The 70356-nt window shown below is 50.5% G+C and overlaps 1 protein-coding gene across 1 annotated transcript; it reads left to right on the top strand.

Moving 5' to 3' along the window:
• The first annotated feature begins 13233 nt into the window (after positions 1-13233).
• Positions 13234-44227, top strand: LOC147101266 (gasdermin-A3-like). The gene is made up of 10 exons (XM_085966556.1): positions 13234-13447; positions 14682-14874; positions 15543-15697; positions 18692-18700; positions 20951-21046; positions 23702-23734; positions 25383-25525; positions 26801-26999; positions 30300-30373; positions 43482-44227. The coding sequence occupies exons 1-10, from the start codon at positions 13234-13236 to the stop codon at positions 43758-43760; spliced, it is 1395 nt and encodes a 464-aa protein (XP_085822682.1). The 3' UTR covers positions 43761-44227.
• Positions 44228-70356: the final 26129 nt, after the last annotated feature.

The following is a 70356-nucleotide window of genomic DNA, read 5'->3' as shown; positions in this document are numbered from 1 at the left end:
CATTGACTACAGCCAAACCATAAACCGGTACACCCAGCTGGACGCATACCCCCTTCCCCGCATATCTGATATGGTCAATCAGATTGCGCAATACAGGGTATTCTCCACCATTGACCTTAAGTCAGCATACCACCAACTCCCTATCCGCCATGAGGACCGCCAGTACACTGCCTTCGAGGCAAACGGCCACCTCTACCACTTCCTTAGGGTTCCTTTCGGCGTCACCAACGGGGTTTCGGTCTTCCAAAGGGAGATGGACTGGATGGTCGACCAGAACGCGCTGCAGGCCACCTTTCCCTATCTGGATAACGTCACCATCTGCGGCCACGACCAGCAGGACCATGACGTTAATCTAGCGAAATTCCTCCGTACGGCCCAGCGGCTGAATCTAACATACAATAAGGAGAAATGTATGTTTCGCACCAAGCGCCTTGCCATCCTCGGCTGCGTAGTGGAGAACGGAGTCATTGGGCCCGACCCCGACAGAATGCGCCTCCTTATGGAGCTCCCCCTCCCCCACTGCCAAAAAGCACTGAAGAGATGCCTGGGGTTTTTCTCTTACTACGCTCAGTGGGTGCCCAACTATGCAGACAAAGCCAGACCCCTCATCAAGTCCACCTCCTTCCCCCTGACATCAGAGGCGGGTGCAGCCTTCACTCTTATCAAGAGTGATATTGCGAAGGCCACAATGCACGCAGTGGATGAGTCCATCCCTTTCCAAGTGGAGAGCGATGCGTCCGACTTCGCCCTAGCTGCAACCCTTAACCAGGCGGGGAGACCCGTGGCCTTTTTCTCAAGGACCCTCCAGGGCCCCGAGATTCGACACTCCTCTGTCGAAAAGGAGGCCCAGGCTATTGTGGAAGCGGTGCGACACTGGAGGCATTACCTGGCCGGAAAACGATTTACCCTTCTCACTGACCAGCGTTCAGTTGCTTTTATGTTCAATAATAAGCAGAGGGGCAAAATCAAGAACTCTCCACCTACAATTACGATATCTTGTACCGGCCCGGGAAACTCAATGAGCCCCCAGATGCTCTATCACGAGGTACGTGCGCCAACGCGCAAGTTGATAGACTGCGGACCCTCCACAATGACCTCTGCCACCCCGGGGTCACCAGATTCTGCCACTTCATTAAGTCCCGCAACCTGCCCTACTCCGTCGAGGAGGTCAGGACTATGACCAGGAACTGCCAAATCTGTGCCGAATGCAAACCGCATTTTTATAGGCCAGACAGAGCAAGCCTGGTCAAGGCCACTCGCCCCTTCGAGCGCTTGAGCATCGACTTTAAGGGGCCCCTCCCTTCCTCTGACCGCAACGTGTACTTCCTCAACATTGTTGATGCGTACTCCCGTTTCCCGTTCGCCATCCCTTGCCCAGACATGACCAGTACCACGGTCATCAAATGTCTGAATGACCTCTTCGCCTTGTTCGGGTTCCCTAGCTATATACATAGCGACCGGGGCTCATCCTTCATGAGCGACGAACTTCATCAGTACCTGCTCGCGAGAGGTATTGCTACGAGCAGGACCACCAGCTACAACCCCCGGGGGAACGGCCAGGTGGAAAGAAAGAACGCGACGGTTTGGAAGGCCGTCCTCTTAGCCTTAAAATCTAAGGGCCTTCCGACCTCTCGCTGGCAGGAAGCCCTCCCTGCGGCGCTCCACTCCATCCAGTCACTGCTTTGTACTGCCACTAATGCCACCCCTCATGAGCAAATGTTCGTTTTCCCCAGGAAGTCCACATCGGGAACTTCGCTACCGACATGGCTGACTTCTCCTGGGCCCGTCCTACTGCGGAGGCACGTGAGGACCCATAAAATGGACCCCCTGGTCGAGAGGGTGAACCTCCTACATGCCAACCCCCAGTATGCCTACGTGGCATACCCAGACGGGCGGGAGGACACGGTCTCCATACGAGACCTCGCACCCTCGGGCGCCCCTGAACCACCACCGTTATTATCCACCACTTCTCCCAACCCAACCCCTGTAGACGGCATGCCGGAGCCACAGGACCCTTCGTCGACCACTCAGACACCAGATTCGACGTTGGATACTGCAGCACCGCCGCCGCTGCTACGACGATCAGGACGGCATACAAGGCCCCCTGATAGACTTACCTACACGAACTCTTAGTACACTTCACCCCGCCGGACTCAATTTTAAACAAGGGGTGAATGTGGTAAACCACTGTTATTGTTTTCACTGTCGTTCACTACCGTTATCGTTATTGCACATTGTTACCTCCTGCTACTCACTGTGTACCTATGCATGCCTCAGCTGACTCCACCTACATGACCTGGTATAAAGGTGGCTGCCCGGCAACCCACTTCCTTCTTGGAACCGGTCGTCCACGAGAAGCATGCTCTGTTCTTTAGTTAATAAAAACCTTTTCATTACTTTCCTAATTCATCGCCTTTTATGGAGTAATTGATAAGCGTATCAGCCAGTGCTGGGACTAGAGTCCTGGCGAATCATATAACTAGGGCTGTAGAGAGGGCTTTAAACTAATTAGTGGGGGGGAGGTTTCTAGAGAGCAAATAATAGAAATGACAACAGAGAAGGTCATAGACTTAGGTAGCAGTGGGGGAATTAAAAAACAGAATGTGTCAGGAAGGGACAGAAGGTATGGAGTAAAAAGTAAAGTACTAAAAAGGGAAAAAACAGGAACTAAGTATTACAAAACATATTTGAAAGTTCTTTATCTGAATGCACGTAGCATTCGTAACAAAATGAATGAGTTAACGGCACAAATAATGACATATGGGTATGATCTTGTGGCCATTACAGAAACATGGCTGCAGGGTGACCATGACTGGGAATTAAACATACCAGGTTATTTAACAATCAGGAAGGACAGGCAGGAAAGGAGAGGAGGTGGGGTGGCTATGTTAATAAAGGAAGGAATCACTATAATACAGAGAAATGATATTGGGTCAAAGGAGCAGGATAGTGAAACAGTTTGGGTGGAGATAAGGAATAATAAGGGGAAAAAAACACTAGTGGGTGTAGTCTATAGGCCTCCGAACAGTTGCAACTCTGTTGGACGGAGTATTAATCAGGAAATAGTTGAGGCTTGTAATAAGGGAACAGTTATAATTAAGGGGGATTTTAATTATCATATTAACTGGACAAATCAAATTGGGCAGAGCGGCCTTGAGGATGAGTTCATTGAGTGCATTAGGGATGGGTTTCTTGAGCAGTATGTAACTGAACCGACCAGGGGGCAAGCAACCTTAGATTTGGTCCTGTGTAATGAGACAGGATTAATTAAAAATGTCCTAGTAAAGGATCCCCTTGGAATGAGTGACCATAACATGGTTGAGTTCCATATTCAATTAGAAGGTGAGAAGGTTGGATCTCAAACAAGCGTGCTGAGCTTGAATAAAGGAGACTATGAAGGTATGAGAGCGGAATTAATTAGAGTGGACTGGGAAAATATATTAAATGGTAAGACGGTACATGATCAGTGGTGTACATTTAAGGAGTTATTTTACAACTTCCAAAAAAATATATTCCACTGAGGAAAAAAGGGTGTAAAAGAAAAGATAGCCATCCGTGGCTAAGTAAAGTAATTAAGGATAGTATCCGACTAAAAACAAGGGCATATAAGGTAGCCAAATCTAGTGGGAGGATGGAAGATTGGGAAGTCTTTAAAAGACAGCAAAAAATAACTAAAAGATTGATTAAGAAAGGGAAGATAGATTATGAAAGTAAATTAGCAAAAAATATAAAAACAGACAGTAAAAGTTTCTATAGTTATATAAAAAGAAAAAGGGTGGCTAAAGTAAATGTTGGTCCCTTAGAGGATGAGACCGGGAAATTAATGGTGGGAAACATGGAGATGGCAAAAACACTGAACAATTATTTTGTCTCAGTCTTTACAGTAGAGGACACTAAGAATATCCCAACACTGGACAAACAGGGGGCTCTTGGCGGGGAGGAACTAAATACGATTAAAATAATGGGACTCAAGGCGGATAAATCCCCTGGACCTGATGGCTTGCATCCTAGGGTCTTGAGGGAAGTAACGGTAGGGATTGTGGATGCATTGGTAATAATTTTCCAAAACTCACTGGACTCAGCAAAGGTCCCGGCAGATTGGAAAACTGCTAATGTAACACCCTTATTTAAAAAGGGTAGTAGGCAGAAGGCTGGAAACTATAGACCGGTTAGCCTAACATCTGTGGTTGGTAAAATGTTAGAGTCCATTATTAAGGAGACAGTAACGGGACATTTGGATAAACATAATTTAATAGGACAAACCCAGCATGGTTTCATGAAGGGGAAGTCATGTTTGACAAATTTGCTTGAGTTTTTTGAGGAAGTAACAAAAAGGGTGGACGTAGTGTATTTAGACTTCCAAAAGGCATTTGACAAGGTGCCACACAAAAGATTATTGCTCAAGATAAAAAATCACGGGATTGGCGGTAATATTCTGGCGTGGGTGGAGGATTGGCTCTCTAACAGAAAGCAGAGAGTTGGGATAAATGGTTCGTTCTCAGATTGGCAACCAGTAACTAGTGGTGTTCCGCAGGGGTCAGTGCTGGGTCCCCAACTCTTTACAATCTATATTAACGATTTGGAGGAGGGGACCGAGCGTAACATATCAAAGTTTGCAGATGATACAAAGATGGGGCGGAAAGTAGTGAGTGAGGAGGACATAAAAAACCTGCAAAGTGACATAGACAGGCTAAGTAAGTGGGCAGAGATTTGGCAGATGGAATACAATACTGGAAAGTGTGAGGTTGTGCACTTTGGCAGGAAAAATCATAGAGCAAGTTATTATCTTAATGGCAAGAAACTGGAAAGTACTGTAGTACAAAGGGATTTGGGGGTCCTGGTGCACGAAACTCAAAAAGTTAGTATGCAGGTGCAGCAAGTGATTAAGAAGGCCAATGGAATGTTGGCTTTTATTGCTAGGGGGATTGAATATAAAAACAGGGAGGTATTGCTGCAGTTGTACAAAGTATTGGTGAGACCGCACCTGGAATACTGCTTACAGTTTTGGTGTCCATACTTAAGAAAAGACATACTTGCTCTCGAGTCAGTACAAAGAAGGTTCACTCGGTTAATCCCAGGGATGAGGGGGTGGTCATATGAGGAGAGGTTGAGTAGATTGGGACTCTACTCATTGGAGTTCAGAAGAATGAGAGGCGATCTTATTGAAACATATAAGATTGTGAAGGGGCTTGATCGGGTGGATGCGGTGAGGATGTTCCCAATGATGGGTGAAACTAGAACTAGGGGGCATAATCTTAAAATAAGGGGCTGCTCATTCAAAACTGAGATGAGGAGAAACTTCTTCACTCAGAGGGTGGTAGGTTTGTGGAATTTGCTGCCCCAGAAAGCTGTGGAAGCTACATCATTAAATAAATTTAAAACAGAAATAGATAGTTTCCTAGAAGTAAAGGGAATTAAGGGTTACGGGGAGCGGGCAGGAAATTGGACATGAGTCTAGGTTCGGAATGGTCATGGCCCTGTGGGTAGTGGAGTGGGCCCAGGGGCTGTGTAGCCTTGTTCTGCTCCTACTGTGTTCTAATTCTGTGTTAGATTTCAGGAGATGGTTTTATTCCTGTTCCTGGCTGGGGTGGAGATCGCCTTTACAGAAGGTAAGTACTGTAGAAAATATAGGGACAGAGTGATCTCCTGGAAGAATTTCGATCGCCTAGATGGGTCGGAGAGGAATTTCCCAGAGTTTTTTCTCCCAAATTGGCCATTGGGTCTTTATCTGGTTTTTTGCCTCTCCTGGGAGATCACATGGGTTCGGGTGGATGCAGAGTGATAGAAGATTTGAGGTTAAGATCAGATCAGCCATGATCTTATTGAATGGTGGAGCAGGCTCGAGGGGCCGATTGGCCTACTCCTGCTCCTATTTCTTATGTTCTTATGTTCTTATTATGAGGAACATCTTTCCCATGAATGGACCCACATAATCTACATGTAATCTTCTCCATGGTTTATCCGGCCACTCCCAGGGGTGGAGAGGAGCCGCTGCTGGTGCCTTCCTGTGTACTTGACAAGTGCTGCATGTCTTGACTAGATTTTCTATCTCCTCATCTAGCTTTGGCCACCACAAGTAACTCCTTGCCAAGGCTTTCATACGCGAGACCCCAGGATGACACTGATGTAATTGCTCTAGGATAGACTGTCGTACTGGCTGTGGAATAATCACTCATGCTCCCCACAACACGCAACCATCCTGCACACCCAGCTCTGTCTTCCTGACACTGTAAGGTATGAAATCAGTCCCTTCCGGATGCTGTGGCCATCCCCTCACCACATATTCTCGAACTCTAGACAGTACTGGATCTTTACCGGTCCATGTCCTTACTTGTTCAGCGGTCACAAGTGCCATGTCCGTGTCCTCCAACATCAAAACTCTGTCCTCTGGAGCTGCACGGATAGGTGTACCTGGCAGTGGAAGATGGCTCAAGGCATTTGCGTTCCCATGGTACTTGCCCGCCTTGTAAACGATGACATACTCATATGCCCTCAACGTCACTGCCCACCTCTGGATCCGGGGTGACACCATCTGTGGTACTGCTTTCATTTCATAAAACAGAGATAAAAGAGGTTTATGATCGGTGCATATGGTGAATTTCCTGCCATATATGTACTTGTGAAACCTCTGTAACCCAAACATTACTGCTAACCCCTCTTTATCTAACTGGGAATAGTTTTTTTCTGCCGGTGTCAGAGTTCGAGACATAAACCCTATTGGTCTTTCTGTTCCATCTTCCAAGCTGTGTGAAAGAACCACCCCCACCCTGTAAGGTGAAGCATCACAAGAGAGAATGATGTCTTTCTCTGCATTGTAGTGAACCAGCACATCCGAGGACAGCATCAGTTTCTTGGACTGTTCAAATGAAACCCTCTGTTCCTCTTCCCACTGCCACTGTGTCTCCTTGTGCAGAAGTTTGTGAAGAGGTGCTAACACTGTTGCCAAGTTCGGTAAAAATCTGTTATAATCGTTTAGCAGTCCCAGGTAAGCTTTTAACTCAGTCACCTTGGTAGGAGCTGGGGCCTCCTGCAGTGCTTGTACCTTCTCCTTGATTGGATGGAGCTCGGTGGCGTCCACTCTGTGTCCCAGGAACACGGCCTCATTCCCCAGGAAAGTGCACTTACTCCTCTTGAGCCATAACCCAGCCTTATCCAATCTTTGTAGTACCTCTCTCAGAGTGCTCAGATGCTCCTGGTCAGTTCTTCCCAACACCAGAATGTCATCCAGATAGATTGAAACATGTGGGATCCCTTGCAGTACACCCTCGATAGTCCTTTGGAAAATAGCTGGACTAGATGAGACACCAAATGGTAAGCGGTTATAGGTAAACAAACCCTTGTGTGTATTTATGGTTACATACTTCTTGGATTCCTCATCTAGTGTAATCTGCAAGTATGCATGACTCATATCCAGCTTCGTGAATTTCTTCCCTCCAGCCAGGTTCGCAAAGAGATCCTCTGTTTTGGGAATAGGATACTGTTCTAGTTTAGACACCCTATTTACTGTCAATTTATAATCTCCACAGAGTTTTACCGAATTATCCGGTTTTAAAACAGGTACATTCTGAACATTTCATGGGTTCCAATATGTTCTCCCTCAAAAGACGATCAAGCTCAACCTCTACCTTCGGTTTCATGGCCTGGTTGTTTAAAAAACCTTGGCAGTGCCTCCTTGTCTACATAAATCTTAGCTGGGGGGCCATTAAATGTGCCAAGTTCTTCCTTGAACACGTTCTCATGTTCAATCAACACTTCTTGCAAAGACAACTGTTTGCCTCCCTCTATTTGATTTATTGCTCCCCAATCTAATTTAAGTTCTTGTATCCAGCCCCGACCTAACAGGTTTGGTCCGGAACCCGATACTACTACAGGTAGCTGTTCCACAGTGTCCCTGTGTTGCACAATTACAGTAGCTGTACCCAATGTCGCCACTCGTTCACCGGTATATGTTTTAAGCTGCATAGAGCAAGACTTTAACTCTGGAACTTTTGCACGGTTCCACAATTTTGAGTACTCCTCCCTGTTCATTATGGTCACCCTGCATCCTGTATCCACTTCAAAGTTGACCTTAGAGTCATTTACTGTCAGTTGCAAAGTGATAGGATCCACTTTTGGAATGTTCTCTACCATACCATGCATTTTGAACATGTTGTCTTCTTTCTCAGCTTCTCCGCTGAGGTGATGTGCTCCCTGTTCTTTCACTTCTCTTCCTAGGTTTTGCTTTCCTCCCACTTTTGGTTTATATTCCTCCATGGTTGCTTTTGCCCTGCATGCACGTTTTATGTGTCCTTTTTTCCCACACTTGTGGCACTTTTCCTCCAGAAACCTGCATTCCCTCACCAGGTGATCACCATTGCATCTATAACATGCCTTTACATGCTCACGTTGTGGTTTCTGATGCATGTTTAATTTGTGCACAATAACCTGACCTGCAACTTGCTGTGTAGTAGCCCAGTCTGAACCTTGTATTTCGTTTACATCTCGGTTCGCTGTCTCTATGGCTTGAGCAAGTTCCAACGCTTTTTCATACGTAAGCCCAGTCTCGGACAATAATCTCCGCTGCATTCGATCATCCATTAGCCCGCAAACTAGCCTATCTCTCAGCATGTCTTTCAGGTTGTTGCCGTAATTGCAATCGTGTGCCAATTTTCGCAACACCGCTACATAATCCAATACAGTCTCTCCCGGTTTTCTTTTCCGTGAATTAAATTTGAAACGCTGTACAATCTCACTCGGTCTGGGATTGAAATGGTCCTTTGGCAAGGCCACTAAGTTAACAAAGGATCTGTCTCCAGGCTTTGCAGGACTGCATACGTTTCTCATTAAACTATACGTCTGACTTCCCACGGAAGTGAGCAAAATAGCTCTCTTTTTCCCGACATCATCTATATCATTTGCTTCAAAGAAATGCATCAACACCTCGCAGTATTCATCCCAGGTCTGTGTCTGAACATCAAAAGCAGAGACCTTTCCTACCGTTGCAGCCATGATCCGTTATTCAGTGTTCCTTTTCTTTTTTTTTCGTCAAGATGTGATCTGTTTATCCTCGTCGCCAATATGTGATATCCGAGTGGTAAGGTCAGAAACTGAGAGAAGCAAGATATTAGGAACAAAACCCAACTGTTTATTTACACGGTGTAGCAGAGAGACATAGCTCTTACAAGCTGGAAGCCAGGCACATTATTCTTACTGCACGAGCCAAGATGGAGGATCCCTCTGAGTCATACCCATAATGCAATGCTACATTACCGTGTTAACTGGTGTACCAGGACATTGAATACATGACCCATTACCTTAAATACTGGTGAATGTGAACCCTTAATATTTGGCTCCATCTGGTGGATAACTTAAACATTACATCCCAGATTACTATAGCACAAAACCACTACTCCAATAAAACGTACAGAAACCAGTCCAAAAGCAGAATCTAAACTTACGTGAAAGTTGTGTGTGTCCCTTTAAGAAGCATTGGCAGCGGCTCCGTTGTACTGCTGCGCGCACGTTCTTCCGTGTGTGGTTTGGAGAGGGCGTTACTAAGGGCAACGATGTCCAAACTCCCAGATCATGCGTTATTTCAGGCGTTGCATGGCGATTGACATCATGATCTGGATCATTTAAATATGGGAAGCGAGCCCAGGCAACGGCAGCACTGCCGACCTGATCAAAATGGTGGCCACCGCGTTCCACACCGGAAGCGCGGTGGCCGCCATTTTTTCTTCCAAACCAGCCTTAATGGCCGGCGCTAACGGCTCTAATTTCCCAGCTCTAATGTGCAATGAGCTTGCACCGTCTCAAACCCACTTGCTGCTGATTATGAGTCCACAATATAAAACTGTCCATAATTCAGGACTAAATGATCAATCTCACTCAGAGATACCACAAGGATGGCTGGTGGGGCGAATGGTGCTTAGTTTGTGATCAATTTATGGCCTCTAGTTGCCAACACACTGATCAGTGGAAAGAACTTTGGAACTAGCCAATTAAACTGCCGAGGGCTCGCTCTGCACATCCCTGTGCTCTGACAGTGTCACTCACTTCACAAGATAAAAAACTTAGGGGGTAGATTTTAGCTTTGTGCGAGAATGTAGAATGGGTGATCGCGAATCGGCAGTCTGTTTTGCATCTATTCCTATATCAATGGAAATCTCAATATTGTCCCAAAGAAAGTCATGAACTGAGCGATCCCGCATTCCCAGCAGGGAGCCGCACTGGAAGAGCTCCAATTCTCCAACCCACGCTCCCTTTGAACAGGGCTCCCGGCTGGGAATGTGGTATCACTCAATTTACCCTATCACATTCTGTGCTCATGACTGGATGAGGCTGAGCTCTTTAAGGGCTTTCTCTGCTGAAATCCCCTTTGAAGAGTTCAGAAGTTAAAACTCTGGCACTATCACAGGTTTTTCTTGATATGTTGGTCTCCAGGTCAACTAATCTATTCTCAAATAGTGTGATTCACCATCAATATATCCACTTTTAAAAACTCAAACGGTAAAGCTTCTGATTAATACAAAAGCAAAATACTGCAGATGTGGGAAATCTGAAATAAAAACAGAACATGCTGGAAACACTCAGGCAGCATCTGTGGAGAGAGAAACAGAGTTAACGTTTCAGATTGATGACCTTTCATCTGAACTTTGGATTAACTTTAACACCCTTGTGTTGTTTTCTGGCTCTGTCGTTGCCTTTGAATGTCGACGTCGAAGATCAGCCGTGATCTTATTGAATGGCGGAACAGACTCGAGGGGCCGTATGGCCTACTCCTGCTCCTAATTCTTTTGGTGATGTTAGTTACTAGTTCCGTGACCAGTGGAAATACATTTTTTCCATTTAACTTATCAAAGCCCTTGTAATTTTGAATGCCTCTACCACATCTCCTCTTAACCTTCCTTGTTCTAGTGAAAAGGCTGAGTCCCATCTCCAAATAGGACGGTGAGATCACCTGAGCTCAGTGAAGTATATAAACTTCAAAAAAAAGTTGTAAAATGGCACAAAAAAAAGACACATTGGAAAGAAAAAGGAAAGCTAAATAAAAACAGGAGAGAGAGAGAGAGAATGAGGAAGGAGAGAGGAAAGATAAAATAAGAGGATTCTGAGCTAGCACTTGAGCTCATTCAAACCTCTGCTGCCCGTGTCCTATCTCGCACCAACTCCCATTCACTCATCACTCCTGTGCTCACTGACCTACATTGGCTCCTGGTCCAGCAATGCTTCAATTTTAAAATTCTCATCCTTGCTTTCGAATCGCTCCATGACCTCACCCCTCCCTATTTCTGTAATCTTCTCCACACCTACAACCCTCTGTGATCTCTGTCTTCCAATTCTGCCCTCTTGCGCATCCCCTATTTTATGTGAAATTGCAGCTCATCCAAGACTGGATGTTGGACAAACAGTCTGAGAGCACAGAGACAGTGGAGAGAGGTGGTGGAGAGGTAGAGGTGGGTTTCATCAATGTACATGTGGAACCTGACCCCATGTCTGCGGATGATGTCACCAAGGGGCAGCAGGTAGCTGAAGAAGAGGAGGAGGCCATGGATGGATCCTTGGAGGTGAAGATACAGCTGTTGGAAGAGAAGCCATTGCTGGAGATGCTCTATCTACAGTCCCACTGAGCTGGATAACAGAGGAGAGGCATTGGACAAAAACGGTGAGGTCAACAAGGTCAAAGGCCGCAGAAAAGTTGAAAGGGGCTGCACGGGCCATTCAAAATACCCATTCAAAATACCTTGCATGCACAGATTTTACATTGAAAAGCCGGCAAGTTGGCTGCGCAGGATCCCTGGAGTGTGGCGCCGCCAATAGCTTACAGGGAGCACTGGTCCTAAAACGCTTTACAGCCAATGAAGGACTTTTCATGTGTAGTTGCTGTTGTAATTCAGGAAAGGCGGCAGCCAATTATAACACATGTATTAATAATTTCAAACAGGAACTGAAGATGCCTCGAAGACACCACTTCTGCTTTTAACGGAGACAGGACAGGGAGCAGATGACCAGACGTGTGTCAGTCGCTGAGGAGGCTGCGCGTCAACTGGCAGGTCAAGGGAGACGAGAAGGGCTGGATCCATCAGGTAAGTGCCTTTACAGCACAGCTTGTGAGCCAGGAGCAGCAGTGTTTCTTCCAGGCCCAACAAGCAAACCTGTAAACAGTCTCCCCTCCCCACCATCTCCAACCCTGCGATCTGTCCGACCCCCCAACCAATGTCCCCTAAACCTCGCCCCCCCAGCAAACCCCACTCCAAACCTCGCCCAGTCTCTATCGGGCCATAAAGTTGGAAAAATTGTTCCCAATCCTGGTCCCAGCAGCACTGAGCGCTGCCACCAGGAGGAATGTGTTCGCCTGTTTATAAAGCCAGCTGGAGTTTCCTTTGAAATATTATCTCCCTGCTCCAAACAACTTAGAGTTCGCACACAGTAACGCCCCCTCTATCCAGTAGCTGCTACTAATTAAATCACTGGACGGTGATCTGGACAGTCTGAATACTCCCCATTACATTGAGAACACTCCTGCAATTTGAAGCTTTTCCCCCCTCAGCTTTGCCCAATTAATTGTTTAAACTTAGTACTGGAATTGAGATTTCAAAGATGCACAAGTTATGAACTTGCTTGTTGTATTTTTTTTACATTATGAGGGCAAACTGCTAAATCTCTACCGCACATTGTCCAAGGCCAAAATGGTCGGCGAGTGTCCTGGTCTCGGCCTCTCTGGCTGGTAGGAGGTGTGGCGCGGGTGACCTGGGATAACTTTCCCTCTACTTCTCTCTCTATAATAGTGCCATCTTCTTGTATCAAATCAGGAAAAGAAATAGATTGAGCACTTAATGTTAACTGTTATACGAATGTTGAACTGTAGTAATGTGTCTGCATGTGACCCAAACCCAGTCCATAGTCTCAGCTCCAATCATTTTTAAAAATTTGTTTATGGGATGTGGATGTTGTTGGCAAGGTCAGCATTTATTGCCCATCCCTAATTGCAATTGAGAAGGTGGTGGTGAGCCGCCTTCTTGAACCGCTGCAGTCCGTGTGGTGAAGATACTCCCACAGTGCTGTTAGGTAGGGAGTTCCAGGATTTTGACCCAGTGACAATGAAGGATCGGCGATATATTTCCAAGTCAGGATGGTGTGTGGCTTGGAGGAGAACTTGGAGGTGGTGGTGTTCCCATACGCCTGCTGCCCTTGTCCTTCATATTACTAAATAAATTTATATATTATATTTTATGTTTGTAGATTTTTGGAATCATGTTCCGGAAAGCAACCCAGAAAATTGTGAAAGAGATTGACCCTGATGGCAACACACTGGTCCCTGCGTCAAGCCCGTATCATTCAGATTGCTGCAAGCCCCTGTATCTCATCGGGAAAAAGAAGGGACGTTACAATTTCACAAAAGACAAATACTTCCCGACATCCATCACAGTGGCTGATATATTGAAGGATGGCGAAGATTTAGATTTTGGTAATGTTCGCTGTTTATTTAAGTTTCACTGTCTCAGTCTGAGGACTCTAGGTGGCCCCCCAGTGGTGCCGTGTTGTGGTGCACCGGGTCCTGCACCAGGCTCTCTGTCTTTCCCACTCGATTTCACATGAGCCAATGTTGCAGCGTCACTTCTCTGAATTATCACCACAATGGTGTGGAATAGCCCGTCTGCCGAGTCTCTCGACGAGGGAACTGTCGATAATACAGAGCAAATTCTATTGATTTTAATGAGAGAGGAAGAATTTTTTTCTCTTTTTGTGAAAAATTTATATAATTTCGTGGAACCATCAATGTAAATTAATGTGGAGGGTGTGATTCTTCCTTGTGTGGTGTATGTAAATGATGCTAAATCAAGTTAAACTCTCAGTCATTTTCTCTGACCTTTCACTATTATAAAAGCAAAATACTGCAGATGCTGGAAATCAAAAATAAAAAGAGAAAATGCTGGAAGTACTCGGCAGGTCAGGCAGCATCTGTGGGAAATCGGCGCAAGGTCATCGACCTGAATCTCTAACTCTGTTACTCTCTCTCCACAGATGCTGCCTGACCTGCTGAGTACTTCCAGCATTTTCTCTTTTTATTGCTGTATTGTAATATGCCTGGATCTAAACATGAACATGATCTTCTCCATCTCAGCCTCCCTTTCCAGTCCTCATGCCTAAGCATCCAAGACAATGCCAATACTACAAGTATTTTGCCCTTGTTAAGATGGATTTGTTATAAATGTCATTCAGAGTTTCTAATGGCTTACTGAACAAATCGGGAGTAATTTTGACTTTAGACGATACTGTATATCGCACGATATTGGCTCGGCCACCCGTTAAACATCGCTCCCGATTTTTGGTTCTATTGACTTCAGTGGAAACAACAATCAGGTAATGGGTGGGCAAGCTGAGTTTTACACTAGTCTAAAGTAAAAATTACCCCCGTCAAATGTGTTTCCCTCCAATGTTCTCCCTCTATCCCTGCCTACCCTCCTGAAGGTGCTGACCCCGCACTGGGGGACAGTTCCACAGTTGCTGGAGCTCCCCAGTACCTGGCCCAAGTGGTCATCTCCATGTGTGAGTAGACAGTGAGTGTCAGTAGAGAATTGGACCACGGAGGCGTTCCCAGATAAGCCCAATCATGTCATTGCCCCACACCCATATGTGCATAATATCGGGAGAGGGAAGAGAGAAATAATGTTTACGGTGGAATTATTTTATTTTTCTAGGATTGCAAAGCTCAGGTTTTAGCTGCTATTCTAAGAATATTAGCGTCTCAGGCAGTGCAAGTGTCGGTGCAAGTGTCAGTAATATTGGAGCAGGGGTTCACACATCGGGAGGTTCGTCAACTACCATATCTGCTGTGCACATGATAAAACGAACAATCTCTGTACAGAAGCTGCTTGAGGTTGCCAAAACCAGGTATTTATATCTCAACTCGAAGTAAGGTAACTGGCGTATGCAGAAGAGTATTTTGCACTGTGACATGGAGTTAGCCAGTGTGCTGTAGCTCGATGCTCTGCGGGGTATCAGAGAGGGATATCTAATGGCAGCTCCAATCACTCAGATAATGGATTATGTATCAAATTTATCATCCATCTACAAGATTGTCACCCATTATCATAACCAACAGTTGTCATCATGAAATTATAGGCTCTGTAAGCATACTTGGCTTTATACAAGCAGTCGTCACTTACTGATGTGCTTTTGACTTTGTAAACTGTATTTCTGTTATGTTGAGCATTATTGTGTGAGAATCCCATCCTAAAGTGACTTCTTTGTTGAATTAGGTCAAAGTTGCCATTTCTTTTCTGAATGTCTATATGAGCTAATGTACTCAATATTGTTGTGACTATTCCATGTATGTGCACATTTTCTACTAAATAACTGTATTTACACTAGGTTTAAAATACAGGAACACACAAAGAATGATACCATTAACATCACTGAAATGATTCACAGGAACATGATGGGTGATCTACATGAACAGTTGTCTAAGATAAAATGGCCGCTCACCATCATCTCCTCCTTAGTCAATCAGTCCTTCACAAAACTGATCAGTCCTAATTGTTTTCTTTTTATCTTTTCAGGAAGATAGACAGAGGACACAGCTTTGTGAAACAACTCCGTAATGATATTGTTTATATCATATCAGAGGTGGTAGAGACAAATCAACCATATTCTCTAAAAAATACTTACAATGCAGATTCAAGAATAAAAGCAATATTCAAATTAATAAAGGGGAGTATAACTGTATCCTATCACTGAGCTATAATCAATATGTTTGCAATATTAATTCATGTATCGATGGCTTACAGTTGCATTTTTTGAATTCATTATCCTTAAACATTGAGATGAAGTGAGAAAGTTGCCTGCTAGCATCCAGGCAAACAAATGGATCTTAGTAATGGGGAAATTCTCAGTGGGTATTACTGTTCAAGAGAGACATCAAGACACATTTTATAGACTATTAAAAAAGATTTTAAAAGCGAAAAAATATCAGAAGGTCACTGTTTCACTGCTGGTCGAGCCGACATTTTCAGAAGTAATGAAAGGTACTGAGATGAACAGTTTAAAGAACAGGAAAAGGCCGGGCAGTAGGGATGAGAGGCTACAAATGAACAGAACCTTAAAACCACCAATGCAGCGGGATTGATTGGTCTCACTTGACATGAATTGCAGAAACTGTGAGCATCTGTGGAAATCCAGGCTAGAGACAACTTGGGTTATAAATCATAAAGACTAATCATCAGGCTGTAATTGGAGTTAGCTGGGCAAAGGCTGAAGGGTTTCCATTAACTTGTTCATTTCTGACCATCTGTAATTGGGGTTTTCTGGGCAATAGCTTAAAGATGTTGTTCATTTACAATCTATTACACCTTTAACTATTTTAGCAACTCTCCTATTTTCTGTTATTTTACAGTTCACCTCAGTGATTATTATTAATTGTAAAGAGCTGTGCAACACTGAGGCCGCGATTTTCCGAGTGGAGGCGGGTTGGAGGCGGCTTTGATGTTCGGCGGGTTCCGGTCACACTGCCGGTTTCAGCCGCCCTGAAATTACGATTTTTGCTTAAGTGGTCTGATTAAACCCGTCGTGCACGCTACCCGGCCCAATCAGTGGGTTCGGGTCTGCTGCTCGCCTCTGCTGACGTCTTTCAGCCAGTTGCATTTAAGGGGCCGATGCAGCCTTGTTTTTAATCAATTCTATTCTGCTGCTTCTCGGTGTGGCACATCTGAAAATGATTGCTTCCAGACCAAAGGCATCTCCCAGGTTTAATGATGACTCCCTCCACGCTCTTGTCGGGGGAGTGAGAGGGCACCAAGAGGTTCTGTTCCCCTCAAATGGATGGAGGAAGCCTTCTCAGTAAACCAAAGCAGCCTGGCTGCAAATTACTGAAGTGAGCGCCAGGTCTTTGTGTGCACGCACCTGGGTTCAGTGCAGGAAAAGGTTCAATGACCTGCTACACACAGCAAAAGTGAGTATAACATCACACTTATCTGCTCCCCATCTCCTCTCATCACCAGCACTCTGCATTGTCAACCTACTCCTGCACATCCCACTTTACCCTTACATCCCTTGCACCCTTAACCATCCCTCTCTATGTACAGACTCGCTCCACCATTTTACTATGCACCCCTCACACTCGCTATTACTGTTATGCAATGACAACAACTAACAACGCACAGGGAGGGAGGGCCCTTGGTATTGGCACCTCCCTCCATCTTTGTCTCCCTCTAAGCATCTATGCTATGGATTCGCTACACTCACTCCAACATTCTCACTCAAACTCCACTAGTGTCCTTCATTGCAGGAAAAGAGAGCCCACAATAAGAGGGAGGGGGGCAGGACAGGAGGAGGGCCACCTTCCATTGCTCACTTGACCACCGCTGAGGAGGTTGCTCTCGACACCGTTGGAGGTGCTGAGGATCTGGAAGTGGGGGATGGTCAGACGGGTGCAGTAGAGCAAGCTGGTGACAGAATAGATTTGCAGCCCTCTCATTTAGATTGCATGAGTGACTGATATGGCATCTGATGTTCATACAGATTGCATTCTGATCATCTGCACAATTCAATGTGCCTGCTACATTAATATCACATGTCTAACTCATGCCTTTACTTCCCCCCCCCCCCCCCCCACAGGACCATCGAGAGCCCCCCTCCCCACTGTCCAGGAGGAAGAGCCAGAAGACTCCTCAGAGGAAGCTGCAGCCTCTGAGGGAGCAGCGTCAGCAGAACTCAGCGCACCCAGCACCAGCGCAGAGACGCACACCTCGGTGGGTCATTCACGAGATAGAGTAGTGTGGTCACCTGGTGTATCACAGCTCAAAAGTGAGCATCAGCAGATGGTGGAAACAGGGACGGCAGTGGAGAGTCCTTGTCGCAGGGTGCTCCTAGCTCTGCTCTGCATGTGGACCCTGTGCCTCTGGGGCCATCCAGAAAGAGAGCAGTGCTGGAACTTCAGCAACAAGTAAAGGAGTCTCTGACAGGGTTTGCATCCATGGTAACTGCGAGTGTGCAGAGAATGGAGGAGTCCATCTCTAACATAAGCAATGCCATAGTGGAGGCAATGGTGCATGAACATGCCACCGTGGAGAGGGTGGCAACCTCCTTGGAGGACATAAGTCACCAGACTCAACAAAGCATAGTGACTCTTCTAAATAGATGGTCTGTTATGGAGGATAGATGGGCAGCTATTGAGGAGAGACACCAGAGGTACACGGACGTCCTGGTTATGAGGACTGTCAGTACTGAGATGGGTCGTCATGGTCCCACTGATGTGCAGCAAGGTGCTCTCCTGCCACTTGCTAGCAGTGAAGTGCGGGCGACCCATGAGAGGGATGTTGGTGGTCGACAACAAGGAAGTGTGGGCTCCTCTCCAAGCGCTCACACTTCCATGCCACTGCGGAGCCTTGGGTCAGAGCCCCAGATTCCTCACCCAACTGAGATGGCCGTCTCAGCCCCTGCACAGCCACAGGCGGAGCAGTCTGTTGCCGAGCCCTCCCAGGCTCCCAAACCCAGAGGACGCCCGCCAAAGGTGTCAAAGCAGGAGTAGCATGAAAGTGAGCAAGGTGCCTCCACATCTGCTGAAGCCACAGGGGAAGCACTACGTAGAAGCACGCGTAAGAGAAAATTAACACAAATACACAATGGTAGTCATTTGGGTGTTTTGATGTAATACAAGATTATGATCGTCATTTCAATTGTAATAAAGAAATGCGATGGGAAACATTCAAAGAGTTGGCCTATGTGTGCCCAGAAATGGAAGTGTCACAGTGAGGTGTCAGGGCACCTTTCATCTGTAATGATAGTGGTGAGAGTGATAGGAACCCACAGTTTATTGTACAGATGGTGTATGGTGTGTTAAGAAGGTGGCAGCCACATGTAAGTTTATGAAGCAAACACGCAAATCTGGCATGGATTAGTGCATCCCTTGCATCATGGCCAGCAATGTGCTCGCGTGCTGGTGGAACTGGCACATCTGCCTCTGCAAGGTCTTCCTCCTCCTTCTCCTCTGAGGAGGCTTTGCACTGAGCCACTTGTTTCTCAGGCAACGGTAAGCCATGCTGCTGTGTGATGTTGTGTAGTGCACAGAAGACCATGATGATTCTGGAGACCCTGGCTGGTGAGTACTGTAGGGCTCCACCTAATCTGTCGAGGCATCTGAATCACATTTTGAGCAAACCGATCATTTGCTCTATGATGCTTCTGATGGAAATGTGGCTCACATTGTACCGCTCCTCAGCTTCGTTTGACGGCCTCCTCAACAGCGTCATTAGCTACATCTTCAGGGGATAGCCCTTGTCTCCAAGTAGCCATCCGGAAAGTTGGGTTGGCGGATTGAAGAGCTGAGGCACAGTAGGCTGCTGCAGGATGAATGAGTCATGGTAACTGCCAGGGAACATGGCGCAAACATGCACAATGTTCTTCCTGTTGTGACACATCAGCTGGACGTTAAGGGAGTGGAAGCCCTTGCGATTCACATTGTTGTGATGGGGTGCCCTAATGGCCACATGTGTGCAGTCTACGATGCCCTGCACCCTTGGCACACACGGCTACACTTGCTTTAGCCGTGGAGAAGTGGATGTAATTGTACGCCTTTCCAAAGAGGGCATCGGTAACCTGCGTGATGCAAGTGTGTGTGGAGGACTGGGAGATGCCGCTGCTGTCTGCTGATGATCCCTGGAAGGATCCTGAAGCAAAAAAATTGAGTGCGGTGGTGACTTTGACAGCCACTGGTAAGGAGTGTCCACCTGCTTCTCTGGGCTCCAGGTGTTGGTGCAACATTGCGCAGATGTCAGCAACTACCTCTCGCGAAAGTCTCAGCCTCCTTTGGCACTGCTGCTCAGTCATGTTGAGGAAGCTCATCCTCTGCCTGTAAACCCTGTGTTGGGGGGGTAAACCCTGTGTTGGGGGGTATCTCCTGCGGCGAGGTGCAGCCCTGCGCTGGTGCCCTCTGCCCTGTGCAGCATCGGGTGGGTGAGGAGAAGGTTGGCGTTCCTGCTGCTGCTGTTGTGTCTGGTTCTGCTGCTGCCGCGGTTGCTCTTCCTCCGATTTCTGAGGACCAGGATGAGAGGATATAAATGGTTCCCATTCTGCTGGAATATATCTCGGTTGTGGAATAGATGTTAGAAGCACTCGGGCAATGTGGGGAGAGGGTTTTCCAAGGATGTCAGTGAATATGGATCTCCGCTTAACCACTTATAAGCTCAATAGACCTGCAAAACGTGTTCCAACGCCTCAAAAAATAAAGTTCTGTCATCTGAAAGTCGGCCATGTTACAGGTCCGCTTTTATGCCGCAGGAGCAGCTGTCAAGAATTCCCGTAGTTGCTGAACCCGCCACAATCAGCTGGCGTGTTTGGCGCACGGTGTGGAACACGCTGAAAATGTCCTAAAATGGGAAGAGCCTGGTAAAATCGGATTATGTAGGCAGTTAACAAGCTGTCAACTGCCTTAAGTGCCTCTCCCGCTGCTTGGTGGCGGGTCTGCTCGGGACTCCCACACCCGACACTTGGTAAAGTTGTGTGGAGGCAGGTTGACGGCGGGTTCAGAACCCGCCGTCAATCAAAACAAATTTAACCTCTGACCCACCTCCAAACCTGCCCTCTGAGCGCCGGCAAAATCGCGGCTCGAGATTTCCATTTTCTGCGACCTTTTCCACTTTTTTTATTCTGCTGTGTAATCTGTAACTGGCTGCTATATAGCCTGTTTGTGTTTATTGAGCGATGATGCAGGTTATGGTGTAGCATTGTATTCCACCCTGCAGCTATAGTTCCCTTTGTGTTTAAATACAGGCTACTCAATGGTTAGTTACAGCAATCCCAGCTTCTCCAGTCTCTCCGCATAACTGAAGTCCCTCAGCCCTGGTTATATTCTAGTAAATCTCCTCTACACCCTCTCCAAGAGTATGGACTTTCCTGAGAATTCAGTTTTGAAGGATTAACTTTCAATATTAATTATTATAGTTTTCTTTGTTGCGTTAGGCTGAAGGAAGACTCTCTCTAAATGTGGAGGAGGAATTCTCCTTTCCTGCTGGGACTACTATTGCATACAAGGTCTTAGAACTCAAGATAACTAAAGATGACACCCTTGGTATGTAAATGGAGAAAAGCAAAACTAATAAGTGACAGAAGACTTTCCTAATATCAAATTGCCTGACAAATTGTGAATTAATAATTCTTCAGCCTTTTGTCCTATCTTCACATTCAAGCTTGTAGAAATAAGCCAACCTTGGGATTATGCAGAGGTATTGGAATACAAACACATAGGCCGGAATTTTGCCGGCACTCAAGGTGGGGATTTGGAGGCAGGACCGCTGGCAAAATCGCAAAGATTGACCGGGCAGGAAACCTGCTGTCAACCCGCCTCCAATCAATCTTTCCAAGTGTTGGGTCCCCGATTTGCACATGGATCCGACACCTAGCGGCGGGAAGAGGATTATAGCCACTTAACTGCTGGTTAACAGCCAGTTAACTGGCTCTTTTCAATTTTGACACTTCTACTTCGGGATTCCCGACGTCCAGACACCACGCCAGGTAAGTGTGGCGTGCTGTGGGTCTACTGTAATTTTCTAGACGCGGGAACTAGATGGAACATCTCCAAGTTTGCAGACGACACAAAGTTGGGTGGGCATGTGTGCTGTGAGGAGGATGCCGAGAAACTCCAGTATGATTTGGACAGGTTGGGTGATTGGGCAAATGCATAGCAGATGCAGTATAATGTGGATAAATGCAAGGTTATCCACTTTAGTGGCAAAAACAGGAAGGCAGTTTATTATCTTAATGGCAATAGATTGGGAGAAGGGGAAGTGCAACGAGACCTGGGTGTTCTTGTGCACCAGTTGCTGAAGGTAAGCACGCAGGTGCAGCAGGCCGTTAAGAAGGCAAATGGTATGTTGGCCTTCGTAGCGAGAGGGTTCGAGTACAGGAACAAAGATGTCTTGCTGCAGTTGTACAGGGCCTTGGTGAGACCACACCGTGAGTATTGTGTGCAGTTTTAGTCACCTTATCTGAGGAAGGATGTTCTTGCCATGGGGGGAGTGCAGCAAAGATTCAGCAGACTGGTACCTGGGATGGCAGGAATGACGTATGAGGAGCGAATGGGTCGATTGGGCTTATACTCGCTGGAGTTTAGAAGAATGAGAGGGGATCTCATTGAAACTTATAAAATTCCAACAGGACTAGACAGACTAGATGCAGGAAGGATGTTCCCAATGGCGGGGGAGTCCAGAACCAGGGGTCACAGTCTAAGGATAAGGGGTAAGCCATTTAGGACAGAGATGAGGAGGAATTTCTTCACCCAGAGAGTGGTGAACCTGTGGAATTCTCTACCACAGAAGGCAGTAGAGGCCAATTCATTAAATATATTCAAGAAGGAGTTCGGTATATTTCTTAAGGTTAAAGGGATCAAGGGATATGGGGAGAAGGCAGGGACAGGGTACTGAGTTTGGATGATCAGCCATGATCGCATTGAATGGCGAAGCAGGCTCGAGGGGCCGAATGGCCTACTCCTGCTCCTATCTTCTATGTTTCTGCATTGATGACAGCTGCAGAAGTGATGTGAAGGATCCAATGGTGCACTGGTGAGTTTGAGGTAAGAAAATGTTGGGAAATTCATTTTTAATGCATTTAGACTTTTCTGTAGGTAACAAGTTTTGAATTTTATGTCTAGTCCCACCTCATTGGGAGAACGTCTCTCACCAGTGACGGATTGCTTCTGTAACCTCACCTGCAGCTGCCATCTGTTCTAGTTAAGGAGGGAGTCACTGGAGAGCCTGGGTACAAGGGCTCAGCTTTGTACAGTGATTGTCGGTGTTTGCAGCATCTCAATGCTGTCAAACACGGAGAAATCAGCTGTAAAAAAAAATTGGGTGGTCCCTTTAAGAAAACTGGCAGATGACGTGTCATCAAATGACATCATCTGACACTGGCTTCCTCTTAATTAGCCGGCAAGCCCGCAGGGCAGGCTTAACAAGGCCAGTTGACGCAAAATCACGTCTGGGCCGGATGCAGTTGGGGGTGGGACTGGAAACCGGAAACCAGCTGATCGGTTCCCAAGCCGCATCGATGGAGAAAATCGCGGCCATAAAGTGCTTGTCTGCAGAAAATTATTCCTTCCTCCCCAAAGCCTCTCTACCACCTAAAGGGCGCAAGGTATGGGTGAGATGGAATACTCTCCATATGCAGCTCCAACACTACTCCAGAAGCTTGATGCTATACAGGACAAAGCAGTCCATTTGACCGGCAGCCCATCCATCACCTTAAACATCCACTCCCTCCACCATTGGCACACCACGGCTTGGACATATATTGGCTGTTCTTTCATTGTCACCAGTTCAAAACACTGGAACTCCTTTCCTAAAAGCATTGTGGGAAAAATTTCACCACTTGGACTGCACTGGTTCAAGAAGAAGGCCAACCACCACCTTCTCAAGGGCAACTTGGGATGGGCAATAAACTCGCACATCCCAAGAATTTTCAAGATTGTTAAGTGTTCACACACCAATATCTCTGTAATTCAAGGAAATTGTCTTAGATTTTCCTTCCTGGCTATCTAGTGTAGTGTGGCAAGGCAAGGTGGAGAACTAAAGGGAGAAAATAAATGACATGAATAGTGGGTAAAACAAGGAAAGGGTAGTTGATGCTGTGCCTGTTGTGCTCTGTCAATCCTACTATTGATGACCAGTTGCCCACATAAAAGTTTTTGTCATAAAATCTGAAAGTTCTCTTTTTTTTTCTGTTTCTTCAGATTATGCACCAACATATTGTGCTCTATTTATATGTAAGTTTGATTTATGTTTCTTAATGCACCAGTTTTCTGTTATTCTGAACATGCCTGAAAAGATTTACAAGAATGGTTCCAGGGATAAGGGACTTCAGAAGCTGGGGTTGCTCTCCTTGGAGCAGAGAAGATTGAGAGGAGATTTGATAGAGGTGCTCAAAATCATGAGGGGTCCAGATAGAGAAAAACTGTTTCCATTGGCGGAAGGGTCAAGAACCAGAGGACACAGATTTAAGGTGATTGGCAGAAGAGCCAAAGGCGACATGAGGTTTTAAAAAAAAAAATGTTTATGCAGCGAGTGGTTAGGATCTGGAATGCACTGCCTGAAAGGGTGGTGGAGGCAGATTCAATTGTGGCTTTCAAAATGGAATTGGATAGTACCTGAAGGAAAAATAATTGCAAGGCTACGGCGAAAGGGCAGGGAAGTGGGACTAGCTGAAGTGCTCTTGCAGAGCGCTGGCACGGGCTCGACGGGCTGAATGGCCTCCTTCTGTGCTAGAATCATAAAATGGTTACATGTCAATATTCCAAACGCTCCTATTATCATGACCCCAAGGAAGGGTTCGGAGTAGAGCATTAAAACGTAGTGGTCGGTGAAGGTAATGTAGCATTTACTAATTATTTCTTTAACTTGCAGCACAGGGAGAATCCAGCTCCACTTTTTTACATTTTTCTAAATTATCAATATTAACCCAAATTATTAGCAATATTATATAATTTGGTCCATAATATAACTTTAACATGAATAATAATCTGTATAATATAATAAAATGTTACGTCCAGTGCACATTTGGGTAGAATTTCCACTGTCGTTTATACTGTTTCTCCAGGATTTATGTCGATCTTCCGTCAAAGTTGCGATGGGAGATTGCGAGAACCCCCATGGAAATTCTTGTTTGTCCCTCACACTTCAAGAGTCGCACTTCCAAACAATTCTCAGAATGCCGCTCTGAGAGCTCGGTGATCCCATGGGATGTGCGTCCTAGTAGTGTGATTAATCATATGCGCACCCACCCCTATTAAGCTGCATATGACCCCATTCCCATGATGTGGAATGACATCCTTTTACTTATTTTTACTTTTTTATCCGCACCTTTGTTTTGGCCCTTCCCCCCCCCCCCCCCCCCTTTTTCTCTCTCCCACATGGCAGCTATCTCCCATTCTGCCAGCGCATTTCACACCTAATCTAGAGCAGTCTTTTGTCTCCACTAGTCCTATCACCATCTTGTCTCATTTTGAATGCCTCTTAATGTCTCTTCACTTCTCTTTTGTTCTCTCCCAGCCCGGCCTTTTAATCTGTTTCATTTCCTGTGCCTTTCTAGTCTTGACAAAGGGTTTTGGCCCAAAACGTTGACTCTATTTTTCTCTCCACGGATGTTGCCTGGCCTGCTGAGTTTTTCCAGCATTTTCTGTTGTTATAATGTAATCCGAGCCTGCTAAGATGGGCGGGTGGAAGACCTGCCCTCTTGCATTTCAATTGGTGGAGCGGGGCGAGGCTCATTACACCTATTCTTTGCTCTTTTAATCGGGTTATTTGTTTTCAAAAACCTCAGTCCATTATTTCTAATACCATTTGTGCCTAATGTCACATTTTGGCCTTTAAATGGAGTTTGTTTCTTTAAATCTCAGTAATTCTTTTCCTTATTAGCATCGTCGTCTGGCCTGACAGCTCAGATTGCTATTTCACTCGCTGAGCTGACTGAACTGCCTGAAGACATAAGCCTGGTGTTCCTCAAAGCTACCCTTGAGATTCTTGTCAGCAGCGATGATCTTCCAGTACTTGAGAGAATGGTTTGTACCTTAATTTACCAATTATAAAATTAAAGATAAAGCTGGCCAACCATTTTTTGTGGCTAGATAGAAGAAAAAGCATGTTGTCTGATGATTATTAAGAGCATAAGAATTAGCAGCAGGAGTAGGCCATACAGCCCCTCAAGCCTGCCCCGTCATTCAATAAGATCATGGCTGATCTTTGATCTCAACTCTACTTTCCTGCCCTATCTCCATATCCCTTGATTCACTTCAGTACATCAGTGTTTTATTTATTCATTCATATCTTAAATCAATGATAATCATAACTTCATTTGTCACAGTCCCCTCCATGCTAAGAGTGACAAATTGGCCAGTTCTAAGGGTATGAGTTGCCAGTGGGCATCGGGTCAAGTTGGGATTGCCAATTGGGAATTGGATTGGACTGGTGGTGGGAGTTTGGTCTGGTTGGATTTTCATGAAATTTTCATTAAGCCTTTTTGACAAAGCTCTTTGCAGTAATGTGCCAATTGAAGTGTTTGAGAAATGTAAAAGCAGGATTATTACAAGCAGATTCTGAGTAGTAGGGAGGGATATGGTCACCTAGTGGTTATGGTATTGGACTGGCCACCCAACAGTTATGAGTTCATGATCCCACCACTGAAGCCGTGAAATTGAATTAAATAACTTTGGTGATTCATGGGGCTACGACAGCTCTGGATTGTTGTAAAAACTCAACTCGTTCACTAATGTCTTTCAGGGAAATTGCTGTTTGTGATTTTAGCAGGCAAATGCTATTACACATTTATGACAATAGCGGACAGGGAATCTTTCACATTCAGCACTCTGTGCCAGCGTTGAGTGACCGCAGGGGCACTGCAGTGTAAGTTAGATATGTAATAGAGTAATTCGTCCTCTCCTCTGTCCCCACTGTTTTGCTTTAGCTCCAATTTCAGAAGAATGCTTCTATTGCCCCAATGTGGTTTTATTTTTCATCTACCACACCTGATGTTCTAGAGGCTCTGAGTGAGATTAATGCCAAAGTATGAGTAGTTTTGTGCTGTGGGTTTTGTGTGTTACCACCTTCACCTTCAAACCAATTTCACACAAACACCTTAACATTAGTAGAGAGAGGAGAATTACTCACCGGGGGCAGCAGCAGTGGGGCTAAAGCACATCATTGAGAATGTTAGATACCAGCATTGACCATCTGAATTTGGAAAGTGTTCTATTCCCCAACACAATGTCCTTGTCCCGATGTACACAAAAGTTCATCTATTTTTTAACTGTTTCCCCCGTCTCCCCACGTGTTCTCAGCTTGACCAGGTGTGCGAAGGTCTCCAACCCAACCTCCAAGTACTGGATCTGATGGAAGACGAGAACAGATTGTGTGTGGAGAAGGTGCTGGATCTGTTGGGAATTCAGAAGGCTGATCCGCCGGGACAGCCCCTCACCTTGACTCCCCATCAGAATGGGATCATAAAGGCTGTAAACGTTCTCATCGAGTCACTCAGTGGTATGATATAAAGTGTATTTCAGTAACACTAACAGTATGAATTAAGGAATTGTGGCGGTCCTACGGGTTGTCCTTTACATTGTGATATATACATAATTCCCTTTAACTTAACTAACTTATGTATGTATAACTTACCTAACTGTATGTATTTAATTTACTTATTTGTATAACTTACCAGTTAGGGCTGTTGCCTCTTTAACTTACCTGTTGGGCCGTTGCCCCTTTAAGAGGCGACCTAACGCGCTGACGTCACGTATTACGTGACGCATGCGCACTGGCCGCCGGTCCAATTCGGGCTTCCAAGACGGCCGCCGGCATAGTCTGGCCTACTGTGACTTCGGCCGCATCAGCCAGCAGGCGGGAGCGAAGTGATTCTCCGCTCCCGCGGCAAGTACTGGCACAGCCCGGCCTAGTAACCTTGGCCTTAAAGGCCAGCTTCTGTACTGGGGAGATTTAATGACAAATGGCACAGGTCACGTGACCGCCTAATCGCACGCAAACGTGCTGATGTCATGACGTGGTCACGTGACGCCCAAAGCGCGGGTATATAAAGCGGAGCGTGAATAGGCTCCTGACACGCTCCCCACGGGGCTCATCATCGCTCCCCACGGGACCGGGAACTCAGTCCTGGTGGAGTCCCCGCTGGGACAAGACCTACAACATGGTGCTCCTGCAAGCAGCCACCTTCTTTGCTATCTTACCTGGCGTAAGATCTACAACATGGTGCTTCTGCAGTCAGCCATCTTACCTGCTACCTTACCTGCTGTAATTATCCTGTTCTGGTAAATAAACCTCTTTATTTATAGTTCGTCGACGTTTCACTCTTTCATTTAGTGGCGATTTACACTAATCGCTACAGAATCACCCTTTCCCTTCAGCTGCCTAGGCCCTAAGCTCTGGAATTCCTTCCCTAAACCTCGCCACCTCTCTCCTTTTTAAGGCGTTCCTTAAAACCTACCACTTTGATCAAGCTTTTGGTCACCTGCCCTAATATCTCCTTATGTGGCTCGATGTCAAATTCTGTTTGGTAACGCTCCTGTGAAGTGCTTTGGGAAGTTGTTTAATATATTAAAGGCGCTATATAAATGCACATTGTTGTTACTGCTGAGTAACTGACAGTAACATCATCAGCGTGTTGCTGGTGTATACTGTGATCTGTATTATAACCCAATATATTTCTGGTTGTCGAGCCTGTCAGTGTGGGTGAAGAATATTTAAATACAGACTCCTAATAATGTTCCTTGCTGAAGACTCAGAGGGCGATGCTTCGAATCCCAACCTCAGCAATTGACCATGTTAGGAAGTCAGGTGCAGCAGGGACACAAAGGGCAGACTGGGGAATGGGAGGCTTGAACATGGGAGAGTCCATTTCCATTGAAGAACACATTGTTACTGACCCAACTGTTTCAGTTGTCTTATGGTTGCTGTGGCTCTGCCTTAAAATGTCATTTGCCCAAATGATAGGTGTGATCAGAACATTGTTATAGAGTTGAATACTTGTGGACTCTCGTTGTGCATTTACACTGCAAGTTTAGCTTTAGTGTGAAGGGATTTCCACTTTGCATTGACACTATTTGCAGTGCAGTGAAGTTGAATGAGACTCGCTCGACGAGGATGTGTAACACTGATCAGATTCATGGAGCGTAATCCAGGGCGGTGTCAAATCTGGCTCACAATTGTGTTCAGAGGGTTCGTTGGACCTTCAATCTATCTGACCCTATTTTAAACATCTAGAGAGCAGTAATTCACCCCCCCCCCCCCCTCCCTAAACATTTAAATTCTTAACTATTGAGAGAGAGCTGCACACGTGTACATCCAGACCTCTGCAAAGTTCTGGCTAGATCAGGACAATTAGGGTGCCAACCAATGGTTCTGGCTAGCTACAACATGAACTGCAGCTAACAGTATCAGACTCGTCTTTAGACATACATAGACCGTAATTTTCCTGTTGCTGAGCTTGTTGGCTTGGGGGCAAGTCAGCAGTAACAATCCCGGAAATAGCGAGCGGTTCGGGAACCTGCCGTCATCCTGCGGCCTCACACATTTAACTCGGGTGGCTTTGAAGGCGCGACACGCACTTGATCGGCAGAGGAAGGCGACCTCATTGAAATCATTAAATGCTTGTTGAGAGAAGAGGGTTTTTAAGGCCAGCTTTTGACGTTTATTGCAGGAGCAGGAGATTCACAGAGCTCAGGTACCTCGCCTGTGAAGGGGAGGCGGATGCTCAGTGGTCACTGGCGAGTTCATTCATTGAGATCTGGGAAATAAATACTGCGACATTACACCTCATTGCTTGCCTCATGGAAAGGCTCTTGCTCTCTCCATTTTGTCCACAGATTTGGGTGTCAGCAGTTTGCAGGTCATTTCTGAAACCTTGGAAGCCACTCTCACCACATTGCTACTCACTATCACAACATTGAGGACTTGGCCCTCTGATCTGCACTTTACCTGCCGTCTACTACATCAGCATGGGTGTGGCTTATACTGTCTCTCCTTGGTCCTCCGATGAGCCCCACCACCAGCCACACCAGCAGCTGCAGCAAACAACATCTGCCTTCTCCTCAACGACCTGATGCTCCACAGGGGAGAGGGGGGCAGCACAGGGCTGGAGCGCGCTAGAGCAATTCCCCATACACAGGGTATTCAGGCAGAGGATGAGCTTCCTGAACATAACTGAGCAGCATTGCTTCAGGAGGCTCAGGCTATCGCGCCAGATCATCGCAGACATTTGTAGTTTGCTGGAACAAGACCTGCTGCCCAGATGTCCTGGTGGACACTCCTTACCAGTGGCTGTCAAAGTCACCACCGCCCTCAACTTCTTCACCTCCGGCTCCTTCCACTGATCTGCAGCAGACATTTGCAGGATCTCCCAGTCGGCCGCCCACAGATGCATCACCCAGGTGACTGGTGACATGTTTCACAAGACAGCCAATTATATCATCTTTGCCACTGATGAATCCAGTGTTACTGAGCGAGCGTTCGGCTTTGCAGTTTTGGCTGACTTCCCACAGGTGCAGGGCATCATGGACTGCACACATCTGGCCATGAAGGCACCCCATCATCACTCAGGAGAGTTTGTGAACCACAAGGGCTTCCACTCCCTCAATGTGCAGCTCGTCTGCAACCATAAAAAGATCATGCATGTGTGTCAAATTTTGTTTGATAATGCTCCTGTGAAGCGTCTTGTGGTGTTTTACTATGGTATAGGTACTATAAAGTTATTGCTGTTGTGCGGACATCCTAGTGCACCTCAACAGAGCCTCCACCCCAGGATGGTGAATTATTCTGATTCCTTTTCAGAACTGAATCCGGACACTTTAATCCTGTTGGCTGCCAGTGTTGAGATGAAGATTGTATCCACACAGCTAAAGCTGGTAAGAAACAGACATTGTTAATAATTTGGGTGAGGGCAGAGAGACACGTATTAACTTGATTTTTGGACGACGACCAGGGTCTGAAACACATCAGGGATCCAGAAGGCACAGGTCCTTGACTGGAGTTAATTATAATGTCAAGAATGTTTAAAATACATGAGGTAGAAATTACTGTCACTAATGCTGTGGTACAAATGTTTAAAGTGCTCGTAACAAATTCTTCTGTCTGATATTTTAACAGATTTATTAACCCAGAATTTGATGAGTGGGCTAAGCGTTCATATGATATCATTGGCATGTGATTTCTACCGTTACATTCTTTTGCCAATTATCTGCAATTATTCGATGCATAAAAGTCAAAGTGAAGGGATAATTACTAGTCCTAGCCCTTTTCGGGCTACCCCAGATCAGGTGTATTCCCCAGATGTTCATCTTCAACTAAAGTTAGAGATAGCTGAATTCTATAAGACGCTTAATTGGGTCTAAAGGTCCAGGCTATCGCTCTCAAGGAAAGGAACGACAGGCAGCACGGTGGCATAGTGGTTAGCACTGTTGCCTCACAGCGCCAGGGACCCGGGTTCGAATCCGGCCTCGGGCGACTGTCTGTGTGGAGTTTGCACATTCTCCCTGTGTCTGCGTGGGTTTCCTCCGGGTGCTCCGGTTTCCTCCCACAGTCCAAAGATGTGCGGGTTAGGTTGATTGGCTATGATAAATTGACCCTTAGTGTTGGGGGGGATTAAATATGTGGGGTTACGGGGATAGGGTGGGATATGTGTTGGTGCAGGCTCGATGGGCCGAAATGGCCTCTATCTGCACTGTGGGGTTTCTGTGATTTCTGTGATTCTGTGAAGATGTTGCTGCCTTCCAGATAGCACTTTTTAACTAGACTGTAACCTTCTGGATATTATGAGGGTCCGGAAAACCCCACCAGAATTCTGCAACTCCTCACAGAAGAGTGTACAGAAATTGAGTTCACGAGTTTGATACAGAAATACTATGAGACAATTCTAAAAATATATAGGTTTATTTAAGAGCCGACATACAGTTAACAGCTGGTGAGTCAATCGCGACTTTAACAGTTCAAAATACAAATAGCTTACATTTCTTATTCTCAGAGATCCTTATTCTCAAATCTTAACTTCGTACATTTTTACATTTCTTATTTCTAATCCAGAATATCCACCAAAATCAGATAAGAGTACCTCTTGATCCCCGAGACTCAGAGTTAAAAACTTATAGAGCCTGCCTCTGAAGTTGAGAATCACTTGCCCCTTCCAGCGACTTCTGACTTTCTATTTGAAAGCTCTATTTTTATACTTTTTTTAGTGGTTTATTCTTTGAAGTTTTGTGCTGATGTAAGCTAATTATCTCTGGCCATCTTCTGTTGAATTCTTTCTAATCTTACTGTCAATTCAGCTGTTAACTTTCAGAATCTTGTCTGCTGTGTAGGTGTTTCAAAAACTTATCATAAAAAATGGTTATTACAGATTTATCTCTTTGCCATTCTTATGAAGGACTTCAATTCAATTCTTAATATTGGCTTAACTGGTTATAATCAGACATTGTGTCTCCTAACTTTCATTTTCAATACAAAAACCATGTGATTGCTTGGTGTCATCTATTGAAGTCATATTTTCAAAGTCTTCTGTAGGTACTTTTTACAATATGTAAATCAAAAACATTTCAACTAGGGTGTTTGTTGCATTTTTTTAGCCACTTCAATTGATTGTGTATATATAATCATGTTTCCTGTTTTCATTTGATGTTACCTTTATCAAAGGCACATGGTTTTTTAATGTTCTGTGATTCTGTTCGAAGTGTTAGTTTTTAACACTTGGGCGTTGCTATTGTGTTGGTTCCAAACTGCAGACTCCTTGGGAGCAAGCCGTTGCTTCTTCAATAGGGCCTTTGTCTCAGTATTAACAATCAATTCCCATTTCAAAAGCTTGTGTGGTGTTTACAACTTTTGTGTTAATACTTCATCTTATCTCAGAAGCCTGTATTGACAGCTTGTGTCATTGAGGCTTTTTAGATTTTTAAACTCAGTATGTCATGTTTTAATAAAGTCAGAATTCTGTTCATAGGATTGTGTATTTTTCTGAAATATGGCTTTTCCTTTACACCCCCTTCTTGACCAAAAAATGAGCTGGAACATCTAGACAGAATTTGGTCAATATTCCTCATGAGGTTACAATAGCATATTAATTTCATGAGATGCACAATCATGTGCTACATGAAAATTCCTTTGAAGTCATCCTAGGACAATGTTTTGCCTTATTTTAAAGTCAGAATTCTGTTCATAGGATGGTGTATTTTTCTGAAATAATGGCTTTTCCTTTATAAAAGGGATTCACTTGATGGCCGTTATGGACACTGTGCAAACCCGTCTGAGTCTGGGACCATTATTCTGTCCAGATTGTGTGCTCCCAGGGACTTGATTGACCTTTTTTTTGTATATTCTTAATTCAAGCCCAAGTGAGTACAGGGATAGAACAGATGAATGCGTGGCAGGAGGGAGGGCTTTAGATTCCTGAGGCATTGGCACCATTTCTGCGTAAGGTGGGACCTGTACAAGCCCGACGGGTTACACTTCAACAGAGCTGGGACCAATATTCTCGGGAGGTTTGTTAGTTTAAATCCTCCCCAACAGCACTAACTTGGCAGTGGGGTGGGCACCAGCATATAGGAGTGAAAAGAGGAATAAGGTGCATAAAAGAGTGAATGTGTTGGATAGTACTAGAGAAGATTGTACTAGAGGCGGTTGTAATAACATATTAGATAGGAGCAAATTCAAAAATGGGTTTAGAATGCATGTATGTAAATGCACAGAGTTTGTGAATAAGGTTGGTGAGCTACAAACACAGTTAGCCATGTGGCAATAGAATGTTGTGGCAATAATGGAAACATGGCTTAAAAACAGTGAGGACTGGGCACTTAATATTCAAGGGTACAAGGTGTTCAGAAAAGATAGGGAAGGAAAAAAGCGAGGTGGGGTGGCAGTGCTGATTAAGGAAGACATTGTAGTGTTGGAAAGGGAGGATGTTCTTGAGGGTACAAGGACAGAATCCATTTTGTTAGCGTTGAGTAGCAAAAAGGGTATGATCACGCTATTGGGGGTATTCGATAGGCCTCCAAATAGTGAGAGGAAGGCAGAGGAGAAAATCTGCAGGGAAATCCGAGATATGTAAGAGCTATAGAGTGGTGATATTGGGGGACATTCATTACCCAAATATTGATTGGGATAATGCGGGATAATGCTAGGGTAAAGGGAAAGGAGGGGGAGGATTTTCTGAAATGTATTCAGGAGAATTTCCTTGACCAGTATGTTCTTAGCCCAACTAGGAAGGAGGCATTGCTGGATCTGGTGCTGGGGAATGAGGTGGGCCAGGTCGACCAAGTGTCTGTGGGAGAACACTTGGGTACGAGGAATCATCGTATCATAAGATTTAGATTAGCAATGGAGAGGAGCAAGGAACAATCTAGAGTGGAACTTCTAAACTGGAATAGGGCTAACTTCAATAGGATGCGAAAAGATCTAGCCAGAATAAAATGGAACCAAAGACTGACAGGAAAAACTAACGGAACAATGGGTGATCTTTAAGGAGGAGATGTTCCAGGTACAGGCTAGGTACATTCCAACAAGAGGGAAGGGCAAGGGAACCAAAGCAAGGGCTCCTTGGATGACGAGGGAGGTGGAGAAGATGATGAAACAAAAAAAGAGGGTGTATGATGAATGTCAGGTGAATACTTCAAGGGAGAACCAGACCAAATACAATAAGTTGAGAGGGGAAGTGAAGATGAAAGTAAGATTGGCAAAGAGAGAATATGAGAGTAGAATGGCGGTTAACATAAAAGGAACCCAAAACTCTCCTACCGGCATGTAAGCGGGTAGTAAGAGGCAGGGTGGGGCCTATTAGAGACAAAGAAGATGATATATGCTTAGATGCTGGGCAAGGCTAGAATACTCAATGAGTACTTTGTATCGGTGTTTACTAAGGAGGTGAATGCTGACAAAATATCGGTAGAAGTGGAAAAGGTAGCGGCAACGGAAGGGGTGAAGATTGATGGACAGGATGGACTAGAAAGGCTGGGTATGCTTAGAGTGGACAAGTCGCCTGGTCCAAATGGCTTGCATTCCAGGTTGCTAAGGGAATTGGGGGAGGAGATAGCGGAAGGGCTTGTCATAATTTTCCAATCTTCCCTAGATGCAGGGGAGGTGCCTGAGGATTGGAAAGTGGCAAATGTGCCACCATTGTTCAAAGGGTGCAAGGACAATCCTAGTAACTACAGGCTGGTCAAGTTAACATCAGTGGTGGGTAAAGTTTTAGAAACAATAATCAAGGAAAAAATTAACATGCATTTGGAGAGGATTAAGCTAATTAAGGAGAGCCATCACAGGTTTGTAAAAGGAAGATTGTGTTTGACTAATCTAATTGAATTTTTTGATGAAATAACAGAGGATTGATGAAGGGAATGCAATGGATGTTGCCTACATGGATTTTTGGAAGGTGTTTGACAAAGTACCACATAGAAGGCTGGTTGACAAAATTGAGGCTCATGGAATAGGTGGGTCAGTGGCAGCTTGGATAAGGAATTGGCTTAAGGACAGAAAACAGCAAGTTGTGGTAAATGGCTGTTTTTCAGACTGGAGGATGGTAGACAGTGGTGTTCCCCAAGGGTCAGTGCTGGGGCCACTGCTTTTTTTGATATATATAAATGACCTGGATATTGGAATACAGAGTAGAATTTCTAAATTTGCCGATGACACCAACCTTAGGGGTGTGGCAAACGATGATGATATCAATCGACTGCAACAGGACATAGAAAGGTTAGCAGAATGGGCAGACAAGTGGCAGATGGAATTTAATAGAGAAGTGTGAGATGATGCACTTTGGTAGAAGGAACAGGGAGAGGCAATATACACTTAATGGCACAGTTTTAAAGAGTGTGCAGGGACAGTGGGACCTGGGAGTTAATGTGCATAGGTCCCTGAAGGTGGCAGGACATATTGAGAGAGTGGTTAGCAAAGCATATGGGATCTTGGGCTTCATAAATAGAGGTATTGAGTACAAAAGTAGAGAAGTTATGCTGAACCTTTAAGGTGCTGGTTAGGCCACAACTGGAGTATTGCGTCCAGTTCTGGTCACCACACTTTAGGAAGGGTGTGAAGGCCCTTGAGAGGGTGCAGAGGAGATTTACCAGAATGGTTCTGGGGATGGGGGATCTTAGCTACAAGGACAGGTTGGAGAAGCTGGATTTGTTTTCATTAGTGCAAAGGAGGTTGAGGGGTGGTTTGATAGAGGTGTACAAGATTGAGAGGATTGGATAGGCTAGACGGGGAATGGCTGTTCCCACTAGTTGATGGTACAAGGACTAGGGGACACAGATTGAAGGTTTTGGGCAAGAGATACAGGGGAGACGTGAGGAAAAACTTTTACGCAGCGAGTGGTGATGATCTGGAATTCGCTGCTGACAGAAGTGGTGGAAGCGGAGACACTTAATGTCTTCAAGGGGAGACTGGATAGGCGCTTGAGGGAAATAAACTTGCAGGGCTACGGGGATAGAGTGGGGGAATGGGACTGACTGGATTGCTCTACAGAGAACCGGCACGGGCTCGATGGGCCGAATGTCCTCCTTCTGTGCCATTCTGACTCTATGGGGTAAAAATTCAGTATCGCCCTGTTTGGGGCGCCATTATCGGCTGTGTACAATGTTTAGCGCCATGTGCTAATTATCTCCTCCAACTGCAAACTTGGCTTTCATCGCCCGTGGAGTTGATTGGAGCGCTAAATCAGGCGCTACACACCTGTCTTAAGGCGCAAAGGCCGAGGAGCGAGGCGCTAACTCAGCGCGGGCACAGCACAGGTGATGTCAATTAGTGATTGAACACAGACACACTGGTGCCGGACAGTTCTTAAAGGGGAGGGTCGATCTTGCTCTCCAGCCACACCCTGCTCATTGGAGCCTTGAATCCCGGCCTGGAGAGACCTGTGCCTAAATCTTGCAGCCAAGGACTATGGAGAAGGTGAGAGAACGAGCACAGCGCTCCAGCGAGCGGGCCTTGGAGGCTCTGTTTGGCGCGGTGGAGCACAGAAGATCAATACTGTACCCAGAGTGGCAGGAAGCCTTTGCCGCGCGAGTACAGAAGAGCATGGAGGGAGGTGGCACAGAGCATCTCCTCCAGGAGCATGGTGCCCAGGACCCACATACAATGTGGAAAAAAGTTCAACGACCTCACTCGGTCGTCAGGGTGAGTGGCTTTTTTTCAGTATCTCTCCATCCCTCCATCTCAACCTCGCTCTATGGCCAGAGTGTCTTAAAACCCCAATACCCAACACTCATCCAACACCTATGGCTCTCTCCTGAAACACACACGCACATTCCACACTTTGCATACAGTAAGGGTTATTCACCTATGGAAGGCACATCAGGCAAGACCATGGCTGTATATTTACTCAGACGCCGTCCTTTTTCTTGCAGGCCAAGCTATCTCATAATAGGAGACCGCAGCAATGGACGGGTGGAGGGCGGCCTCGGCTGCAACCCCTCAGCGATCTTGAGGCGTGCGTCCACAGGATTGTGGTAAGGCGGGTGATCGGTCCTGTCGCCCCTGGAGAGGCCGACCCTGTTCTGGACAGCAATGGTAAGGTCATCACCTTTTTGTCCTCTCTCCTTCCACTTGTCCCTCACAACACCAGCCTTTGACACTTTCAATCCAACTTACTAAATCGCTGCACTCATTCCTCCCTTACTGCCACCCTGTCCTCATGCTAAAGCCACTCTTGTACCTCCCTGCTTTCAGATGGTGATTCACCAGGTGAGGAGACGGGCCCTCAAGCTGCCAGTGGGAGTGAAGCTGCAGGCAAGGAGGAAGATGAAGTCGGAGCATCAGCGCCACCCTCTCCCGAGGAAGCCCATGCCCACACTGGGAACATGCCTTCCCTGGCCGGGGGGGGGGGGGTCGGGTCTGATGAGGGTGAAGCTCCAGGACCCAGCGGGCTGCAGCAACACGATGGGGGTAGGGAAGCTCGGGGGCCTTCTCCGTAGAGGGAGAGTATGCCAGCGAGACCTGCTGCACTGGACGCAGAGGAGGAGTGGCTCATCGCTGAAATGAACACCCAGGCGGTGGACATGCACACTGAGCTCATGGGTGCAGTGGGAAGGGTGCCTGAGTGCATTGAATCACTGGCAAGGAGTGTGGAGCACTTCGCTGTAGCACAGACGGATGCCACGCTAATGCTGCAATTCAGTCACTGGCTGCCATGACCCCATCTCAGACTGCTCTCATGCAGACTCAGATTGAGGCCACGCGAGCACTGACTGCTGCCATCCTCGCTAGTTCGGACACGTTGCCCTGCGGCTCTCATCCCGCTGTTGCAGGCCAGCAATCTGTGCTCCAGCAGATTGCTCTGGATGCTGAAGTGCTGCCCCGTGGGAGTGCCAGTGTGTCGGTCGAGCAGGGAGTTGCTGTCCTCTTTCAAGATGACAGCATTCCTGCTGCCACCACTGTCACTTCTCCATTGCACTTGCCACTGCCTGTAGGACAGACTGCTGCCGCCCATGCAGAGTTGGTGCAGTCTGCAGCCGGGCCCTCCAGGCCCAGAGCAGGTCGAGGCCATCCTTCAAGGGCATCTGCAGTCTCAGGTTCTGACAATCAGCAGCCTTCCACCAGCCTTGCTGCAGCCACTGGGGTCCCATTATGGAAGAGCAGTAGGGTGGGAAGGGGGGAATGCGCAAGGGAAGGAGATCACCCTCGAAGGGCAAAAAGTGGGAGGTGTGACAAAATGTTGATCAATTTTTTTTATTAAAGGCTGAGGTTTGTGGTCAAACTTTTTTTTATTTAGTGTTTTGGGCATTATTTCCAAGTTTTGAGAACCAGTTATGTTAATGACTTTTTTTGTGTTTCTTTCTATTAGTTTGTCATGGGGAAATGACACTGAGTTTGTAAAATAAATAAGTTTTTGTATTCAAAATGTACATGTTTGGTCTTTGGAATCATTGCTGCATTGGCCGGCTTAGGGGTTGCGGTTTGGTTTCATTCGTGTTGTTCTCAATGGCAGAAGCCATTTCCTCAGCAGGGGCCCAGAAGCGGCTTGCTATCAGCCGTTGACAGACGGCCCTTCCAGTTTCTACATTGTGGGCCTCCCTCCCGCCTTGGTGCTGCTGATGATCCTCCTCCTCCTCCTCCTCTTCCTCCTCCTCTGGTGGTGCTCCAAGGCCTGGTGGCATTGGCTGTGTCCTGAGGATTGCCAGGTTATGCAGTGTGCAGCACACAACTAATGAAGAGGGAGGCTCGCTCAGGCGAGTACTGCAGGGCTCCTCCTGAGTGGTCCAGACAGCGGAACCATTGCTTGAGCATGCCAATTGTGTGCTCAACAATGTTCCTGGTAGCGAGATGGCTCTCGTACCGCAGCTCAGCAGGGGTGTTGCGGGTATGGAGTGGTGTCATCAGCCAGGTACACATTGGATATCCCTTGTCTCCGAGAAGCCAACCACTTGGGTGATGCAGTGCCTGGAAAAGTTCTGCCACAGTAGTCTGGTGCAGGATGAATGCATCGTGGCTGCTGCCAGGATAGCGGGCATTGACCGAGTATCAGCTGTCTGTGGTCACAGACCAACTAGACGTTTAAGGAGTGGAACCCCTTTCAGTTGCGTAAATCCTCTGCATTCTCATGCGGTGCACACAAAGCCACATGCGTGCAGTCAATGGTGCCCTGCACCATGGGTAAGCCTGCTATCCTCGCAAAGCCCAATGCGCGTTCATGCTGTTTGGCCTGGGTCATGGGGAAAGAGATGTACTGTCGTCTCCCTTTTATAGAGGGCATTTGTGACCTGATGGATGTAGCAATGGACCGCGAACTGGGAGATATTGGTGATGTCCCCAGTAGCTGCTTGAAAGGAGCCGGTGGCATAAAAGTTCAGAGCCACTGTGATCTTCACTGCCACTGACAGAGACATCCTGGTCCTCAGTAGAGGCTGCAGATCTGGCTGCAGCAGGTGGCAGAGCTCAGTGATCACCTCCTTGCTGAAGCGCAGCCTTCGCAAACACTGCTCCTCGGACATATTAATGTAGGAGAATTGTTGGTGAAATACCCTGGGAGGGTAAGGTCTCCTGTACAGAGGCCTGTTGGCCCTCCTCCATCTGGCTATGATTGCCACTCTCTCTCTGCGTCTCCCGATTCTGCTGGCGCAGGATGGCGCCCCCAATCAGTGCAGCCCCCATAGTCTCTTGGCAATCAAAGTAATGAAGGTCAAAAACCAAAGTACCTGCAAAGTGATGCTCAGTAGCCAAAACTACTTCACACAGCGTTGACTCTATGCAGAAGTCTCTCTCTCTCTCTCTCTCTCTCTCTCTCAACGATTGGTGCAAAAATGTCTACCACAGAAAAAGCCAGGAAGAGGCCGCCTTTAAATAGCGCCCTCCCAGCCCCACAGCGACTGGGAAGTGTTCCAGTCTACCTGTTGTTGCTTGCGGCAAGGAGGGGGGCGCCACTCAGTATCCGTTCTGGGGTGCCACAAGGGCGTTGCACACTCGAATGACGTCAAAATCTGTGTGCGCAGGAGATCGGGGCGGTATTGTTTAGCGCTGCTGCAAAATATCTGGTCAATTTTGCGAGAGGTGCAGATATCGCCGCGCCCGGGTGCTAGTTGCTTTGTGCCCCATTAGCGCCCTCTTAAGGCGCTAACGGGCGGTGCAAACCAACTGAATTTTCCCCCTATGATTCTATGATTTCTAGACTATGACAATGGATTATAAAAGAGAACAAATATCAATCTTTCTATGGAGATTCTGAACTGAAGTTAATTAAAATATGCACACATTCTCTCTGTGTATCTGTTGTATTCACTACATAAACTGATTCACTACAGAAACTGATTCATTTCACTGCAGACATCAGAAACCAAATGGCACACTTTCCCAAATTCTTGTTTTAGGGACACTGTCTAATGTCTCCAATTTTTCAACATTATTGTGATCATTGCACCTCTGAAATGTGCTCGTTCTATATAAGTTCTAAACACACTACCTGACAAGCACCTTCCTCCCTGTTTTCCAACTGTGATTTGAAACCAAGATTCATCTCCTGCTCTCTCTCTTTCTTTCTATCCCAGGATCTCAAAACTGTTGCCCTCTTTAACTCGCTAAGGCTTTCTTCTTCAATCTCCACGGGTTTTTGAAACTCAAGCTTGATATCATCAACTACTTCTTGATTAATCTTGTCTTTTCTCCAACATATCATAACCTGGTGATGTCTGTCTTTGCACAAGGGTTTCATCAGGATCACAACATTTGTACAATTGCTGAATTGGAATCGGGATTATGTTCGGTACTTCATTAAAATGATGGCCCAGAATTTGCGATATCTGTGGCGAAAGCTGTAACTGTCTCGATGTTAATTTGGTTGTAGCACTGTCAAAACGGAATCCCTAGTGTAGAGCAGCAGTGATGTCATCAAGCTGTCTAAGCAGCCAATCACATTGAATAATTCTCACAAAGAGCAAACCAAAAAATAAAAAGCACTGATTATTAATTCACTTTTTTTTAAAATTTTACAGTGAAATAAAAATTGGGACATACACATGGGGTTAGGATAGAAGCTGAAATATCATAAAACTTTAAAAAACCCATTTTTTACTATTTTAAAATTCTTGTAATTTTCTATCCTAATGGAGAAGTTTGACATTCCACAAATATAAAATTTGTTTCTCCGGGCCAGACGCTCTTCAGTAGTCAAAACTCCATTAAAACCCCACTTACACCTAATCCAACAAGGCATAACTTTTTATGGGGCGTTTAACAGCGATATTACTGAGGAAAAGTTTAAGTTTCCATCAGTTCAACTCTCTTCACTGATTGCCGGCTATAGGGAAGTCCACAGCACAGCCCGTGTCGGAGCAGGGAATGACTGACCGCAACTTCAGGATATCCGCGTTTAGCTGCGCATGCGCTAAATCCTGAAGTTGCGGTCAGTTTCAGACGGGTAATGACAGTGAATGTTGACGGTTCGCCATCATTACCACCGCAAAATCCGGGCCGATGTAAATGACGTTAGCTGTGCAGTGGCATTGTGAATTCCCGTACCAACCTATGGATTGACAGGATTTGGTTTCATGCCTGTAATTCCCTGTAGGGAGGAAAAATTCAGTTGGTTAGCGCCTCCCATTAGAGCCTATGGGGGGCAGAGCGGGGCGCTAGGAACTTGGCACCCGAGTGCGGCGATTTTAGCACCGCTTGCGAAATTGACCAGTCGTTTTTTGGCAGCACTAAACACTACCGTCATGATCTCCTGCGCCCACACATCGTGACGTCAGTCAAGCGTGCAATGTCCCGGTAGCGCACCGGACTGGATATTGAGTTGTGCCCCCTAGCACCTGCCGCTAGGAACGACAGATAGGGGGAAATGTTTTCAAGTGGGGAAGGGGCTGGGGAACGCTATTGGAAGGCGGGCGCTTCCTGCCTTTTCTGTCCAAAAGTTTTGGTTTTAACGCTGTCCTAAGGAGTTTTGGCCCTCAGCACCACTTTTGAGGTTCCTAAGCTCTGAGCTCTTTCCCTGAGCCTATCCATTAGTGCTTCCAACACAATTGCTTTTGAGGTCTCTCCAGGCCGAGATTCAAGGCTGCAATGAGCAGGGAGTGGCTGGCCAGCAAGATGGCCCCTCCCCTTTAAGAACTGCATGGTGCCAGTCTGTCTGGCTTCCATGGTAACTGACATCGCCTGAGCTTTGGTAGCGCTCTGAGGTAGCGCCTCGCTCCCTGACGTTAGTGCCTTAAGAGAGGTGTGTAGCGCCTGATTTAGCGCTCAAATCATCTCCAGGGGCGGTAGAGGCAAATTTTGCAGTCGGAGGCGATAAGTAGCGCCGGTCGCTAAACTTTGCGCCCAGTCGATATTAGCGCCCCAAAATGGGCGATACCCAATTTTTCCCCCTATGAGTCTGTCAGGCAAATGTAGTGGAAGCTTGGCACATCCCAGAAGAGAGGCTGCAAAAAATTACAGACCGGGCCACCCAGTTCCTTCTGACACACTGACCAGTATTACAGAGTGACATTGGGAGATTTTAATCTTGTGGAAAAACCCATGGAAAATTACACACCGCAGTAATAAAACGTCAGTTTCAGTCAGTGCTTCACTCAGTTCAGAAAGCGAAGAGACTGCTGAGCTATTCATGTTGTGTTGCCAAATTATTCTCCATCCTTTGTGGAACCATAGCACTCAAGAGTGAATGTAGGATCCCTACGAAGGCTGCAGTCATTCCTATGTGTGCAAAAAGTGAGATCTAAAATTCAGAATTGCTGTCGGTGTGCCCAGGCTAGAGAGTGAAAATGAATCACAGTTCCTGCTCCTGATTGCTATCCATCACCCTCTGCTAGAAGGTATGTGCGTGTGTAGATGTTTGGTAAGGACAGGTTGAGTGATGCCTTCCACAGTTAAGTAGCTAGCCTACGTGAAGAATGGCACTTGAGTGAAATACTGGAAAGCTGTTGGCACCTGTGGAATTGTCCCCCCAGCAATAGTCAGCACCTGAAGGAGAGGAGTAAATTCAAAGGGAAAAACATTTAGAATGAAAGTTGTGACTGCTACCTGTTACTTGTCTTTAATTAAATTCCTTTTCTCACTTGATAGTATGTATACAAGCGCGCCATAGAATCCAGGGTAAAATAAGTAAGAAGGTTTAATAATTCCTCAGAATTTTCTCTGGACTATCCCTTTGAGCTGGACAAGGGTTGGCATCCTTCCCGAGCCTGGGACAGAAACACAGTGGAAGAGCTCGGTACCAGATGAACTTCTGACTGATTTCTTAATTGGGGATATGTGCCAAGACCAAAAGGGAATCTAATCCTTGCCCAGCTTAATGATGAGGGCTGCTTCCGTCAATCTTAAATACAAGGAAAACATCCTTCCTGGGGCACACCAGAATGTAGATTGAAATTATTTCCCCCTTTTTAACTTAGATCTGCTATTTACACTGTAGAGTCGATCTGATCAGTATAAAATACTGGCCTCTGTGAATATTTCTTTCATGGAACTGTTCCAAGGTGAAAATGTTTTACTTTACCCCACAGAGACAAAATTCCCTCTGAAATATTTTTATTCTAATTGGTTTTCCAGGTGGAAAGGATTGAGGAAAGAATTTTCCCATCATATGAATTCAGAGCGGACCAACCTGGAGATGAGCAGGAAACTGAGGAGGTGCAGGAAACTGAAGAGACCCTGGTCCTTCAGCTCACAGATGGGGAGTTTGAAATAACGAAGCAGATGTTTGAAGAATTTGGATTTCACCTACAGAGAGAAAACACTTCAAACTCTAGCAATGATGATAATGGAAAGAAAGATATATTGTTGCATGTCTTTGCTGCTCTGTATGTTCTCAGTGCTTTAAGTAACTGAGCAAAAGTGAAATGATACACACCAGTCATACATGGCCCTTGAAGATGCAACCCTTCCCTTTCCAATCATCTCTTTGCTGACTAGAGGCTGCATCCTGTTCCTATCAGTCTACTGGAGATGTTGTCCTCGCTGTGACATTGATGGCAACATCCTCACCTGGTCTCTGGCTACTTGAGGTACCATCTTTGGATGCAGAGGGCATCTTTTTTGTTATGTGTTTGCTTATAACATTATAGAACTGTAAAGTGCGTATTTTGGTTAGCTCTGTGCTACTGTATGCTGGGTCGTGTCACTGTATTCTGTTGTATTGTCACTTTGCTTTAATAAAGTCCTTTTCTCTCACAATACAATAGCGAGAGAAAGAAAAGCAAAAACTTGCATTTATATAGCACCTTTCACCACCTCGGGACGTCCCAAAGCACTTTACAACTATACAGCCAATGAAATAATTTTGAAGTTGAAGGGATAATTACTAGTCCTAGCCCCTTTAGGGCTACCCCGGATCAGGCGTATTCCTCAGGCGTTCACTTTCAACTAAAGTTTGAGGTAGCCAAATCCTAAAGGTGCTAATTGGGTCTAAAGATCTGGTCTATCTCTCCCTAAAGGAAAGGAACAACCTGAAAATGTTACCGTCCTCCTGATAGCACTTTTAATAAGTTTAGCTAGACTGTAACATTCCGAATATTATGAGGGTCCGGAAAACTCCCCCAGAATTCTGCAACTCCTCACCAAAGAGTGTACAGAGATTGAGTTCGCGAGTTTGATACAGTAGTCTTATGTGAGACAATTCTAAAAATACACATTTATTAAAAAACCGACATGTAATTTACAGTTGGTGAGTCAATCGCAACATTAACAGTTCCAAAAAGAAAAAGCTTACAATCTTATTATCAGAGAACCTTACTCTCAAATCTTAACTTCGCTACAATTTTACAGTTCTTAAAGTTCTATTCAGGATATCCACCAAAATCAAATACCTTTGATCCCCGAGGTACAGAGAGTTGGAGACTTACAGAGCCACCTCTGAAGCCGAGAATCGCTTTGCCCGATTACAGCGAGTCTGTTATCCCTTTTGAGAGTTCAATATTTATACCCTTTTCCAGTGGTATTTCCTTTAAGGTTTTCTGCTGATGTAAGCTAATCATCTCTAGTCATTTTTCTGCTGACCCCTGCAATTCTTACAGTCACGTCAGCTGATAGCATTACAGAATCATGTCTCCTCTCTAGGTGTTCTAAGTTTACCATAAAAAAGTGTGATGGCAGGTGTGTTTTTTACTTGATGTCATTTTTACGAAGGCAGATGCTTCTTACTTTTATGTGCTTCTTTATGAAGTGTAAATTAGAACACCTTATCCAGGGTGAACCATAGTTTCATTCCGAAAGGTTCAGCCTGCCGGAGCCTTTAACCTTCTGTTTCAATAAGGTTATTGATTCAGTGTCAACAACTATCTTATCTCAATAGCCAGAATGCTTTCACAGCTTTTTCATAGTTAGGTTTCTAGGATTTCAAACCCAGTTTGTCATGTTTTAACAAGGCCAGAATTCTTTCAAAAGATAGTGGCCTAGAAATTCAGTTGTTAGCGCCAGCCGCTAGCGCCTTAGGAGGAGGAGAAGTGGGGCTCTAAGCGGCTAGCGCCCGGGCACGATCTGCGCCTCTCGCGAACTTCACTCAAGATTTAGCGGCGGCGCTAAACCGCAGCGCCCGCTCAGCTGCGCGCGCAGATCCTGACGTCATTTCATGGTGCAACGCCCTTGGTGCGCCCCGAACCGGAACTTCAGTGGCGCCTCCCTTCTGTGCGCCTGGCGCCCCCAGATGCCGTGAGAGAGTGCCAGTCATGGCCAGACGGAGAAGGGCCAACAGGCGTCGGCACAGGAGGCCTTACCCACCCAGGGTATACCGCCAGCAGTTCTCATATCTGAACATGTCTGAGGAGCAGTGTGTTTGGAGGCTGCGATTCAGAAGGGAGGTGGTCACTGAGATCTGCCACCTGCTTCGCAGAGATCTGCAGCCACAGCTGAGGAGCAGGACGTCTCTGTCGGTGGCAGTGAAGGTGACGGTGGCTCTCAATTTCTATGCCACTGGCTCCTTCCAATCCACTACTGGGGACATTGCCAACATCTCCCAGTTCGCGGTACATTGCTGCATCCGCCAGGTGACCAATGCCCTTTTCAGAAGGAGACGTCAGTACATCTCCTTCCCCATGACCCTGGACAAGCAGCAAGAGCGTGCAATGGGATTTGGAGGAATAGCGGGCTTCCCCATGGTCCAACATGCCATTGACTGCACGCATGTGGCTTTGCGGGCACCTCTACAGAATGCCGAGGTTTACCGCAACCGGAAGGGCTACCATTCGCTCAAAGTCCAGTTGGTATGTGACCACAGGCAGCTCATACTAGCTGTCAATGCCCGCTTTCCAGGCAGCAGCGACGATGCCTTCATCCTGTGCCAAACTTCTGTGGCAGACATTTTCGAAGCCCAGGCTCACCCACTATCCTTTGTGCACCTGGCTGATGACCCCGCTCCGTGCACCCGGCACCCCTGCTGAAGAGCGATACAATGACAGCCATCAAGCTACCAGGAACATCATTGAGCACACAATCGGCGTGCTCAAGCAATGGTTCTGCTGTTTGGACCGTTCTAGAGGAGCCCTACAGTACTCACCTAAGCGAATCTCCCATTTCGTTGTCGTGTGCTGCATGCTGCACAACCTGGCTATCCTGAGGACTCAGCCACTGCCAGCAGACATTGGAGGACCACCAGAGGAGGAGGAGGAGGAGGAGGAGCACCAAGACGGGAGGGAGGCACAAAGTGCAAGGGCCGTCCGTCGGCGGCTTATTGCAACTCGGTTCTAGGCCCCCTCTCAGGGAATGGCTTGTGCCAATGAAAGAACCTGAATGGAGCCGCTCCACAAGCCCTCAGCCGGTCAAGGCAACAAATAGTTCAAAGTGCAAACATGGACAATGTGATTAAAGAACATTTTTTACTGTGCAAACTCTGTGCCCTTCCTGCATGACAAACTAATTCAGATAAACCCCCCAAAAAACAGTCAGAGACATAACTGGCTCTCACAACCTTCAGAAAATGAAAAAAAGTTAAACAAAAATGACCATGATCCTCGGCCTTCATATAAAAAACAAACACAACAGTCTCGGCCTTCATATATAAAAAAACCATTCTTGGCCTTCATATATAAACACAACATTTGGCCACACCTTCTACTTTTTCCCCTGTGAGGGTGATCCGCCTCGCTTCCGCGAATGGCCCCTTCCCGCCCTGCAGCTCCTCCTCAATGGGACCCCAGTGGCTGCAGCAAGGCTGGGGGAAGGCTGCTGAGGGTCAGATGGTGAGACGGCAGATGCCCTTGGGGGACGGCCTGGACCAGCTCTGGGCCTGGAGGGCCCGGCTGCTGACTGCTCCAACTCTGCTTGGGCGGCTGCAGTCTGTCCTACGGGTGGTGGCAGCTGCAGTGGAGGAGTGACAGTGTTGGCTGCAGGAATGCTGCCAACCTGACAGAGCACAGGCACTCCCTGGTTGGCTGATACACTGGCACTCGCACGGGCCAGCACTGCAGCATGCGCAGCAATCTGCTGAAGCACAGACTGCTGGGCTGCTGCGGCGCGGAGAGGGCCCCGGCGATGCCTGGCCGATCCAGCGAGGGTGGCAGCAGTTAGTGCCCGTGTGGCCCTGATCTGTGTCTGCATCAGACCAGCCAGTGAATGCACGGCATGACTGAGCAATTGGCTGGAAGCCGCCTGTGCTGCCGCGAAGTCCTGCAGACTCCTTGCCTGTGCTGCACTGAATTCTTGCAGACTCCTGGCCTGTGCTGCCCCGAATTCCTGAGCACTCCTTGCCAGTGACTATATGGAGTCAGGCATCCTTGCCACTGCAGCCATGAGCTTAGTGTGCCTGCGCTCAGCCTGGGTGCCCATTTCACCAAGGAGCCGCACCTCCTCTGCGCTCACCGTAGCAGGACTGGAGGCCGCACTCACCCTCCGGGGAGAAGGCCGCCGAGCTTCCCCACCCCTCCCGCGTTGCTGCAGCCCGCTGGGCCCTGGAGCTTCACTCTCCTCAGACCCTTCCCCCCTGCTCCCCTCCAGGGAAGACGTGTCCCCATCATGGCCATGGGCTGCCTCGGCTGAGGGTGGCACTGATGGGCCGGCTTCCTCTTCCTCCTCCTCGAATTCAGAATCACTGACAGTGGCAGCTTGAGGGCCCGCCTCCTCACCTGGCGAATCAGCATCTGAAAGCAGGGAGGCACAAGAGTTGCTTTAGAGTGAGGACAGGGCAGCAGCGAGGGAGGCATGAGTGCTACTATGCACTGCATTGGTTTGATAGCGGCAAAGGATGCTGGTGTGAGGCACAAGTGCAAAGAGAGAGGTCAAAAAGGTGATGACCTTATCATTGCTGTCCAGAACAGGGTCGGCATCTCCACTAGCGACGGGGCCAATCAGCCGGCCTGCCATAATGCGCTTCACACGCTGCTCCAGGTCGCTGAGCCCTTTGAGGTCAGGACGGCCTCCCCCGGTCCGTCGCTGCTGCCTGCGATTGTGGGCCAGCTTGCCCTGCAAGAGAAAGGACAGCCTCTAAGTACAGTGTCAAGCCCTCATCTTGCCTGCACTGCCTCCCATGGTGGAATAGCCCTGACAGTGTGTAAAGTGCTGAATGTGCAAGTGGTTTTCATGAGAGTCCCATAGCTCTCGGATGAGGGCTGGGCATTGGGGCCTTCAGGTTCCTTTGGCCAGAAACTGAGGTGCACATGCAGGGATGAACAGGATAGTGGAAAGGGTACTCACCCTGACAACCCGAGTGAGGCCATTGAACTTTTTCCTGCATTGAAGTGGAGTCCTGGCAACCATGCTGTTGGTGGTCACGCTGTTTGCCACCTCCCTCCAGGCTTTTCGGTATTCGCTGGGAAGCGGCCTCCTCCCACTGTCAGGGAAGAGGACAGGTCGCCTGCGCTCTACTGCGCCAACCAGTAGCCTCAGGGCACCCTCGTTGAAGTGCTCCGCTCGCTCCCTAGCCTTCTGCATGGTCCTGGGCGTAGAAATGATGATCCAGCAATGGTCAGGCCTTGCTTCAGGGCTGCAGTCTGCAGGGCGTACCAGCCAAACAAATCGACCCTTCCCCTTTAAGAGCTGACCGGCGCCAGCGTGTCTGCCTTCAATCAGCAACTCGCCGCACCTGCGCTGCGCCCGCCCTCAGTGTTAGCGCCTCGGCACGCCGGCTTAGCATCTTATGATAGTCGTGCATTGCCTGCTTTAGCGCAGCAGCAACCTCTTGGGGCGATGCAACTGAATATCGGCGAAGGTGGCGCTAAGTTGCGCCGGGCGCTAAATTTAGCGAACGCCCGGCTGTAGCACCCCAAACGTGGCTATACTGAATTTCTAGGCCAGTGTATTTTTCTGAATAGGTTATATGGCTTATTCCTTCACAAAGTGTGGTCACTGTTGTAATGGAATAAACGCGAATTACAGTATGCAGATGATGCTTGCGTCTGCGCACACTTGGAGGTCGAACTCCAAACCATCGTGATATACCCATCAATTCGTCCAATGAAAAGCGACGAGTTAAGTCAGTAACTATAGGTTTTTATTGGCTAAATAACAGAGCCCACCCTCGTGGGTGATCGGATCCAACAAGGAGGAATACCAGCCAGTCGACCACCTTTATACCTGGGCAAGTAGGTGGAGCCATGGGCGGAGTCAGCAGTGGTCAGCCCAGGTATAACAGCGTGACAAGAGGCGACCTCGTGTAGTGATACAACAGTGTAAACAGTGATAACCATAGTGTAACGATAGTGAACGATAAAAGTGGTTTACCACATTCACCCCTTGTTTAGATTTGAGTCCGGCGGGGTGAAGTGTACTACCAGTTCGGGTATGTCAGTCTGTCCGGAGGCCTCGTAAGCCTTTCCGATCGTCGCAGCAGCGGCGGCGGTGATGCAGTATCCGATGTTAATGCTGGTGTCTGCGTGGTCGGCGAAGGCTCGTGGGGTTCCGGCATGCCGTCTACCTGGGCTGGATTTGGGGGGGTGGTGGGGGGTAACGGTGGTGTCTCAGGGGTGCCCGAGGGTGCAAGGTCTCGTAAGGAGACTGTGTCCTCCCGCCCGTCTGGGTATGCCACATAGGCGTACTGGGGGTTGGCGTGCAGGAGTTCCACCCTCTCGACCAGGGGGTCCGTTTTATGGGCCCTCGCGTGCTTTCGCAGCAAGACGGGCCCCGGAGAGGTCAGCCAAGTTGGTAGCGTGGTTCCCGTAGTCGACTTCCTGGGGAAAACAAACATTCGTTCATGGGGGGTGGCGTTAATGGCAGTGCAAAGCAGTGACCGGATGGAATGCAGCGCTGCCGGGAGGACTTCCTGCCAGCGAGAGGTTGGGAGGCCCTTGGACTTTAAGGCTAAGAGAACGGCCTTCCAGACAGTCGCGTTCTCTCTTTCCACCTGGCCGTTCCCTCGGGGGTTGTAGCTGGTGGTCCTGCTTGCAGCAATACCTCTCGCTAGTAGGAACTGGCGAAGTTCCTCGCTCATGAAGGAGGAGCCCCGGTCGCTATGTATATAGTTCGGGAACCCGAACACGGTGAAGAGGTCGTTCAGGCATTTGATGACCGTGGTACTGGTCATGTCTGGGCAGGGGAAGGCAAAGGGGAAACGGGAGTACTCGTCAATGATGTTGAGGAAGTACACATTACGGTCAGAGGACGGGAGGGGCCCCTTAAAATCGATGCTCAAGCGCTCGAAGGGGCGGGTGGCCTTGATCAGGCTTGCTCTGTCCGGCCTAAAGAAATGCGGTTTGCATTCGGCACAGGTTTGGCAGTTCCTGGTCATGGTCCTGACCTCCTCGATGGAGTGGGGCAGGTTGCGGGCCTTAATGAAGTGGTAAAGTCTGGTGACTCCGGGGTGGCAGAGGTCGTTGTGGAGGGTCTGCAGTCTATCAATTTGCGCGTTGGCGCATGTACTTCGTGATAGAGCATCTGGGGGTTCGTTCAGTTTACCAGGCCGGTACAAGATCTCATAATCATAGGTGGAGAGCTCGATTCTCCACCTCAAGATCTTGTCATTCTTGATTTTGCCCCTCAGCTTGTTATTAAACATGAAAGCGACCGAACGCTGGTCGGTGAGGAGGGTAAATCGTTTGCCTGCCAGGTAATGCCTCCAGCGTCGTACAGCCTCCACGATCGCCTGGGCCTCCTTCTCGACCGAGGAGTGTCGGATCTCAGGGCCCTGGAGGGTCCTTGAGAAGAAGGCCACCGGTCTCCCCTCCTGGTTAAGGGTTGCGGCTAGGGCGAAGTCGGATGCATCGCTCTCCACTTGGAAAGGGATAGACTCATCCACCGCGTGCATTGTGGCCTTAGCAATGTCTCCCTTAATGAGGGAGAAGGCTGCGCACGCTTCTGCCGTCAGGGGGAAGGAGGTGGACTTCATGAGGGGTCTGGCTTTGTCCGCATAATTTGGCACCCATTGGGCATAGGAGGCGAAGAGCCCCAGGGTCCTCTTCAGCGCCTTTGGACAGTGGGGGAGGGGAAGCTCCATGAGGGGGCGCATTCTTTCGGGGTCGGGGCCGATGACTCCGTTCTCTACTACGCAGCCGAGGATGGCAAGGCGCGAGGTGTTAAACACACACTTCTCCTTATTGTAGGTGGGGTTCAGCCGTTGGGCCGTACGGAGGAATCTCTCCAGATTAACATCATGGTCCTGCCGGTCGCGGCCGCAGATGGTGACGTTATCTAGATAGGGGAATGTGGCTTGCAGCCCGTTCTGGTCAACCATCCGGTCCATCTCCCTTTGGAAGACCGAAACACCGTTGGTGACGCCGAAGGGAACCCTAAGGAAGTGGTAGAGGCGGCCATTCGCCTCGAAGGCGGTATACTGGCGGTCCTCAGGGCGGATAGGGAGTTGGTGGTAGGCCGACTTAAGGTCGATGGTAGAGAATACTCGGTACTGTGCAATCTGATTGACCATATCAGATATGCGGGGAAGTGGGTATGCATCCAGCTGGGTGTACCGGTTTATGGTTTGGCTGTAGTCGATGACTAGGCGGTTTTTATCGCCGGTCTTAACGACTACGACCTGGGCACGCCAGGGGCTGTTGCTCCTCTCGATGATGCCCTCTTTCAGGAGACGCTGCACCTCAGAGCTAATAAAAGCTCTGTCCCCGGCGCTGTACCGCCTGCTCTTGGTAGCGACGGGTTTACAGTCGCGGGTGAGGTTGGCGAACAGGGAGGGGGGCGGAACCCTGAGGGTGGATAGGCCGCAGGTGGTACGCGGTGGGCGGTTTAAAGGCTGTTGGTTGTCGACTGTGAGTGGGGGGAGGGGTCCACCGTATGCCAAAGTGACACTTTGAAGGTGGGATTGGAAATCCAGCCCTAGTAGGATGGCAGCGCAGAGTTGGGGCAGGACGAGAATTTTAAAATTTTTATACTCCGTGCCCCTAACCGACAGGGTCACAACACAGTATCCGCTGATGTCTGTTGAATGGGACCTCGACGCCATCGAGATCCGGTTGCGCGTTGGCTGGACAGTGAGGGAGTAGTGGCTCACCGTGTCTGGATGGATGAAACTCTCCGTGCTTCCGCTGTCGAACAGGCAGGTCGTGGCGTGGCCGTTTACTTTGATGTCCATCATGGACTTGGACAGGTGATGCGGGCGAGCTTGGTCCAGTGTGACGGAGGCTAGTGTATGGCTGAGCGAGCTGCTGTAGTCTGCGGGTGAGGCTGTGGTCGGGTCTGGAGACAAGGTGGCGGTCGAGTGTGGTGAACAAAATGGCGGTGCCCACGATGTTGCATAAAATGGCGGAGAAGATGGCCGCCCCCACAACTCACATGAGGCACTGCCGGTGTCGGTGGCCTTGATCAAAGATGGCCGCCCCCACGACTCACACGAGGGGATACTGGCATCTGTGGCCTTGATGAAAGATGGCCGCCCCCACAACTCGCATGAGGCACTGCTGGCGTCTGTGGCTTTCCCCCTGCAGGCCTTCGCGAAGTGGCCTTTCTTGTGGCAGTCGGAGCAGGTCGCGTTTCTTGCAGGGCAGCGCGCCCTCGGGTGTTTCGCTTGGCCACAGAAAAAGCAGCCGGCGGCCCGATCACGGGGCTCCGATGTCGCAGCCGGTACCGGGGGTGGCGGTCCCGATCGGGTCCGGGACGCCGACGCTGAGGTAGGTCCCAGAGGCGGCGGTGCGAGGGGTATTGCGGTCGGGGTCGGGCCCGAGTCCCAGGGTCGCGCAGCACAGTACCTGGAATACGCCTCGAGGTCCCGATGGGCCACTTCCAGAGAGCGAGCGAGGGCTGCAGCTGTGTTCAGGTCGAGGTCCTTTGATTCGAGCAGTCTTTGCCGTGAGTAGTCGGACCGAAGGCCTTTCACGAAGGCATCGCGGATATTCTCTTCAGTATTTTCTGCAGCCGTTACAGCTTTAAAGTCACAGTCCCTGCCGAGTGTTTGTAGCGCCCGTAAAAATTCATCTACAGACTCTCCTGGCTGTTGCGGGCGGGATCTTAGGAGATGTCTGGCATACATAGAATTTACCGGGCTCCGGTACTGCTCTTTCAGCAGGTTGAGGGTGGCCTCGTATGCAGTAAGGTCCTGGATGAGTGCAAATACTTTAGGGCTCACTTGGGCGGTCAGAACTCTTAGTTTGGATCTCTGAGGCACGCCGGATTCTCCCAGGTAGGATTCGAAACAGCTCAGCCAGTGTTTGAAGTCGAGGGCTGAGTTTGCTGCCTGTGGGTTTAGATCCAGGTACGGCGGTCGGAGGGCTCGCAGCCAGGCCGGCTGCTGTGGCTGTTGTAGCTGGGCGTCTGACTGGTCATTTGGCTGCTCCGTTAAAGACATTTCAAAATTTAGCCAATAAAATTGATATACCTATCAATTCATCCAATGAAAAGCGACGAGTTAAGTCAGTAACTATAGGTTTTTATTGGCTAAATAACAGAGCCCACCCTCGTGGGTGATCGGATCCAACAAGGAGGAATACCAGCCAGTCGACCACCTTTATACCTGGGCAAGTAGGTGGAGCCATGGGCGGAGTCAGCAGTGGTCAGCCCAGGTATAACAGCGTGACAAGAGGCGACCTCGTGTAGTGATACAACAGTGTAAACAGTGATAACCATAGTGTAACGATATAACAGTGATAACCAAAGTGTAACGATAGTGAACGATAAAAGTGGTTTACCACACATCGTTAGCACCTTCACCGAAGGATACGAGAGCATGGGCCTTACACTAAACATCCGTAAGACAAAGGTCCTCTACCAACCTGCCCCCGCCACACAGTACTGCCCCCCGATTATCAAAATCCACGACAAGGCCTTGGACAACGTGGACCACTTTCCATACCTCGGGAGCCTACTGGCAACAAGGGCAGACGTCGATGACGAAGTCCAACACCGCCTTCTGTGTGCCAGTGCAGCCTTCGGTCACCTGAGGAAGAGAGTGTTTGAAGACCAAGACCTCAAACCCGGCACCAAGCTCATGGTCTACAGAGCAGTAGTAATACTCGCCCTCCTGTATGCCTCAGAGACATGGACCATGTACAGCAGGCACCTCAAAGCACTGGAGAGGTACCACCAATGCTGCCTCCGCAAGATCCTGTAAATCCATTGGCAGGATAGGTGCACCAATATCAGTGTTCTTGCTCAGGCCAACATCCCCAGCATCGAAGCTTTGACTACGCTCGATCAGCTCCGATGGACGGGTCACATCGTCCGCATGTCCGATACGAGACTCCCAAAACAAGCGCTCTACTTGGGGCTCCGACACGGCAAGAGAGCCCCAGGTGGGCAGAGGAAACGCTTCAAGGGCACCCTCAAAGCCTCCTTGAAAAAGTGCAACATTCCCACCGACACCTGGGAATCCCTGGCCCAAGACCGCACAAAGTGAAGGAGAAGCATCCGGGAAGGCGCCGAATACCTCGAGTCTCTTTGTCAGGAGCAAGCAGAAGGCAAGCGCAAACAACGGAAGGAGCACACGTCAACCCAAGCACCCCACCCACCCGCCCCTTCAACCACCGTCTGCCCCACCTGTGACAGAGACTGTAGGTCCCGCATTGGACTCATCAGTCACCTGAGAAATCATTTTTAATGTGGAAGCAAGTCATCCTTGGTTCCGAGGGACTGCCTAAGAACAAGAGAAGAAATGCGACAGCTAATTTGTACACAGCAAGCTCCCACAAACAGCAATGTGATAATGACCAGATTATCTGTTTTTTAGTGATGTTGGTTGAGGGATAAATATTGGCCAGAACACCGGTATTTGCCTTATCGTTTCATCAGAGGAAGCACACAACAACAACAACTTGCATTTATATAGCACCTTTAACATTGTAAAATGTCCCAGTGTGAGGGTGCCGGTCAGTTCCTTCAGTAACCTCTAGATGGCACCTTCACTTGTTGGTTTCCCTTTGTTAATTGTTTCTAGTCTCTTCTCTTTTGGTAAGAACAAATAAATTAAACAAATAAACTGTAAATAAACCTCAAAAAATCTTTAAATAAACCTTATCAAATCAAATTAAAATTTGGTTGTCCAATCCAATTATGCACTTCAGTTCCCGCGGCGCCCACCAGTCACGGAAGTGCTCGAGCGTGCCGGCGGACACCGCGTGCTCCATCTCCAGGGCCACCCGGGCGCGAACATTGCCGCGGAAGAGAGGGAGGCAATCTGGCTGGATGACCCCCTCGACCGCCCGCTGCCTGGACCAATTGATGGCTTTTTTTGCCAGGCCCAGGAGCAGACCTACGAGGAGGTCCTCCAACCTGCCCGCTCCCCTCCGCACTGGATGACCGTAGATCAAGAGCATGGGACTGAAGTGCAACCAAAAATCGAGGAGCAGCCCCTTCAAATAATGGAAGGGGGGCTGCAACCTCTCACATTCCACATATACGTGAAAAACGGACTCCTCCAGACCGCAGAACAAACAGGCGGTCTGGGAGTCCGTGAACCTACTTAAAAATATATTGCACGGGACTGCCCTGTGCAACACCCTCCAGGCCAAGTCCCCAATAGAACAAGGGAGGACTCCCGCATAGAGAGCCCTCCATTGGGGACCTCCGCCTCCGCCGGAAGGCAAGACGGCACGCCACGGCGTGTCCGGACGGCAGGCGAAGATGACAAAGTGGAAAGTGTGCAGGAGCAGCCCGTACAGGAAACCCCTCCGTGCGGAATGAAAAGGCATGGAGGGTATCTCCTCGAGACGGCTCAAGTTGTGAGGCGCCGGTTCCCGAGGGGGGGTTCGGGGCTGGGCGCCGATAAGGAATTCCGTCCAAATGGGGGAAAGCTCGGACGGGATCGCCCCACGCGCTTGAGCCGCCTCGATGCACCTAGTGGCGCCGGGGCGCAGTTTCGCTTTTACCGACTCGATGGCATTGACCGCGAGCCGGACGTTGGCCCAAGACATGCGCCACGCCAACTCCTCCGGCGCAATCCAGCCTGCACCTCCGCCATCGAGCAGGTCCCCGACTCTGGTCACCTTGCCAGGCACAGCCCTGCGTTCCGCCAGCCACCCGAACCCGCGGACGTGGCGGTGCGGATTCCTGAACAGCGGCTCCCGAAGGACAGCCGCCATTCCTGACGGGGGAGAGCTCCGCCTGGAAGCGACGTAGTTCCAAACCCATAGCAGTTCCTGGTAGAAGACAGGCAGCTCCCGCAGGCTGGCACGCGTGCCGCCCACCTTCACAAACAGGAGCTGCATGTCGTAATTGAGGCCGTGCAGCTGGCGGAAAAAATACGTCGCCAGCGCACACCATCTCGGAGGATTCTCGACGTACAGGTATCTCTGCAGCGTCTGAAGACGGAAAGTCGCAGCCTGGGTGCGAAGGCACACCAGCGCCTGACCGCCCTCCCTAAGTGGGAGACTCAGAACCGCGGCAGAGACCCAGTGCATCCTTTTGTCCCAGAAGAAGTCGACGAACTTCTTCTGTATCTTGGCGACAAACGCAGGGGGAGGGATCAGAGTGACCAACCGGTACCACAACATGGCGGCCACCAGTTGGTTTATGACCAACGCTCGACCCCTGTAGGACAACGCTCGGAGAAGTCCTGTCCAGCGCCCTAAGCGAGCGGTGACTTTGGCCTCCAACTCATGCCAGTTCGCCGGCCAGGCGTCCTCGGCAGGGCTGAGGTAGACTCCCAAGTAGAGGAGGTGCGTGGTGCTCCAGGCGAAAGGCCTGAACTCCTCCGGCAGGGAGTCCACCCGCCACTGACCCACCAGGAGTCCGGAACATTTCTCCCAGTTGATCTTGGCGGAGGATGTGTCCGAGTAAATCTGCTGGCATTCCCGCATCCTCCGCAAGTCAGCGGGATCCGTGACCGTGAGGAGCACGTCATCGGCAAAAACCGAGAGGACAACCTCCACGCCCGGCCCTTGCAGAGCCAGTCCCGTCAACCTCTTCCGCAAGAGGCGCAGGAAAGGCTCTACGCAAATGGCGTATAACTGACCGGACATGGGGCATCCCTGACGCACCCCCCTCCCGAAGCGAAGGGGCGCCGTCAAGGACCCGTTAACTTTAATCAGACACTCTGCGGCAGCGTACAGAAGTCAGATCCGGGCGACAAAATGCGTCCCGAACCCGAATGCGCGCAGAGTCCCGAAAAGATACTCGTGATCCACCCTGTCGAACGCCTTCTCCTGATCCAGGGAAAGGAAGGCGACCGACAGACCAGCCCTCTGGGAATGGTGGACCAGGTCCCGGACCAGATGGATGTTATCGTGGATAGTCCGGCCCGGGACCGTGTAGGACTGGTCGGGGTGGATCATGTGGGCCAGCACGGCGCCAAGGCGAGCAGACATGGCCCTGGCAAAAATTTTATAGTCCGTGCTGAGGAGGGAGACCGGGCGCCAGTTCTTAAGGAGACGGAGATCGCCCTTCTTAGGCAGCAGGACAATAACCGCCCTGCGCCAAGAGAGGGGCATCTCCCCGGTCGCCAAGCTTTCCCCCAGGACCCGCGCGTAGTCGCCCCCCAAGACGTCCCAGAACGCCCTGTGGAACTCCACGGTCAGCCCGTCCAGCCCCGGGGACTTTCCCCTGGAGAGCTGGCGGAGGGCGCCGGTCAGCTCCTCCAGACTTAGAGGAGCATCCAATTTTTCGGCGCCCTCCAGGCCGACCCTCGGCAGGTCCTCCCACAAAACTCTGCGCGCATCCTCGCTGGACGGATCCGGAGAGAACAGAGCCCCGTAATAGGCGCAGGTCTCCGCGCTGATTCCCTCCGGATCCGAGACCGGAGATCCGTCGTCGGCCAGCAGCCCCAAGAGCTGCTTACGGACCCCCCGTCTTTATTCCAGCGAGTAGAAGAAGGGGGAGCCGCGGTCCAGGTCCCGCAGGAACTGGATCCGCGACCTCACGTACGCGCCTCGGGACCCGACGAGCTGCAGGTCCTTCAGCGCGCCCTTCTTCTCTTCGTACACCTTCCGCAGGGCCGGGTCCTCGACGACTCGACCGAGACGGGACTCCAGGTCGAGCACCTCCTTCTCCAACCGCCCGACCCGGGCCTCCCGCCTCTTGGTCGACCCCTTCGCACACTCCTGACAGAAGAGACGGACGTGAGCCTTGCCCACGTCCCACCATAGCCTCAAGGAGGGGATGCCCCCCTGCTTCCTTCTCCAGTCAGCCCAGAACCGACTAAATGAATCCCGGTACCATGCGACCTCCAGCAGCAGGTTGTTAAAATGCCAGTACGCGGACCATGCCCGCGCGCGCAGCGGAACGAGCGCCGCCCACACCAGGTGGTGGTCCATGCATGGCACCGGCCGCATGGAAGCTGCCGGAACGCAGGAGACGTACGCCCGGGAAATGTAGAGGCGGTTGATTCTGGACCCTCCTCCTCCAGACCTCACGCAAGTGAAGGCGCTGGAGTCGGGATGGAGATTTCGCCAGACGTCCACCAAGTCGAAGGACCCGACCAGGTCCCTCAACTTCTCCATCGCCGCCAAGTGTCGCGGGGGACCGTTACGGTCCCTCGCCTCGAGGGTGCAGTTAAAATCCCCCCCGAGGATGACGCACTCGCCCGCGTCGATGGAGCCCAGAAGAGCGGACACTTCCTCAAAGAAGCGCACTTGCTGCGCACCGCCCTGAGGGGCGTACACGTTCACTAGATGGAGCGGCACGCCCCCCAGGCGAACAGTGACCTGGAGCAAATGGCCCGGCACGTGCTCCTTGACCCCCATGATCTCCGGCTGAAAATGCGGGGCCAGCAGGATAGCCACCCCGCTGGAAATGCTGGAGAGGTGACTCATGCTGACCCCTCCTTGCCACTCCAGGAGCCACGTGGCCTCGTCTCCCGGAACGGTGTGGGTTTCTTGCAGGAAGCACACCGCATACTTCCCGTCCCGAAGGACCGAAAGGTTATTAAATCTGAGGCAAGCCTCCCTGCTGCCATTGATGTTGAGGCTGGCTATGGTTATCTTCATCTCAGAAGCATAGTGCAACCTCTACCTACAACTAACGGGGGGAGGGAGCGCAGCCGCTAGTCGACCGCCACTCCCTCAGCAGCCCAGTGAGGAACGACCTGAGCTGACGCAGCTCGAGCGGGCTCACGTCCGTGTCCGCGCCCACGGCCTTGACGGCGGCGCGGACCGACCCGATGAGCAGCGCCAGCTCCGACCACCTGGCGAGGGCCAGCTGGGTCTTGCTCTGACGACCGTGGCGCATGGCCACAAAATCCCGGAGTTCCCCGACGGGAATGAGGGGAGACCCGGCGAGGGGCACGAGGTCATCCATCGCCTCGTTGGCGATGGAATCCAACTCGTCCTCTGCCCCCATCACTGAGTCCGCGTCCTCCTCCGGGGAGTCGTCACCAGCGGCCGACCCCTCCGTCGCGCAGTGCGCAGCGAACGGCTCGGCCGCAACAGCTGGCCCCGCCTCCGCCCGGATCCCACCCCCAGGATCAGTGGCAGAGGAATCCTCCCTGGGCTCCTCTGGGGGCGCCGGGCCAGAAGATGGCGGCGGTTTGGAGCCCCCCTCCGCCTCAGACGCCGGAACGACCGGAGGAATCGGAGAAAATACAAAACCGAACTCCTCCAAGTCATCCGGCGCCGGAGACACAGTCAGAGGGCCTTCCTCTTCTGCGCCCCCGGCCTCCGACCCAGCAGATGGGGTGACCTTGGCTAAAACCTCGACCAGGTCGAGCAGCCCCTGGGAAATGTCCGGGTCGCTTTGGGCGAGCTCACTTTCATCGAACTCGCCCGACCCAGACCCCAGGCCGCCCGACCCGTCGAGGGGTAATGGCACCGAAAGATAATCTACTTCTGCCACGGTGTTCCGCGACCCCCCCCCACGGGCAGGGTCTCGTCCCCATCCCCGGGAGGCACGTGCTGGAGAGACACATCTGCCTCAGCCTCCCGAGTGACAGGCGACCCCTGCCGAATGCCAGAGATGGTGACAGCGGCGGGGGCGGGGGGGGCGCAGTACCCGCAGCAGACAACGACTCCCCCTGTTCGGAGGGACCTTCCTCCTCCCGGTCCTCCTCCTCTTCCAGGGGGTTGCGCCTTCTTTTTAGCGCGGAGGGAGCGAGGGAGACCTCCATGCCTGCAGGGGCCTCCTCCTCTGCTCCCTCCGACGGGGCAGGTTCGTCGGGTCCCTCGGGCCCGAGCCCGGCCGCAGGTAATAACGTTTCCGCCACGGCGGCGGCGGCCACAGGCTCGGGCACGAGGCCCCTCCCACCCCCGTCTGCCCCGACCAACTCCGTGATGAGCGCGGGTGTCAGGGGCTCTAGGTTCAAGGGCTCGCCCTCCGCGGGGGGACCCACCCTGAGATGTTTGGATTTGCACCGCGACTTCTTTCCGCCTGGACGGACTCCCTCCCCCCCGCCGGAGGCCCCGGTGGCATCAGCCTCCGACGACGACCGCGCATCAGTGGTACCCGACGCGCGGACAGATCCGGGGGGGGGCGACGGCGGTGCCAGCCTCGGCCGCACCAGATGATCTGGCGGCCTTGGAGGCGGGGCAGTTCTTTCGGATGTGCCCCACCTCCTTACAGGCGTGGCACCGCACACCGTCCGACGTCCAGAAGGCGGTCCCCTCATGAAGGATGACAAAAGCCCTGTCGGTGCCCTCCTCCCGCGCCAGCTGAATGTAGACCTGGCGCCGGAAGGAGAAGACGTGTCGAAGGCTGGCTTCCCGGCAGCCGAGCGGGATAGGCGCATTCACTGACCTCACCTCCCCAAGTTGGCGCAGGTGGGGGAGGAGGAGCTCACCAGAAATGTAGGGCGGGATGTTGGAGATAACGATCCTCCGCGCGGTGGCCTCAAGAGGATCCACCGGCACGAAGGTCCCGCCCACGGTGAGCCCCTTGGCGATGGCCAGGGACACTGCCCGCTCCGACCCCAGGAAGAACACAGCCTTCCCGTACATTTTTCAGGCGGCGAGGATGGGTGAAAGGCCGACAACCCCAGCCATGGCCTTTACACACGCCTCAATTGTCATGTTGGGGTGGGTGTAGCTCTTCACCCCAAGCTTTTTGGTAATGAGTTTAAAAGGTGACGGGGCAGCAGAAGAAGCGGGAGCGGCTGCCACTCTCGTGTAAGTCCTGGCTGACCCCGCCACCGGCGAAGATGTAGTCGCCATTTTGGGGTGGTTCTTTCTTTTTAAAAGAAAAAGCTACACTCACCCCAAGTCACAGGCCTGAAGGTGTTAAAAAAGGCCTCTGGAAAATTAAAGTCTTCCCTTGAGCAGAGGGAGCTGTTAAACTAGAGGCCCGCCTCTCCCCTTGCTGATTGGAATTGGGAGAGGGGCCTTCTCCCCTCTGCTCAAGTGGGAATTAGTAAGAAGTCTTGAAAAAGAGGTGCCTCCTGAGAGACAGAGAGAGAGACAAAGAGAGGGAGAGGGGGGGGTGGCGGGAAGGAGGGAGGCCGCAAAGGCAGGGGCGCCACTCAGGATGGTAGGTGGGTGGGCGTCGGCAGGGGGTGCACTCCCCGATGGAAAAATAAATAAAGTCTCTGCGGGTGGTCTTCAGGCAGGGGGAGAAGATGTCTTCGCCTGGGAAAGCTGGAGAAAAGCCCAGGCTCAGCCCCACACCAGGTCTTCGCGATATACCGAAAAGGCTTCACCTGGGCAGCTCCAGCTAACCCAGGCCAGGCAATGGAAGGGGCTTTTAACACCCCTTGGTCTTCCGGCCCGGTCTTCTTTCCTCCCCCTACCCACAATACAAAGTCTTTGGGGAATGCACCGAATGACATCCCCCTGCAGAAGTTCAATAGAAAAGAAGTTGTTCCTACCCTCCTTCCAAGTAGTGGGTGTTGAATGCCGCTCCTCTCCCCTCTCTCCCTCTCCTGGAATGGAAGCCAATCTGGGGAGGCAGTGATGGAAAAGCCTCTCCTGTTGTAGATGCTGGCCTCCTTTTCCCCTCTCCTCTTCTCTCTCCAGGCACCTCGGTAGATGATGTTGCTGCCGGTTGATGGTAGTGGTGGCCTGGGGTCTCTCCTTCCCCTCCACTCCCTGGTCAAGGCGACCACCACTTTCCACTCTGCTGCTGCAGCACGACCAGCTCCACAGAGAGCAAGGTCTGTAATGAGTGTGAGGTTGCCGGTCAGTTCCTTCAGTAACCTCTAGATGGCACCTTCACTTGTTGGTTTCCCTTTGTTAATTGTTTCTAGTCTCTTCTCTTTTTTTTTGGTAGGACCAAATAAATTAAACAAATAAACTGTAAATAAACATAAAAAAAAAAAAATCTTTAAATAAACATTATCAAATCAAATTAACATTTGGTTGTCCAATCCAATTATGCACTCCAGTCCCCGCGGCGCCCACCGGTCACGGAAGTGCTCGAGCGCGCCGGCGGATACCGCGTGCTCCATCTCCTGGGCCACCCGGGCGCGAACATGGCCGCGGAAGAGAGGGAGGCAATCTGGCTGGACGACCCCCTCGACCGCCCGCCGCCTGGACCAATTGATGGCTTTTTTTGCCAGGCCCAGGAGCAGACCCACGAGGAGGTCCTCCAACCTGCCCGCTCCCCGCCGCACCGGGTGACCGTAGATCAAGAGCGTGGGACTGAAGTGCAACCAAAAATCGAGGAGCAGCCCCTTCAAATAATGGAAGAGGGGCTGCAGCCTCTCACATTCCACATATACGTGAAAGACGGACTCCTCCAGACCGCAGAACAAACAGGCGGTCTGGGAGTCCGTGAACCTACTTAAAAATATATTGCACGGGACTGCCCTGTGCAACACCCTCCAGGCCAAGTCCCCAATAGAACAAGGGAGGACTCCCGCATAGAGAGCCCTCCATTGGGGACCTCCGCCTCCGCCGGTAGGCAAGACGGCACGCCACGGCGTGTCCGGACGGCAGGCGAAGATGACAAAGTGGAAAGTGTGCAGGAGCAGCCCGTACAGGAAACCCCTCCGTGCGGAATGAAAAGGCACGGAGGGTATCTCCTCGAGGCAGCTCAAGTTGTGTGGCGCCGGTTCCCGAGGGGGGGTTCGGGGGTGGGCGCCGATAAGGAATTCCGTCCGAACGGGGGAAAGCTCGGACGGGATCGCCACATGCGCCTGAGCCGCCTCGATGCACCTAGTGGCGCCGGGGCGCAGTTTCGCTTTTACCGACTCGATGGCATTGACCGCGAGCCGGACGTGGCCCAAGACATGCGCCGCGCCAACTCCTCCGGCGCCATCCAGCCCGCTCCTCCGCCATCGAGCAGGTCCCCGACTCTGGTCACCTTGCCAGGCCCAGCCCTGCCTTCCACCAGCTACCTGAACCCGCGGACGTGGAGGTGCGGATTCCTGAACAGCGGGTCCCGAAGGACAGCCGCCATTCCTGACGGGGGAGAGCTCCGCCTGGAAGCGACGTAGTTCCAAACCCATAGCAGTTCCTGGTAGAAGACAGGCAGCTCCCGCAGGCTGGCACGCGTGCCGCCCACTTTCACAAACAGGAGCTGCATGTCGTAATTGAGGCCGTGCAGCTGGCGGAAAAAATACGTCGCCAGCGCACACCATCTCGGAGGATTCTCGACGTACAGGTATCTCTGCAGCGTCTGAAGACGGAACGTGGCAGCCTGGTTGCGAAGGCACACCAGCGCCTGACCGCCCTCCCTAAGCGGGAGACTCAGAACCGCGGCAGAGACCCAGTGCATCCTTTTGTCCCAGAAGAAGTCGACGAGCTTCTTCTGTATCTTGGTGACAAACGCAGGGGGAGGGATCAGAGTGACGAACCGGTACCACAACATGGCGGCCACCAGTTGGTTTATGACCAACGCTCGACCCCTGTAGGACAACACTCGGAGCAGTCCTGTCCAGCGCCCTAAGCGAGCGGTGACTTTGGCCTCCAACTCGTGCCAGTTCGCCGGCCAGGCGTCCTCGGCAGGGCTGAGTTAGACTCCCAAGTAGAGGAGGTGCGTGGTGCTCCAGGCGAAAGGCCTGAACTCCTCCGGCAGGGAGTCCACCCGCCACTGACCCACCAGGAGTCCGGAACATTTCTCCCAGTTGATCTTGGTGGAGGATGCGTCCGAGTAAATCTGCTGGCATTCCCGCATCCTCCGCAAGTCAGCGGGATCCGTTACCGTGAGGAGCACGTCATCGGCGTAAGCCGAGAGGACAAACTCCACGCCCGGCCCTTGCAGAGCCAGTCCCGCCAACCTCTTCCGCAAGAGGCGCAGGAAAGGCTCTACGCAAATGGCGTATAACTGACCGGACATGGGGCATTCCTGACGCACCCTCCTCCCGAAGCGAAGGGGCGCCGTCAAGGACCCGTTAACTTTAATCAGACACTCTGCGGCAGCGTACAGAAGTCGGATCCGGGCGACAAAATGCGTCCCGAACCCGAATGCGCGCAGAGTCCCGAAAAGATACTCGTCATCCACCCTGTCGAACGCCTTCTCCTGATCCAGGGAAAGGAAGGCGACCGACAGACCAGCCCTCTGGGAATGGTGGACCAGGTCCCAGACCAGGTGGATGTTATTGTGGATAGTCCGGCCCGGGACCGCGTAGGACTGGTCGGGGTGGATCATGTGGGCCAGCACGGCGCCAAGGCGAGCAGACATGGCCCTGGCAAAAATTTTGTAGTCCGTGCTGAGGAGGGAGACCGGGCGCCAGTTTTTAAGGAGGCGGAGATCGCCCTTCTTAGGCAGCAGGACAATAACCGCCCTGCGCCAAGAGAGGTGCATCTCCCCGGTCGCCAAACTTTCCCCCAGCACCCGCGCGGAGTCGCACCCCAAGACGTCCCAGAACGCCCTGTGGAACTCCACGGTCAGCCCGTCCAGCCCCGGGGACTTTCCCCTGGAGAGCTGGCGGAGGGCACCGGTCAGCTCCTCCAGACTTAGAGGAGCCTCCAATTTTTCGGCGCCCTCCAGGCTGACCCTCGGTAGGTCCTCCCACAAAACTCTGTACGGATCCGGAGAGAACAGAGCCCCGTAATAGGCACGGGTCCCCGCGCTGATTCCCTCCGGATCCGAGACCGGAGATCCGTCATCGGCCAGCAGCCCCAAGATCTGCTTACGGACCCCCCGTCTTTTTTCCAGCAAGTAGAAGAAGGAGGAGCCGCGGTCCAGGTCCCGCAGGAACTGGATCCGCGACCTCACGTACGCGCCTCGGGACCCGATGAGCTGCAGGTCCTTCAGCGCGCCCTTCTTCTCTTCGTACACCTTCCGCAGGGCCGGGTCCTCGACGACTCGACCGAGACGGGACTCCAGGTTGAGCACCTCCTTCTCCAACCGCCCGACCCGGGCCTCCCGCCTCTTGGTCGACCCCTTTGTGTACTCCTGACAGAAGAGACGGACGTGAGCCTTGCCCACGTCCCACCATAGCCTCAAGGAGGGGAAGCCCCCCGCTTCCTTCTCCAGTCGGCCCAGAACCGACTAAACGAATCCCGGAACCGCGCGTCCTCCAGCAGCAGGTTGTTAAAATGCCAGTACGCGGACCCACCCCCCGCGCGCAGCAGAACGAGCTCCGCCCACACCAGGTGGTGGTCCGTGCACGGCACCGGCCGCATGGAAGCTGCCGGAACGCAGGAGACGTACGCCCGGGAAATGTAGAGGCGGTCGATTCTGGACCCTCCTCCTCCAGACGTCACGCAAGTGAAGGCGCTGGAGTCGGGATGGAGATTTCGCCAGACGTCCACCAAGTCGAAGGACCCGACCAGGTCCCTCAACTTCTCCATCGCCGCCAGGCATCGCGGGGGACCGTTACGGTCCCTCGCCTCGAGGGTGCAGTTAAAATCCCCCCCGAGGATGACGCACTCGCCCGCGTCGATGGAGCCCAGAAGAGCGGACACTTCCTCAAAGAAGCGCACTTGCTGCGCACCGCCCTGAGGGGCGTACACGTTCACTAGATGGAGCAGCACGCCGCCCAGGTGCACAGTGACCTGGAGCAAGCAGCCCGGCACGTGCTCCTTGACCCCCAAGGTCTCCGGCTGAAAATGCGGGGCCAGCAAGATAGCCACCCCGCTGGAAACGCTGGAGAGGTGACTCATGCTGACCCCTCCTTGCCACTCCAGGAGCCACGTGGCCTCGTCTCCCGGCACGGTGTGGGTTTCTTGCAGGAAGCACACCGCATACTTCCCGTCCCGAAAGACCGAAAGGTTAGTAAATCTGCGGCGAGCCTCCCTGCTGCCGTTGATGTTGAGGCTGGCTATGGTTATCTTCATCTCAGAAGCATAGTGCAACCTCTACCTACAACTAACGGGGGGAGGGAGCGCAGCCGCTAGTCGACCGCCACTCCCTCAGCAGCCCATTGAGGAACGACCTGAGCCGACGCAGCTCGAGCAGGCTCACGTCCGCGTCCGCGCCCACGGCCTTGACGGCGGCGTGGACCGACCCGATGAGCAGCGCCAGCTCCGACCACCTGGCGAGGGCCAGCTGGGTCTTGCTCTGACGACCGTGGCGCACGGCCACAAAATCCCGGAGTTCCCCGACGGGAATGAGGGGAGACCCGGCGAGGGGCACGAGGTCATCCATCGCCTCGTCGGCGATGGAATCCAACTCGTCCTCTGCGCCCATCACCGAGTCCCCGTCCTCCTCCGGGGGGTTGTCACCGGCGGCCGACCCGTCCATCGCGCAATGCGCAGCGAACGGCTCGGCCGCAACAGCTGGCCCCGCCTCCGCCCGGATCCCACCCCCAGGATCAGTGCCAGAGGAATCCTCCCTGGGCTCCTCTGGGGGCGCCGGGCCAGAAGACGGCGGCGGTTCGGAGCCCCCCTCCGCCTCAGACGCCGGAACGACCGGAGGAATCGGAGAAAATACAAAACCGAACTCCTCCAAGTCGTCCGGCGCCGGAAACACTGTCAGAGGGCCCTCCTCTTCCGCGCCCCCGGCCTCCGACCCGGCAGATGGGGTGACCTCGGCTAAAACCTCGACCAGGTCGAGCAGCCCCTGGGAAATGTCCGGGTCGCTTTGGGCGAGCTCACTTTCATCGAACTCGCCCGACCCAGACCCCAGGCCGCCCGACCCATTGAGGGGTAATGGCACCGAAAGATAATCTACTTGTGCCACGGGTTGTTCCGCGACCCCCCCCCACGGGCAGGGTCTCGTCCCCATCCCCGGGAGGCACGTGCTGGACAGACACATCTGCCTCAGCCTCCTGAGGGGCAGGCAACCCCTGCCGAACGCTGGAGATGGTGACAGCGGGGGGGGGGGGGGCGCAGTACCCGCGGCGGGCAACGACTCCCCCTGTTCGGAGGGACCTTCCTCCTCCCGGTCCTCCTCCTCTTCCAGGGGGTCGCGCCTTCTTTTCAATGCGGAGGGAGCGAGGGAGACCTCCATGCCTGTAGAGGCCCCCTCCTCTGCTCCCTCCGGCGGGGCAGGTTCATCAGGTCCCTCGGGCCCGAGCCCGGCCGCAGGTATTAACGTTTCCGCCTCAGCGGAGGCAGCCACAGGCTCGGGCAGGAGGCCCCTCCCACCCTCGCCTGCCCCGACCAACACTGCAATGAGCGCGGGTGTCAGGGGCTCTAAGTCCAGGGGCTCGCCCTCCACGGGGGGACCCACCCTGAGATGTTTTGTTTTACGCCGTGACTTCTTTCCGCCCGGACGGGCTCCCTCCCCCCCGCCGGAGGCCCCAGTGGCATCGGCCTCCGACGTCGACCGCGCATCAGTGGTACCCAACGCGCGGACAGATCCGGGGTGGGCGGCGGCGGCGCCAGCCTCGGCCGCACCAGACGATCTGGTGGCCTTGGAGGCGGGGCAGTTCTTTCGGATGTGCCCCACCTCCTTACAGGCGTGGCACCGCACACCGTCCGACGTCCAGAAGGCGCGGTAGGCAGTCCCCTCATGAAGGACGACAAAAGCCCCATCAGTGTCATCCTCCCGCGCCAGCTGAATGTAGACCTGGCGCCGGAAGGAGAAGACGTGTCGAAGGCTGGCTTCCCGGCAGCCGAGCGGGATGGGTGCAATCCCCGACCTCACCTCCCCAAGTTGGCGCAGGTGGGGGAGGAGGAGCTCACCAGAAATGTAGGGCGGGACGTTGGAGATAATGATCCTCCGCGCGGTGGCCTCAAGAGGATCCACCGGCAGGAAGGTCCCGCCCACGGTGAGCCCCTTGGCGATGGCCAGGGACACCGCCCGCTCCAACCCCAGGAAGAACACAGCCTTCCCGTACATTTTTGAGGCGGCGACGATGGCTGAAGGGCTGACAACCCCAGCCATGGCCTTAACGCACGCCTCAATTGTCATGTTGGGGTGGGTGTAGCTCTTCACCCCAAGCTTTTTGGTAATAAGTTTAAAAGGTGACGGGGCAGCAGAAGAAGCGGGAGCGGCTGTGGCTGTGGCTGCCACTCTCGCATACGACCTGGCTGACCCCGCCACCGGCGAAGATGTAGTCGCCATTATGGGGTGGTTCTTTTTTTTTAAAGGAAAAACTACACTCACCCCAATTCACAGGCCTGAAGGTGTTAAAAAAGGCCTCCGGTTTTTTAAGTCTTCCCTTGAGCAGAGGGAGCTGTTAAATTAAAGGCCCACCTCTCCCCTTAATGGAAGTAATTGGGAGAGGGGCCTTCTCACCTCTGCTCAAGTGGCAATTAGTAAAGAGTTTTGAAAAAGAGGTGCCTCCTGAGAGACAGAGAGAGAGACAAAGAGAGGGAGAGGGGGGGCGGCAGGAAGGAGGGAGGCCGCAAAGGCAGGGGCGCCACTTGGGATGGTAGGTGGGTGGGTGGGTGTCAGCAGGGGGTGCACTCCCCGATGGAAAAATAAATAAAGTCTCTGCGGGTGGTCTTCAGGCAGGGGGAGAAAGATGTCTTCGCCTGGGAAAGCTGGAGAAAAGCCCAGGCTCAGCCCCACACCAGGTCTTCGCGATGTACTGAAAAGGCTTCACCTGGGCAGCTCCAGCTAACCCAGGCCAGGCACCTTGGTCTTCCGGCCCAGTCTTCTTTCCTCCCCCCACCCACAATACAAAGTCTTTGGGGAATGCACCGAATGACACCCCCCTGCAGAAGTTCAAATAGAAAAGAAGTTGCTCCTACCCTCCTTCCAAGCAGTTGATGTTGAGTGCTGCTCCTCTCCCCTCTCTCCCTCTCCTGGAATGGAGGCCAATTTGGGGAGGCAGTGGTGGAAAAGCCTCTCCTGTTGTAGATGCTGGCCTCCTTTTTCCCTCTCCTCTTCTCTCTCCAGGCACCTCGGTAGATGAAGTTGCTGCCGGTTGATAGTAGTGGTGGCCTGGGGTCTCTCCTTCCCCTCCACTCCCTGGTCAAGGCGACCACCACTTGCCACTCTGCTGCAGCACGACCAGCTCCACAGAGAGCAAGGTCTGTAATGAGTGTGAGGGTGCCAGTCAGTTCCTTCCGTAACCTCTAGATGGCACCTTCACTTGTTGGTTTCCCTTTGTTAATTGTTTCTAGTCTCTTGTGTTTATTCGTTAACTGCCTTTTATCTGTTCATTGGTTTCACCTGGTTTTGTTGGTATTTAAGTTCTGTGGTTTCTTCCCTTTGTGCTCAGTCCTGACAAGGGAGTTAGTCTTGACAAGGTTTTTGCTCTGTGGCAGCTTGCCTTGACAAGCTGGTTGCCATGGTTGTTGCTTGTATTTAAGTCTGTGGTTCTTCCTTTTGATCTCGGTCTTGACAAGGTGCTGACAAGTTGCTCAGTCTTGATAAGGTGCTCAGTTTGGACAAGCATGTTGCCCTGTGGTAGCTTGTCTTGAGCTCTGTATTGATAAGCTGATTACCCCTGTGGTAGCTTGTCTTGAGTCTTATCTCGGCAAGCCGGTTGCCTATGTGGTAACTTGTCTTGAGCTCAGTCTGGACAAGTGGGTTGCCTCATGGAAGCTTGTCCTGAGTTCCTATCTTGACTAGCTGTTTGGTAGCTTGTCTTGAGCTCTTATGTTTGTTACTGTTTTCCTTGTGTGAATCTAGTAATGTGTGAATCTAGTAAAGTACTGTTATTTAAGACTGTATACCTGCTTCTCGCCTCGTCTGTCTGCACTTGGGTCCAGAACCAGCCTTGCCCGGACAGCACGGCCCCGTATCTACACGGCCCCGTGACTCCCAACCCTGACACCCAGGGTGCTTCACCGTAGCATATTCAGACACAAACTGACAGAGTGAAAGAAGGAGATATTAGGATAGGCAAGCAATAGCTTGGTCAAGGAGGTATGTTTTAAAGAGGGCCTTAAATTAGGAGAGGGAGATGTGGTCATTTAGGGAGGGAATTCCAGAGATTAGGGCCTAGACAGCTTAAGGTGTGGGGTGAAGGAAGCGGGGG

Source organism: Somniosus microcephalus, chromosome 24 (assembly GCF_052327205.1).
Source record: "Somniosus microcephalus isolate GS21.2 chromosome 24, FLI_Smic_1.0, whole genome shotgun sequence".
In the NCBI taxonomy this organism is placed as follows: domain Eukaryota; kingdom Metazoa; phylum Chordata; class Chondrichthyes; order Squaliformes; family Somniosidae; genus Somniosus; species Somniosus microcephalus.
Note: the sequence above shows the minus strand (reverse complement) of the source record. Positions and strands in the feature narration are given on the sequence as shown.

Bases quoted from the DNA above. Each gene is read 5' to 3' on its own strand.
- LOC147101266 (XM_085966556.1), top strand. From the start codon at position 13,234: ATGTTCCGGAAAGCAACCCAGAAAATTGTGAAAGAGATTGACCCTGAT. The intron at 14,875-15,542 runs GTATTTATATCT...TTATCTTTTCAG, and splicing joins CTTGAGGTTGCCAAAACCAG to GAAGATAGACAGAGGACACA. The intron at 30,374-43,481 runs GTAAGAAACAGA...TTGGTTTTCCAG, and splicing joins TATCCACACAGCTAAAGCTG to GTGGAAAGGATTGAGGAAAG.